Source organism: Anabrus simplex, chromosome 3 (assembly GCF_040414725.1).
Source record: "Anabrus simplex isolate iqAnaSimp1 chromosome 3, ASM4041472v1, whole genome shotgun sequence".
In the NCBI taxonomy this organism is placed as follows: domain Eukaryota; kingdom Metazoa; phylum Arthropoda; class Insecta; order Orthoptera; family Tettigoniidae; genus Anabrus; species Anabrus simplex.
In genome coordinates this window covers 16,820,472-16,892,560 of record NC_090267.1, presented here as the reverse complement: position 1 = coordinate 16,892,560, position 72,089 = coordinate 16,820,472, and the positions used below count along the sequence as shown (strand labels likewise).

At 39.1% G+C, this 72,089-nt stretch overlaps 1 protein-coding gene across 1 annotated transcript; it reads right to left on the bottom strand.

Annotated features, from left to right (window-relative positions):
- Positions 1-13,763: 13,763 nt before the first annotated feature.
- LOC136866953 (uncharacterized) lies at positions 13,764-52,267 on the bottom strand. Its single transcript, XM_068226966.1, has 5 exons — positions 52,155-52,267; positions 28,198-28,278; positions 22,188-22,268; positions 20,264-20,346; positions 13,764-13,896 (listed from the first exon to the last, which is right to left on the bottom strand). The coding sequence occupies exons 1-5, from the start codon at positions 52,218-52,220 to the stop codon at positions 13,881-13,883; spliced, it is 327 nt and encodes a 108-aa protein (XP_068083067.1). The 5' UTR covers positions 52,221-52,267; the 3' UTR covers positions 13,764-13,880.
- Between the last annotated feature and the right edge of the window lie 19,822 nt (positions 52,268-72,089).

Genomic DNA, 72,089 nt, shown 5'->3' with positions numbered 1-72,089 from the left:
ATAAAGTGGGGACTGTTATATAAATTCAAATTATTTAAGCCTAATCAATTGCTACTCCTATTAATTGTGCAATACAGAATGGTAGTGGTCAGGGTGACATTCTTTTCTAATTTATATTACTTTTATTTTTTAAACCAATCCAATGTCCAAAACTACACGCTAAGTCCCAGCCCTGAGAAATACAACCACCATTTGGTACAGGCCATAAAGTATATAAAACAGCTGAAGTCATAGTAGAACAAACAACAATGAACAGCAGGAAATTCTTAAATCAGCAACATATCAATGAAGATCTTCACAAGAAGCTTAATGATTCAGGCCACAAAGTTTTGGGTAGCTATTTTCAAGAAGTGATTCAAGACCTCATCAGTATCCTTACTGGAAGAACTGCATGAGGCAGCTACAACAGTTGTTACGGGATTGGGACTGATAGCCTTAGGAATAAAGTTTGTTGGACTGAACTCCCAGTCTTGTTTTCTCCATCCAGCAGACTCGGAGTACATTATTGATGCTGCCAACATTATCAAACTTGCAAGGTATTTGCTAGCAAAAAATCAGGTTCTCACAGACTGTAGTGCTCCAGACCAAGAGAATATAACTGAGGTGAAATACCTGGAAAATATCCCAGGATGTTTCTCGCACCACCATAGTCTCTAAATCTTTGTCACTGGGCAACAACTATTGATGACTGTCCAGGTTTTACGAATGGGAGTATTGGAAAGAAAAAAAAAGTTAGGGCTATTTCAGAACCAATCCTCAAACCTTTGATGTTTAAAGAAATAGCTATTAAAGACTTGGTTTTGGTCGATAAGCAGTTTTGCGGCTATGTTGACTTAGGTCAGGGATATTTAGACACTAAAGAATATGAAGCGGCCAAGGAGGCTTTAGTCTTTAAGGTGAAAGCACTGAATAGGAGCAGGAAAATACCAGTGAAAGGAGTGCCCAAAGAAGTGAAGTGAAATTTTTTGAAACAATATTTTAGAAAAGTGCATGAGGTAGCTACAAAAATCACATAGAGTCAAAAGTTGTGATGGGACTAATAGCCTTAGGAATGAAGTTCGTTGGACTGAACTCCCAGTTTTGTTTTCCCCATCCAGAAGACTCTGAGCACATTACTGATGCTGCCAACATTATAAAATTTGCAGTGTAATTGCTAGCAAAGTGTGAGGTTCTCACAGATGGTAGTCCTCCAGACCAAGAAAATATAACTGAGGTGAAGTAACTGAAAAAATTTGTAAACTTATAAGAAGTGAACACTGGTAATAAATTAAGGAAAAAAATTCAGAATAGGTGAGACAGAAGATGAACACTTCCTTAGCTACATAAACCTTCAGTGATTCTGTCGCTAATGATCTTAAATTTTACAGCGATCCGGTCCTGAATTATTTGCTGAAAGTGAAAGTATCATTCAGTTTTTAATGTTGCTAATACTAGGATCTCATTTAATATAGTCATGCCATTGTATGGTAAGAAAACCAAGAATGCAAACAAATATACCACCGGGTGAGATGGCCGTGCGGTTAGAGGTGCTCGGCTGTGAGTTTGCATCCGGGAGATCGTGGGATCGATTCCCACTGTCGGTAGCACTGAAGATGGTTTACCGTGGTATCCAATTTTCACACCAGGTAAATGCTGGGGCTGTACCTTAATTAAGGCCACGGTCGCTTCCTTCCAACTCCTGGGCCTTTCCTATCCCACCGTCGCCAAAAACCTATGTGTTGGTGCGACGTAACGCCACTAGCAAGAAAACAGATACTCAACAACGCCCAAATCTGAAGTGATATAAAAAATACATAGGTAATCTTATAAATATTAGCTTAACAGAGTTCTCACCCCTCTGTAACTCTAAGGAAAATCAGCAAGGAATGGTATCATTTTTTATTTGTTCAGTGTGCGAGGTCTTGCAGAAATATATGTCTGGTGAGATGATTCTGTAATAAAACACCTCCTCACATGCACATTAAGCCAGGATCACCCGGAATTGTTTTTCTTATGTGTGAGGAACAGAGGGGGAAATAAAAAATTCTGTGCAATTCAAAGCTGAATACAGGAAGTGTTTCAATGATCAGTTGAGATTGTTACCCCAAGAAGGGTTAAGTGGGCATTAGAATCCTTTGCCCCTTACAAAAGCCCAGGGGTGGATGGGATCTTCCCAGCACTTCTTCAGGAAGCGAGGGGGGGGGGGGTCCTTATACCATACCTGGTCAGAATCTTTAGAGCCTGTCTCACTATGGGGTATGTGTACTCCTTGTGGCGTCAGGCGAAGGTGGTGTATATACCTAAAGCCGGAAGGTCTTCATATACTAGACCTAAGGATTATAAACCCATTAGTCTAACGTCTTTTCTACTTAAGACCTTGGAAAGACTGATGGATAGACATATCAGGGAGAAAGTATTAAGAGACTTTCCCCTGCATTCTCACCAACATGCATATCAACCAGGGAAGTCGTTGAGACGTCACTACACCAGCTGGTTTCTAGGCTGGAGAGTGCCTTGGATCAGCAACAACTTGCTATGGTTGTATTCCTAGATATAGAAGGGGCCTTTAACTATACATCTTTGGGCTCCATAGAACATAGTCTAGAGAGAAGAGGAGTGAGCAGCATGCTCATAAAATGGATTATAGCCTCACTGCAGGGCCGTCATGTTCTGTTTACCCTCAACGCAGTAATGATGAGAGCTAATATAGACAGGGGGTGTCCACAGGGAGGAGTATTATCACCAACATTATGGTGTCTGGTAGTGGATGAACTACTTACCAGGTTAAATGTTGGAGGAATAAACGCCCAAGGCTATGCAGATGACATAAGCCTGATGGCGGTAGGAAATTTCCCCAGCAAGGTTTCTGAGCTCGTACAGAGCTCTCTACGTAGGGTGGAAAGATGGTGCCACGAGACAGACTTGTCGGTTAATCCCGATAAGACGGAGCTCGTGGTATTTACCAGGAGGAGGAGGCTAGACGGACTGTCAGAGCCTTTCCTATTTGGGAAAAAATTAGTTAAGACAACCTCAGTTAAGTACCTAGGGGTAATCCTTGAGGCAAGACTGAGTTGGAAGAAACATATAGATTATAAGGTGGATAAGGCTCGCAAGATTATGTGGGCCTGTCGCAGGGCCGTCGGGAAGACTTGGGGCCTAAGTCCTAAGGTGGTCCAGTGGCTCTATATTTCTATTGTACGGCCCATGATCACCTATGCATCTTTAGTCTGGTGGCCAGGTTCGGAGAGTAAAACTGTGACCACCAAGTTAAACAGTGTCCAAAGACTTGTGTGTCTAGGAATAACAGGGGCACTGGATACTACACCATTATGTGCAATGGAGGCCATCCTAGGTTTTCCCCCCTTACATTTATATGTTAAGGTAATAGCGGAAATGAGTGCCTATCGCCTCTGGTCACTCGGAGGATGGTCCTTCAAAAACCCGAATAGAGGCATATTCTTACAAGGCTTCACCAGACTTGCCCTATGACAATGATGATCGGGGATCTGATGAAGCCTAGCTTTAACTTGAATTATAAATTTACAGTGGTGATACCCACAAGGGAGGAGTGGGCCGCGGATGCTGGGGCCCGTCTTAAGTCTGGGGGCTGTACATGGTACACAGATGGCTCGCGGACGGAGACGGGCACAGGCGCTGGGGTCTGGGGGCGTAAGACAAGGCTCTCCCTTCCTATGGGTAAATGTGCTACTGTTTTCCAGGCTGAAGTATACGCAATACTAGCCTGTGCTGTATATATATGGAATATGCCTGGACACAGAAGACGCATCACTATTTGCAGTGATAGCCAGGCAGCGCTAAAAGAACTATGTGCAGTTAAAACAACATCAAAACTGGTATGGGAATGCCAAAAGATGTTAGATCAGCTGTGTGAATTTAGCTCAGTTACCCTATTATGGGTCCCTGGGCACACAGGTATCAGTGGAAATGAAGAAGCTGACAAACTAGCGAAACAAGGCTCAAAAGGTTCTTTCACAAGACCAGAGCCCTTCCTGGGAGTGTCACTCCGAAGCGTGAAACTGGTAATATCCCAGTGGACAAACCAGTCTCACTTAGGTATTTGGAAGTGGTTAACTATAGCAAGGCAGGCACTTGAACTTATCAAAGGGCGTAGCCAAAGTTACAAACAGGACCTAATGAATTTCAATAGGACCAGAATGAGAAAGGTAGTTGGACTGTTAACAGGCCACAAGACCTTACACCTACACATCATGAAAATCACCCAGGATCCGATGTGTAGACGATGCGGTAAGGAGGAGAAGACCTCCGCGCATGTGTTATGTCAATGCGAGGCTCTTGCAAGCACTAGACATCGATACCTTGGCTCACATTTTGTGAGCCTGGAAGACATCAGGAATGCCAATATCCGGACACTGGTATCCTTTATAGGAGCACTAGGGCTGGACTAGGCAAACCCATTTAAGGGGCACAAAGGGTCTTCATAGACCTACGTGTGGAGCTCTGCGAAGACAGGGCTCACCCATTTCTTATCTATCTATCTATCTATCTATCTAATGGTCAGTTCGACCCACCTTGTAGTTCTAATATGTTATTTCGTAGACACTGTCTTGTTGAACCTTGATCTCATAATGACAATTCCACATGAAATTGATTTTAACAGATTTGATCATATCACCAATTACGAAGCCCTTTCTAGTATAGTGAATGTGTTGATTATATTGCAGGCAGTGTGGTAAAATGTATAATTAAATGAATTAAATGTGAACAATATTTGCACCATTTGCAGTGCATGAGCTCTGATTAAAACATGTGGATTGGTGCAGTGTAATGAGACTAGATGAAATATATCCTTCTGTACTTGGACCACAGTAACCAATTGTCTTGCTAGTTCCACTTCCTCTCCTCCGAGCACATGTTCTTGGACTTTTCATTTTGCTCTTCCTGGAACCACATAAATTTACCAATTCTAGTTCAAAATACATCTCTATTAAATATTTTTTGGAATGACCGAACTTCCTCCATATCTTTCATAGTTCCTTCTGCCCATTTAGTAGTTACATTTAATTTGATGATGTAGTTAAATATTTTCTTTGCTGGTTGACTCTCGTTCATTCTTGTGAGGTGCCCATGAAACTTCAATCTCCTCTTACGTATGGTGTCTATAATCTCTGTCTGTCTGTATAGATCGCCATTTCTCCTATTTCTCCATGTACAACGATTTCTTTCTTACGGGTCGTGAGATCGTATTACTCTAAACAGCTAAATTTAGATGAGAAGAAACATTACTTGATGCTTGTTCTAATGGCAAAACACTTTCGCTCCTTGATCGAAAATCACCATCACAGAAGTGATCGAACAGTGAACCAACACACAATCGAGATACTAGCATTTTCGTATATCATGTGATAAAGGCAAAGTATTTTGTACTGCATAAAGAATCACTGGAAGGCAGCTGCTAATAGTGGCACACATGGACACTGCGCTAATGCAATTGTTATCTGTGACCACCTTAGGAAATATCCAGTCAAAGGAATACATACATACATTGCCATTAGAGGCTGTTATTATTTTCAGCGACCAGTCTGCGAGCCTCTGTGAATTTAGTAATCACCACCATAATAACCTATTTCCAACTAGTTACGTGTCATTGTTTACTTATATATCTGTTATCTAAAATCGTTAGAAACTGAGTCTAACCATCGTCACCTTGGTCTGCCTATAACCCCGTTACCGTGCATAACAGAGACCATTATACTACCACGCACCCTATCCTCGTCCATTCGCCTCACATGAATCCATCACCCAAGCCAGTTCATTCTTACAGTGCCACGCGTCAAGTTGAAAACTAACGTAGCCGTTATTTCCTCATTCTAATTACCGTTCTGCCATTGTTCCGACCTGTTTGTACCAGCAATCATTTTCACTAATGTCATGTCTTATGAATAAGATGTAGCGAGTCCACCCAGATTTCACCCCCGTAAAGAAAAGTTGGCCTAAAAACAGACCAATGTGAAGGTAGTTTTGTCTGCAAGCTAACTTCCTTCCTACAAAACACTGTTCATTGAAACTGCAAGCTCATTACATTTCTTTTACTGCACCTTGATTCAAGTTCACTTACCGTACTACCAGCCTGGAAAAACACACATCCTAATTATTTGAAATTATCGACCTGTTCCAAATCTGAATGCACAACCCGCTCACAATCAATTCTCTTGAATTTCTTACCTATTCACATCAATTTAGTCTTAGAAAGGCTAATATTCACAGCTTACTCATTGCACATACTTTCAAGTACTTATTGTCACAATAAGCCATTAAGACACATTTGCAGCATAGGCCAGACTACTATATTTCTACCTGACTAAATTCCTCCTTGGCACTTTATACCTTTCAGCAGATTAGAGCTTTTTCTAATCCCAATAATTACACTGAACCAAGAACTCTTTCAACCATCAATTCTTATTGCAGGTCAATTGCCAACATAAAGGTCATTGTTTGCTTTTAATTATTTACCCTTAATCTCATACTTAGATGCCTCTCTTGGCGATCACTGGTAGAGTGTCGGCCTCCGGATCCAAAGATAGCGGGATCAAACCCGGCAGAGCGAGTCGGATTTTCGAAGGGCGGAAAGAAGGACTATTCAATACTGCATGCCATACGATGTCGGCATGTAAAAGATCTCTGGTGACACATATGGTGTTTTCCCGACAAAATTAATTAAATCTCAGCCACAGATCCCCAAAAGAGCTTCGCTTTACTCAGCTGCTATCTAGTACTCCTGGAGTAAAAGGTAAAGTGAAATTGACGAGCAGACAGCCAGATGGCACCAAATTGAAATGTCTGCACATGGTAGCTGAGGCCATACGATTACAATTGAACCACCTGCATAAGTGGAAACGTATCAGGAAGAAGGAGAATAACATAGTGCCTGGTAGTATGTCATATGGCTTCTCTAGATCTACGAAGCATAACTGTCTATTCCTCCTGCAGCTCTATTTTATTACCTGGAGCATACTAAAAATCTGATCCTGACAGCCGTTTTGTGGTCTGAAACCACACCGAGTTTCATCCAACTTCCTCTAAACCACTGATCTCACCCTCCCTTCCAAAACTGCAGGGAACACCTTGCTGGAATACTAATCAATGAGATAACTCGAAAGTTGTTACAAATCTTCCTGTTCCCTTGCTTATAGTTACGTGCAATTACAGCTTTTGTCCAATCTGAAGGTACCTCACTAACACTCCACGATAATCTTATTACCATATGAAGCCATTTCATTCATAATCACACTATACTTAACCGTTTTTGATCTAATTTCACCTATTCCCGCTGTTCTATGAAAATGGACTTTAATGGCTATCCTTTCCGCTTCCTGAACCGTAATTTCATAAACATCATTCTGCTCTTCCCGGTGTGCTCAGTTGTTTGCGACATCAACAGGAAGACTCCTTTTACGTTAATAAGATTTTCAGTGTCCAGTGATTCCCTGGGATCTATTATGAGTTCACACTATTCATTTCCTTTTTCCTCACTTTCTAAGATTCTTTATTACTGTCCAGAAAGATTTCCCTACTGCTTTTACTTAACCATTTCGGATTACTACCAAAGTCCTTACAAAAATCCTTTCTGGATTCAAAAACTATTTGTTTCGTTCTGATTCCTTTATCTATGGACAATTCCCTGTCTCTTTCAATCCATGTTTGGGTACATTTCTTATGCCTTCTTTTATGTTTACTAACCATCTCACTTTTACAATCCACCAGGACGTTTGTTTTCTCCCATTTTAACACACAGTAGGTCCTAAGCATTCCCATGCTGTTTGTATTACAGCATCCCTGTATGACTCCCATTCTCTTACTGTCCACTGAATGGGAATTTTTTACAAATCATATCCATTCTTGTCTATCTAATTTTCTCATCCTGGAAATTTTATAGCCTTATTTGTCTGTAGTTCCATATTCTATATTCTAAGCATAGAGATACTTAGTTCACTAGAGATCAGACAGCGGTCCGTACCATCAAAAATCCCCGAAAACTCGCAAACTCCTGACAAACATCCTGAATTCAAGGTGGATCTGGTACACCTATCTCCTCATCTGTAGCAGTAAATAGCCTTATGATGGTTCTGATTCATATTAACTTTCATATCTTCTCCACACTTACCAATCGGACTATCATGTCCTTCAGTTCGATTTCCAACTCTCACATTGAATTCTCCCATTAGAACTATCCTTCCCTTGCTGTGTACCCTGAATATTGTGAAGCTTGTTGTTTAAAGGGACCTAACATTGAAGGTCATCGGCCCAGGACCCTGAATATGATGCTACTCAATGTTTCATAAAACTTGTCAACATCCTCACTTGCACCCTCCAATGCGTAGTACATCGACACAAATCTCATCCTAGTTCGTGCCATTGCCAAATCTACCCACACCATTCACTCATTTCCATGCCTAAAGGAAACTATTTTGTGCAGAATAGTATTCCTGGTGGACAGTCCCACCCCACACACTGCCATTCCACTTTTAACACCTGTCAAGTATCCCTTATAACCTTCTACCCCTTCCTCGTTTTCTCCCCTTATCCAAATATCATTCAATCGTAACAAATCCAGACACATCCTCTTTGCTGACTCAGCCAGTTCTTTCTTTTTGCCACAAGCTGAGTTAATACAGAAGGTTACCCCAGTTAATACAGGATGCGACCTTCAACACATGTTCCACACTAGAAGTATCTGTATGTAAATATTATTGTTCTGTCTGATGAATGTGATTTAGAGCAATGCCGTGTACAGTCATATCATATCAATGTTGCCTCATAGCCTCCCGAATTGCAGATATATGGCAATAATTTCTCATTACTGAGGCTTGTATAACATTGTAAAATGGAAGGCCCCAACACTGGTAAGCCCTCTGTAGGTAATGTGATAAAACTGCATCAGAATGGTTTCCCACCAGAAACAACTTCGGGAAAACTGCTGTGGAAGAGAGTTCGAGCTTCCAGGTCACCGTACATCATAAAGGAGGTAAAGGCTGCCATCCTGAAGGAAAATCCACCAACTCAATGACGACTAGCCAACCACAGAAGCACATCTACCATATTAATTAAGAAGTGACATAAGGCATAACGACATGCTTTGAAAGCAAAGCACATCAAAGAGTGGTTCACTAATGACAGAAAATTAAGCAAAAACTACCTAGCATGGGATAAGTGGCAGTCAGGTGTCACCGGTGTCACCCTGGATAAAGCTTTGGTTTATTTGTTCGACACCAAAAATCCCCGGAAAATTTACTATCAAACAAAGGGCCAAAAGGGGCACTCAATCTTCATCAAGGAAAATAGTTTGCTAGGTGTTTCATGGTCGCAACAAGATATTGTGCCCAGGCTAAACTGAGAATTCTGAGAGTGCCAGGAAATGTGAAGATCAAAGCTACCATCTCACAGAAGAATGTCATGGACCCTATTTCAACGAAGATAACCCTCGGCTGTTCAGTAAGGTTGCTTCAGATGTCTGGATCCACAAGATTAAAGCATCCAGTCATAATGGCATGTGAATAGCCACCTTCTATGAGATAAAAAAAGCAGAGATGGGTGTTCATGTCATACCATTTAGTGACATCCCTGTCAAATCCCGGGATGCCTCACAGATTAATTTCTGTGCATTTGGGCTCCTAAAAAGAGGGGTTTCTTCCAAATGTCCCGTAACTGTTGAGTGTATTCGGAAAGTGTGCAAGAAGTTTTGGGACGATATTCCTCTTCCTGTACTCCAACAAATACTCCTACAGTGGAAATTGAGATGCAGCACAATATTCCATGCCCGTAGCTATCACCTCGAACATGACTGGGTCTGGAGAAAACAAATTGTCTAGGACAAAAGGAGAGGGGATATTCCAGAAACTAAAGTTGAAACATTCCACGGGCGTTATCAGTATTGTCTTGACCTGTGTTCACAAGAGTGAGCTACCAGGTCTGTTATAAGATGAGACTTCCGGGAAAAAGCTTAACTCACGTATTAAAATAGTGTGTTGGTTCTGCAGTGTCAGTGACTGTGGTCTTCCTAAGACTTCCCAGAAACGTCCTACCCCACTTCTGACATTCACGTAGTTATCCACGAGAGTGGGTGAGCAGTGAAGTAACATAAACCTTCTACCACATTTGTTACAACAGCCTGAGCCGGGAGGGCTGTTAGAAATGTTAAAACTTTGGTTACAACAGTGTGAGAAACTATCACCAAATGCGGAACGACAGTGTGAGAAATGTTTACCGAATCCGTTAGGAGAATGTCCCGTTCTTGATTACGAATCAGCATATGTAATTTTAATACATGTTTGAGCAAATTTATGTTTATACGCATATCAACAGCTTGGCGGCAGTGTGGAATGACAGACCGGATTTATGTAAGTCTAGCATTTCAATAAAGCCCTCACGTCATTCCTACCAACCGTGAGCGTTTTCTGGTATATATGAGCAGGTGCGTCCAAATATTAGATTTCCGTTTTAAAGTCACTACACAAGAACCTCGCTTATCCGGAAAAAGCAAAAAAGAACAAATACAGTACATGTTATGTAATATATTAAAATAAGTTGTACAACAAAAACTTTTTCATTTGTACAAAAAAAATTAAGAACACTTTTCTTACATTTACGACTTTGTTCCATTCACTAAAATAATGTGTGAGCTTCTTGATTTACATTTGTACAGCGTTTGCGCTCAGTACGAACACGAAGACGTTTTACTATCATCCAAGGATCAGTTCTGCCGGTGTGTTTTCAGTCTCGGATGGCTGCATCGCCATGAGTCATTGTTTCGTCTGATGGTGCTCCGGGTTCATTTTCGAATTCACAACCAGTCAAGTCATTACCTGCGATAGCCTGAATTACAGTAATTTTTCAACCAGATTTACGTAGTCCACATCTACGTCCTAGCATCCGGAAATGTGTGCAAATGTATCATGGAACTCAGTAAAGTTCACAGGTTCCCATTCTGAATTCCAAGCGAATGCCGGGATGGTACATCTGATAGACCGAGGCCTATTCACTTCCAATTCCTATGCGCAAAAGACATTCAACAAGAATCGAACACCTGAAAGAAATACTGTACAAGTAAAAATTAATTTCTATTATTTTCCATCCGGATAAACTGGAGAATCGGATTAACGCGGTCCGGATAAACGAAGTTCTTGTGTACCACAAACTTTTACTTGTGTCGGCGCTACCATGTATGAGTAAACATGTTTTCACGAAGGGAGAGTGCACCTCAACATTCGAAACAAGAGAGTGAGTGCCCTCGAGTGTGTGAAACAGTAGTTTATTAATCGTGTTCTAAATACTTAACATTCCACCTCAATCATTACATTAATGCCAGCACACACCAGATTAGAGCGATTAGTTGCACATCACAACAGTTTGGACGTTATGTAGAATGGGAACTTTGAGTAAACACGTGTTTAGTAAGCAACTTCCTATGATCATATCTCTAACCACATTCGTTTGCAGTCTTGCAGACGCTATACACAATGTGCGAGCACATGTTTATTAAACGTCTTTACATGACGAAAGCTCCTACCACACTCCTTACAGGCATGAGGTTGCTCCCCGCTATGAGTAAACATATGCAATTTAAGTGCGTTTTTCACACGGAACGTTCTGTTACATTCAGTACAGGCATGTGGACGCACTGTGCTATGAATTATCTTATGTTGATTGAGAGACTTCTTCCGACGAAATTTCTTACCGCACTCTTTACATTCATGAGGAAGCTCCGATCTATGATTGAGCAAATGCTCATTAAGCGACTTCTTCCGATAAAAGCTTTTACCACATAAGCCACAGACATGCGATCGCTCTCCAACATGAGAGAGCACGTGTGCGTTAAGGGAGCCCACCAGACGATAACTTTCGCCACAATATTGACAACTGTAAGGACGCTTCGCAGTATGTGTAAGAATGTGATCTTTAAGTCCGTCCTTTCGGCGAAACCCATTACCGCATTGCTCACAGACGTATGGCCGCTCTGCACTGTGTGTGACCATGTGCGCATTAAGTGCGCCCTTCAAATAAAAACTTTTACCACATTCTCTGCAATTGAATGGACGGTCTCCAGTATGACTTAACAGATGTCTAGTTAACGCAGATTTTTCACGAAAACTACTACTGCACTGATTACAGCAGTGTGGACGCTCATTAGTATGGGTAAGTAGGTGATTATTCAGGTTGCTCTTCTTACGAAACCTTTTACCACACTCGTTGCAACAATATGAGGGCTCTCTAGTATGAGTGAGCAGGTGTTTTCGAAGTTGAGATTTCTGCAAAAATTTCCTACCACATATAGTACACCAGAATACCAAGTCTTTAACAGGATGGACTGGGCTTCCCTCAAACCGGGACAAGAACAGTATGTCACGTTCATAATGAGATGGCAAATCGCACATCATATCACTTCCTGTTACCAATTTTCCACAACTACTATCATGTGTATCCACTGGAACCCTAGAATAAAGATAACTAAAAACTAATACCTTTTATGAGTAAGAAAACAAGATCAAAGACAGTATCCAAAAGCAAACTCAGTATAGATTCAAATTTTTTCTCTTGAAGTTGCTTATTCAACACAATAACACAGACTTCCCGAGAAAACACACTCATACAACAGGATGCACATTTACACAGCTATCTTGCTAGGGCTCATTCCTCCTCTTTGTTCTCTCAACAATCTATTTTAAGAGTGGGCGCAGAATTTAAAACTAATACACGTCAAAACACAGACTTACATGCTCATGCAAGGTAGACCGATCAGATCAAATTAAAATTACTTTATCTGCAAATGAGGTGTCTACTTTAAAGGCAAATGACACTCAAAAGTACATAATAATCATCTTTATATTAACCCCCTTATTACCGGCTCACTTATTGCCATGGTTGTTAATATTGCCAGAGAGAAAATGCCTATTATGCAGCACTTAAGGTAAAAGCATACTCTATCTTCACTTTACAAGATATCTCATTGTAGTTTACATTTCTTGTAGCTAAGTGATCCCTCTTTTCACCCATTATATTAACATCACAAAAATAATTCATACTGCCCAGTAAAAAAAATTAATTTGTACATACAATTTTTGAAAAATTTAAAAATTCACATTTGGATCTCAGTACATCCTAGTATTTTGATTGTACTCACCTAAACTTGATATTCCTGTGCCCAATGATGCATTATTTACTACTTTGTAAATTATCAATGTTTTAAGAATAATAGTTCTTCTACAAATATATTAAAATATTGACTTGGTCTAGCATCGGTAGGAGGCGCACGTTTCGGGCCAGGCGTCTCGAGGGATGCAGGAGAGGGTTGAAATTTTACATCGTGATCAGACTGAATTTCACCAAAAATGTGAATCTGGTCATCATCATCATTACTGTCCCCATCAACTCCATCATTATTCCCATCACTATCATTACCGTCTGAATCAGAAATTTCATGCATCAATGTCACATGAATAAGTCGCATAACAACACCACTATCATCATTGTTTGAAATGTTAACAACATTATTATCACTTTCAGTATCATCTGAATCATCGCCTGACTTGATATAATCAGAATCATCGCTCAATTAATTAACATACTCTACCAAATTGTCATCAATTTCAAACACAATATGAGAACTAGTTGCCATTATTACGACACATGGTCTACACGTAAGCGCCAAACAAGCTGATACAGAAAAAATCATAACATCAACACAACATATCATGCAGAGATTCTGGTGGTAGATTTCGAAACTATCTAGTATCTACTATAGAGTGATGCCGACTGGAGCTGCCATCTGTTAGATATGTGTAAACTATTACAACTTACATAGGCAACTGCAACATGGAGCATGATGGCGCTCCTGGTACTTTTCGCTAGCCTACAAAGGAGCGCGATCATGCTCCCCGGCACCTAAGAATTAAAAAAGAAGAAAATTTTGTAAAATACAGTAGTATGCTATATACAGTAATAATTTTACTATTAAACCCACAGTCCGTTGTGTATAAATTTATATAATTTACAGAATTCTATTTATAATACCTACTGCACTTGCATATAATCAACTTGTACAGACTACAGTACGTAATCACATCAATTGATATAGATGTTGTTTCCCAAAGGGAATCTGAAATATGTGTCCCGAATGAGTACATTTATAATACCAATAAAAATGGTCTGCTATTGGACATTATAAATTTTCTGGCTAACTCATTCCTGGTTGCCAGGGTTTCGCCTCCATGTGCTACGTTGGGCTCATCAGTTGGTACCTAGCACACCTACCAAGACGCATGGCTAGTGCATACCGTGGAGGCCACTGCGTCGGCTGCTTGGAGCCAAAGGCAGTGTAAATGCACGTATGAGTGACTTTGTCTCTTACCAAAAATTTATGCCTGCTCAGCCATCAGATGATATAGATGTTGATTCCCAACGGGAATCTGAAATATTTGTCCCAAATGAGTATATTTATAATACCAGTATAAATGGTCCGTTATTGGATGTTATGAATTTTCCAGCTAACTCATTCTTGGTTGCCAGTTTTGCCCCCATGTGCTAGATTGGGTTCATCAGTTGATAATTAGCACACCTACCAAGACACATGGCTAGTGGATACAGTGGAGGCCAATGCACAGGCTACTTGGAGCCACCAGCAGTGCCAGTACACTATGAGAGAATTTGTCTCTTACCAAAAATTTACGCCTGCTTAGCCATCAGATAATATAGATGTTCATATTCAAAGAGAATATGAAATATTTGTCTCGAATTAGTAAATCTGTAATAACAATATAAGTGATCCGTTATTGGACGTTATCAATTTTCCAGCCAACTCATTCCTGGTTGCCAGCGTTTCGCCCCCCGTGTGCTAGATTGGACTCAGTAGTTGGTACCTAAGAGACCTACTAAGATGCATGGCTAGTGCATAGTGGAGGCCACTGCGTAGGCTACTTGGAGCTACCGGCAGTGCCAATGCAATATGAGAGACTTTATCTCTTACCAAAAATTTATGCCCAATTAGCCATCAGATGATATATATATATGTTGATTCCCTAAGGGAATCTGAAATACTTGTCTCGAATGAGTAAATTTATAATACCTATATAAATGGTCCATCATTGGATATTATAAATTTTCCAGCTAACTCACTCCTGGTTGCCAGCATTTTGCACCACGTTTGCAAGGTTGGGCTCATCAGTTGGTAAGAGACAAAGTCTCTCATAATGCATTGGTACTGCCGGTGGCTCCAAGTAGCTTATGCATTGGCCTCCACGGTATGCACTAGCCATGCGTCTTGGTAGGTGTGCTAGGTACCAACTGATGAGTCCAACCTAGCACACGGAGGGTGAAATGCTAGCAACCAGGAATGAGTTAGCTGGATAATTAATAAAGTCCAATAACGGACCATTAATATTGGTATCATAAATTTACTCATTCAGGACAAACAATTCAGATTCCCTATGGGAATCAACGTCTATATCACCTGATGGCTAAGCAGGCATAAATTCTTGGTAAGAGACAAAGTCTCTCATAGTGCAATGGCACTGCCGGTGGCTCCAAGTAGCCTACGCAGTGGCTTCTACGGTATCCACTAGCCATGCATCTTGGTAGGTGTGCTAGGTACCAACTTGTGAGCCCAACCTAGCACATGGGGGTGAAAGTCTGGCAACCTGGAATGAGTTAGCTGGAAAATTTATAATGTCCAATAATGGACCATTTACATTGGTATTATAAATTTACTCATTTGGGACAAATATTTCAGTTTCCCTTTGGGAATCAACGTCTATATCACCTGATGGCTAAGCAGGCATAAATTCTTGGTAAGAGACAAAGTCTCTCATAGTGCATTGGCACTGCCGGTGGTTCCAAGTAGCCTATGCAGTGGCCTCCATGGTATGCACTAGCCATGTGTCCTGGTAGGTGTGCTAGGTACCAACTGATGAGCCCATCCTAGCACAATGGGTGTGAAATGCTGGCAACCATGAATGAGTTAACTGGAAAATTTACACTGTCCAATAATGGACCATTTATATTGGTATCACATCAAGTTATACTATACAACGGCGATAAGATTTAACTTAGACTGCTTTTCTCATTTGGTACCTATCATGAATTACAACCTTCTGTGTCTTAACCAGAGCCATTTTTGCACCCCATTTCAGAGTTTCTAAGGGCTATTACAGCTTGCGTACAGGTCCCATGGTCCTCAAAGAGGTCACTCGACTTCACTCTTATGGGCAGTCATCTACTGCAGCTGTTCGATCTCCATAGACAAAGGGATGGAATTAGTTCTTTCATAAAAAATCTTTATATACAAAAACATGCACAAGTCAGATGCACTCAAATATTTCTTTCAATTTCTCTGTTGCAGTTTTTCTTATCTTTATATACAAAAACATGCACAAGTCAGATGCACTCAAATATTTCTTTCAATTTCTTTGTTGCAGTTTTTCTTGAATATCTAGACAGATTTTGGAAAGCAATCAAACACCTACACTGTCAATTTTTCTGCAACTTCACACCCTTCCCAATCAAAGAAAATTTACCTCAATCTGATACATTACTTTTTCTCCTGAAATCCCCTGTTACAAATCTTGCTGCTTTTCTCTGCAAGCAACCTATTTCTATTATTAGGTATTCCTGGTGAGAATCCCACACACTGTTTGCATATTCCAATAATGGACAAACCATACTAATGAAACTTCACCTGCAGCTCCATAACATTCATCTTAAAACAAATTTAGATCAGCCCCAAATATTACCACATCATTATTATAGCTTTTATGAGCCTAATCTGTTACTTTCTCGAATATTTCCATGCCTCCTTCCTCCCTTACAGGCCTATGTGTTTCAGTAATTCCCACCTCTTTCATATTATCACATACTAATTTTATCCTTAATATTTCCTCCCATTCATTAGAAAACAATTCATGTCAGCAATAAATTTCCCTTGGCCAGAACAAACATACACCCTAAAAATCTTATATCACCAGTCTCTGTGATAGACAGTATAAACTTCTGGAAATACCTATTAGCACCCCTTCACTCAACATCCATCTATAATTCAATGCCTATCACATGAAACTCATCAGATGCCATCAATATACATAATTTTTATGGCTCATTTACAACTTTTGAACAGTTTACCAGGAGAAACCTTAGATCCCCTTCCTTCTTAAAGGAAGACTGTGGCAAGTGGGTAACTTAAAATTCCTTACTTTACTGATTTGTTTCCTTAATTTCATGGCTCTGTTCTCCTGAACTCCTTTCAGTGCCTTCAATTAGTTTTTAAATGTATGCAGTAAAATTATATTCTGTCGTACTGTAAACTCTTTAATATTAGTACATAGTTCCCTTAACAAGAAATTTCTACCACTGTTATAGAAATGCATACCATGTCTTAACATTATTAAAGTGGTAACAGATACTAACAAACAAATTGTGAGTTTTGCTAATATTCACACAAGACCATTCTGGAAGATCATGCCTATGGGGAAATTTCACAATTAAGAAATTTGTTGAATTTACGAGGACAGGGTTGATTTCAGATGTTTCATACTTTTTGTAAAGACTCGCCATTATCACAGAAGTAGTAGCCCCAGGATATACACTACCTTGAATTGCCCTGACACTACATCCCTACTCACTTTACAAAGTGACTGCCATTATAACTACACACTGAAATCCTTACTAGTTTCTTTTCTATTAAATAATTTTCACTAGGTCTATTACTAATGAAATCATTTCTATCTAACATTCTCCATGTGTCTCCTGAAGCAGATCTCCATGCTTACAAGGGAAATTCAATAACACACTGCTTTTAGATACTAGGCTCCACAAGACTCCTGGCTTATCAATCAATCAATCAATCAATCAATCAATCAATCAATCAATCAATCAATCAATCAATCAATCAATCAATCAATCAATCAATCAATCAATCAATCAATCAATCAATCAATCAATCAATCAATCAATCAATCAATCAATCAATCAATCAATCAATCAATCAATCAATCAATCAATCAATCAATCAATCAATCAATCAATCAATCAATCAATCAATCAATCAATCAATCAATCAATCAATCAATCAATCAATCAATCAATCAATCAATCAATCAATCAATCAATCAATCAATCAATCAATCAATCAATCAATCAATCAATCAATCAATCAATCAATCAATCAATCAATCAATCAATCAATCAATCAATCAATCAATCAATCAATCAATCAATCAATCAATCAATCAATCAATCAATCAATCAATCAATCAATCAATCAATCAATCAATCAATCAATCAATCAATCAATCAATCAATCAATCAATCAATCAATCAATCAATCAATCAATCAATCAATCAATCAATCAATCAATCAATCAATCAATCAATCAATCAATCAATCAATCAATCAATCAATCAATCAATCAATCAATCAATCAATCAATCAATCAATCAATCAATCAATCAATCAATCAATCAATCAATCAATCAATCAATCAATCAATCAATCAATCAATCAATCAATCAATCAATCAATCAATCAATCAATCAATCAATCAATCAATCAATCAATCAATCAATCAATCAATCAATCAATCAATCAATCAATCAATCAATCAATCAATCAATCAATCAATCAATCAATCAATCAATCAATCAAATATGCATTTAAGGCAGTCATTCACAGAGCAGATTCTCTACTTGTTGTTTTCCTACCCTTTTCCTAAATGACTGCAAAAGTGGGCAGTCAAAAAATGTAATGTAAACAATAATTTGAACTTAAATTTGAAAGGTTGCCAAAGTTTTGATATCAAACCATATCACTAGTAGGTCATTTTAAACACAGTGTTGAAAACTCCAGAATTATCAATAAACAACTTCAAAGCACAAACACTCTCGATAACAGAGTTTCTGAACATAAGGAATTACTAAAAAGTTGAGGCTAGGAAACTCTTGTCCAAAAAGATAAAACATTTAGGACAACACATAATTTGGTGGTTTTTGATTAGATGACAATATAATTGAGAAAAGCAGCAGTTTGAATTAACTGATAGACCGTATTGCTGGTACAACTGTAATGCTATTAACATCACACTCCACCTACTTTTACTGTCTTCAGAGATGCCAAGGTAGTTGAATTTCTTGCTGCAGCACTACTCATACGTGCCAGTGAATCTACCAATTTGAGAATGACGTATTTGATCAAATTCAAATATCACCGAACTCAGCCAGGATCGAGCCTGCCAAGTTGAGGTCAGAAGGCTAGCACCTCAACTGTCCTAGCCACTCAGCAGTCCCCAGGAAAAAAAATCAAATCAAAACCACTGAAATAGACAGTCAATCAATTCAATCACTCGAAGAAAGTTGTGTGTAAGTAGTCCTGCACGACAGAGAAACGCAAAGGTCGCTCTTTGTATGTGCAGAGGAAAGTCATTGAGAACCTTTGGCATCGTTTCAATTAGGACCTGCAAGTAGTGTTGGCCTGTCAAACACAGTAGGAGTGTGAAGGGCCAATGATTCTGTCCCTGCTTTCTAACTATACATTCAATCAGCACCTATGCTGAACATGACTGAAAAACATGATGAGCATTTTCACCACTCGACATATCAGAGTTCAGAAAAATATGAATTCCATAATGTGCGAAACATGATTCCTCAGCAGGAATAATTTTTAAGAGAAAATCTAGTTGTCCTTTCAAGAACCATTGACAAAACCAATCAACATCACTGAAACAAGATATTTGCAAAGTGTCACTAATAAAAGAAAATGCGGTTTCATAGAACAATGCAGAGATGTACAGAGATATGAAAGAAGGCATAACCACAAGTCTAAATCATGGCAGGTTTATTCACTGGAAGGGTCATGTTGCAAGAATGGCCAAAAGCAGGTCATGGTAAACCAGATACCAACCCCCCTCCCAGAAAACAATTATCACAATATGGAGAACAGGAATGTGCTGGTATTAAAAATCTTTTAACTGACTCAGCTACCAAGTGGTGACAACTAGGAAGCCTGTTAAACACTAGATACCTTGAGAAGAGTTACTGTAATTTTCTGGGATTTTCTATCATGCCACTATCAAACAAACAAGTTAGGACAGTGAATGAAGTATAGGTGACAGAATTCAAGAATGATGTGGATGGACCTGTGCTGGCTTTGAACTCTCGACATTGGTTCTCGCAGTCTTCACTCGACCACTTGTCTGAAGATAAATAGTAAATTCCATATTGTTGAGGGTTAGGGGTGTAAAATTTAATTACGCTAAACCGTACTTACTTGTCTTCTTCTTTGAGACAGGCAACCAGCTTACCAACTGTGTGTTCATCTACACATATTTCATTCTTAATATCAGTAGGATGCTGAAAGGAACAAATATGCAAAACAAGGTAAGATATGTAGAGTACACAGATTTCTAGAGCAAAAGTTTATAAATATACATGTCCTACCTGACAATAAAAATTAACAGTTGCACAATAAAATCATCAATATATTCTGGTGATGTAAAAATGAAATGACAACATGTGTCATGGCATAAATATATGAAGAAAGGGAGCAAGAAAAGAACCCATAAGGATAAAGAGGGCAGCTCTTAAAGAGGGAGTAACAGAAGAAGACAAACTAGAAGCAAGGGTACAAAGGGCATACTGTTTTGTTTTACACTTTATTTTTTCTACCCAAATGAAGTACATTACACATCAGTTGTTATGTCCACCTTCTCAACATCAACTCCTTGTAACTGTATGCACTTTTGCTATTGACGTGTTAGTCTCTCCAGACCTTCCTGAAACCATTCCTTGGGAGTGCTGGATACCCATGCCTAGACAGTGGTGTCTAGTTCTTCAAAATCTGCAAAACGGCAATCACACAGAAGTTTTTCCATGTTCCCGAACTGGTGATATTTACCTGATGCGCCACATGATGGCACTGTTCAACACTTCTTTGGCGGTGGACTGCCCCTATGTTTCCAATGCATCGATTGTTGTTTCCTTTGTGGCGCATGGTAATGGAGCCTTGTCTCAACACCAGTCACAATCCTAGCCATGAAGTCAGCTGAATCTTGATCATGGCATTGCAAAAGTTCACTGCACACGTCCTCACACCTCTGCTTTTCGGCTGCAAAAGAGTCTGGGCACCACACGGATGACACCTTCCCCAACTGTAATTGGCTGTGTATGATCTGCTGCAGGGTGTTTCAGCTAATTTCTGTGGCTGCCTCCATTTTCATAAATGTGATGCATTTGTTTCCTTGGATGGCCTATTCGACCCGGGCAAAGTTGGCTGACGTTGACATTATCACATTCCATCCAAAACTGGTTCCCTTCTCCACCGATGTCCACCCAGTTGTTAATTGTCTTCCATTACAGAGCATGTTCTCCAGAGACTGCAACAAAGCGCCAATGAATTTCTGCAGTGGTCACGCCTTCTTTCCATAGGAACAAAGTCATATAGTGCTGTCCCTAATGGTTGCTTTCCATGTTGTCTGCTCCTATGCTGACAGTGTGTTATGAAGTGGCTATGACAAAAGCATTCTTTGACATTTGTGCGTGTGCCGCCACCAAACGGTGGAACAAGACACTAGGTACAAGTCACCACCCTCAAAACTGAAATGTGAACCATACCTGGACAAACAAAATATTAAGTCTAAAACAATGTAGTACGCCCCTCATATAAGAAACAGGTGTGGCCTTAATTAAGAAACAGTCCCAGAATCTTACTGGAATGAAATCATCTTCAAGGATGCCGAGAGTGGGGGGTTCAAACTCAATGATCTTGGGGTTGCAGCATAATAAATAAATAAAAAGAAGTACTCTACACAAAGAACTGTTGACCTGAGCTCATCAAGACAATTAAATTGCAAAGGCAGGAATAAATGGGCCACAATATGAGGACTCCTGAAAAGAACAGTTTGCTACAAGTAATATTTCAAGGAAAAAGTATAGGCAAAAGAGGACCTACCAGATGATGTACATCTTAGATCAACATTTTAAAGAAATGGGTTGGAGCTTATCGACATATGACAAAGGGAAGATAGACATGCTTGTAGCTTAAATCCAGTTAGGATAAGGAAACAGTAGCAGTGATTAAACCAGCTGCCAACTGCCATGCAGTGCAGGGGCGTACAACAATACCGGCATTAAATTTTGAACTACATGCAGAAAATGAAAGATCATAAATATTAGATTACTTAAAATTTGTTCACCTGTGTTTGTCCTGGCTCTGCCAACTCTGATCTGTTTCCTTCTTTGAAACACATCTCGTCTGATGCAAGTACATAATTGTCCTGCGGAAAAGTTAATATATGAGGCATATACTTGAGACACATATGGAAATTTATTTTCATATGAGTGGGCTTCACAATTCAATATTTCCTAGTAAATGAGTCAACTTCAAATGTTCATTATTGTTTTCCAGGAAATTTCCATACTGAGGATAGTTAAAATCATGACAACAAAGAGACATTCATGAGTGAAAAGTGTCCTGTTTGAATCCTCAGGGATATTTTTGATCTGAGGAGCAATTATACAACACAAAACCTACTATAATAACACTGAATGAACATGAAAATGTAGACATACTGAAAAATATTCTGCTCATCATGAACAATCCAATTCTTCAATATTCAGAACATAAAATTTATCACTGTTATCTTTCACATCGTGTACTGGAAAATACAGCTCAACACGAAATATGCATCCTCCATATCTCCTGTTGTCTGTGAAGTGCTCAGCATGAAGGCAGGGAGGATCCTCAACAGCTCTACCATCAGATAGGTGTCACTGAGTAGGCAATCTAAGGATATGAAGAATGAGGTAGTTTTGCATTGTTTTCCTCTCCTAGCCAGAGAGTGCTGTTACATACCAGTTTCTTAAGTTCAATGAAATGTACATAGGGACCAACCATATGAATGTCAATTCCACACCCTTTCTACTGGATCTGACTTTATTATGAATGCTCATATCTCAGTCACCTTCACATCGTCAGTGTCAAGGTTGGGACTGAATACAAAATACAAGCGACCAAATTGTTCTGGGCCAATCCAGAAGACATCAGGCATTGGGCACACAGAATCTCATCAGAGATGGATCAGGGCAGGCCACCTCATATGAAATTTGGAAAGGAAGTTATCAAGGACATTAGCCCTAAACCTCATGAACCATATAAATTACTATTCCTACAGGTTATCTGGTTCACAAAGAGCTAGAATAACATAGAGGGGCTATATGGCCGACATCAATACTCCATGTCAAGGCAGTCATGTTTTGAGTTGCCACAGGAACATACGATCAGCTGAAAGGGAGATTGTGCATGGCGGCTGGACTTGATATGTTTTAAGAACTGAAAAGTTAGCTTCTTTAACTAAATTAAGGGTACATTTTTTAAAGTAGTCTTTTGAATTATAACTGGTATTTGCTTTTGTAATTTCTGTTTGTAATTAAATCCATTTTAATGTTTACGCGGGGAAAGTACTGGGAGTCACAAAAGTTATTTATTTGATTATGTTTCTGATTTCCTTTAAAGAACAGGGAATTAACTCAACAATGTGTTTTGAGGATGAAAACAGGCAAAGGGAATCCCAAACTGACTCTCCTTTCTAACAACATGCACATGTGAACTGGCAAAAGGAACACAACCTCAGGTTAATTCATGACCAAAGGGAGTGTTGCAATGAATTTTTGAAAAAACAAACAATGGAGTTGGATAAAGATTGAATGTGAATGAGTTTGTACAGCATGACAGTGTCATCAAGGTCTTCAACAGATTTGCGGGGAATCTGCATTGCCTTACATGACAGTAGCAGGGTGGAAAAAGCTTTCAACTTGTAATGCCAAAATATGGCAGGCATGCATCAGCCAGGTCATATTAGTGCCAGTGAAGAAGGCATTCAATTTATGAGCCAGCTTGAGACTCGGGGTTAAGGAATACGACAGTGCTTCACATTTGAAGGAACACCTGGGCATGAGAAAAATTGCAACACGATGGGTTCAGAGTGATTGGACAAAAATAAACAAATGGTTACACTAAGCATAGCTCGTAACTACTTGGAGTGCTATAAGTGTGAAGGGGAGGCTTCTTTATGCCGTATAATTATGCTGGATGAGAATGGGGTAAATTGTGTGACCCACAACTGACACGCCAATTGAATGAATGGCATTATTACGGGTAACCACAGAGATAAAAATTTCGTCAGAACCCCAGCAATGTGTAAGTTATGGTTATTCGTAGGTACGAGTGTGTTGGTGTTATCCTAACACATTACGCTCCTCCACAGCAGACTGTCAATGTGCAGTATTAATGTTCATTTTAGAAATACAACCTGCAACCTGCTTTCGGGAGAGAAGCATCAACAGTTTCTGCAGAATCCATGCATCATTTTGCATGATGAGGCTCACAGTAAGTACAGTGCAAACTGTGGCTGATACATTTGGTGAATGGGGCTGGGAATAATCTACCATAATGCATGGATATAAGCCCTTGTGGCAGTCATATGATTCCTAAGATGAACAAACCACTTTGGAGCCTTTGCTTCCGGACTGTTCCAGAGATTCGACAGCAATAGACCACTATGAACACAAAAGATACTGATGTAGGTACCCTATGACCCCCAAATCCCTGGCCATGGGCAGTACACAATGCTGGTGATTAGCCTGAAGCCTGAGTTGTAATTAAATAGTTGCAATTCATAAAGTTCCAAACATAGTATGGATCCCAGACTCTCCATATACAAGTTGCCTCACTGTGCTTCGACACAGATAGGTCTTATGGCGATGATGGGATAGGAAAGGGCTAGGAGTGGAAAGGAAGCAGCCTTGGCCTTAATTAAAGTACAACTCCAGCATTTGTCAGGTGTAAAAAAGGAAAACCATGAAAAACATTCCTCAGGGCAGTTGACAGTGGGGTAAAATCACACTGATTTTCTGGATGGAGTAAAGTAAAAATAAGAGAGTTCGACACAAAGAACTGTCGACCTGAGCTCATCAAGACAATTAAAATGAGGTGGCTGGAATATGTGTGTGTCACATTATGAGGGCTAATGAGAAGAATGGTCTGCTAGAATAATGTTACAATGAAAAAGGTTTAGGCAAAAGAAGATCTGGATGAAGATGAAAATCAAGGATTGACATTTTGAAGAAATGGTTCAGAGCTCTTCGACACATGACAAAAGGAGGATGGCTATGCTCGTAGCCTAAATGTGGTTAGAAAATGGTAGCAGTAGCAGTGAAGCTGCTATACATCACCTAGCATTAAATTAGAAGATGTCTGTTGTTTAAGGGGGCCTTACAGCTAGGTCATCAGCCTCTAATGGTAAGAGTGAACGATATCAAAAAATTATACTGATTAGAATCTAAAACAAATAATGATAAAGAAATTATAGTGAAACAAAAACAATCAGTGGATCCAATTCACAACGCCTAAATTACCGGGATGATACTCATCTAAAGGGGTCCAAATACATATTACTGCGTCCTTATAATGGTACTAATATCTGGTAGAGCAAAACTATAGTGTTCCTCCCATACTGCTGCTAGTCATAGGTCAGGTAGTCTCATGGTTTTTCTCGCATGATGGTACTAATCACAAGTAATTGAGACACACGGTATGTCACACACAGTGGCACCACTCATGGGCAACAAAATCCATGGTTTTCACACGTAAGGGTACTACACACAAACACGCACACCCATGGTGTTCCTCCCATAATGAGATTAAACACGGGTGCCAGCCAAACTGGTCGTGTTTCTCACATTGTGGTACTAATCACAAGCAATATAGACCCTCAGTTAATCAAACATTATGGTAATGCCCACATGCAACACAAATTCATGGTGTTCCACAGATGATTGTATTACTCTCATGTAATGCAGACCCATGATTTTCCTCATATAGTGGTACTAATAACAGACAATGTAGATCCATGGTATATATCACAAAGTAGTACTACTCATACGTAACACCGTGAAACCAACAGAAATGAGACAAGGAAAAGCATGTGGAATTGATGACTTACCGATAGAAATTGTAAAAGAGTTAAGAAATAAAGGTACGCATATTTTAACATCACTTTGTAACAGAATATATAAGAAAGGCCAGTAGTCTGAAGATTTTCTAACCACAGTAATGATCCCTATAGCAAAGAAGAAGCATGCATGTAAGTTTGAAGATCACAGAACCATAAGTCTGATTTCCCATGCAGCAAAAGTACTACTGAGAGTCCTGAATCGAAGGTTATATAAAAAATTAGATGAATCGATTAAGGAAGAGCAGTGTGGATTTAGAAAGGGAAAAGGTACAAGAGATGCTATTTGGTTACTAAGAACTATCGGAGAAAGATACATTGAGAAAGGAAGACTGGTATATGTGACTTTTATTGACCTGGAAAAGGCTTTTGATAGAGTTCAATGGGAGAAATTGATGGGCATAATGAAGAAAAATGGAGTAGACTGGAAAGAAAGAAGGCTAATTAAGAACCTTCACATAAACCAAACTGTCCAAATCAAAACAGGACACAATCTGTCAGAAGGGAGCAGAATTGGCAGAGGTATGAGGCGAGGCTTTTGACTTTCAACAATGCTGTTTAATATATACCTGGAGGAATTAATTGCAAATAGGTGTGGCAGTTGGAGGGAAAAGAATTGAATGTGATTTGATTTACAGATGACATGGTGGTTTTAGCAGAAACTGAGAACTTGATGAATGCTATGTTGGAAAAATTGAACAGATTCTGTAAGAAGTTAGGTATGAAAGTTAATAGGAAAAAGACCAAGGCAATGATTATGGGGTCAAGGAAGGATTCAACAGCTAAAATAGTACTTTCGGGGGAAGAGCTCGAACAAGTGTCTAAATTCAAATATTTGGGAAGCATAACCAGACTAGAAATGTAATGGCCAAGGACACTGTTGAATGGGCCTCTAAATAGGGACCTTAAGAAGAGGTAGGTGAAGTGCTTTATGTGGAGTGTGGCGCTTTATGGGGCTGGACTTGGACGTTCAGAAAATAGGAAGACAGAAGACTAGAAGCATTTGAAATGTGAATCTGGCAGAAGATGGAGAAAATAAGCTGGCAGGGAAAAGTAAGGAATGAGGAATTTTTAAAAAGAGTGGGTGAAGATAGGAGAATGATATTGGAATGCATTCAAAGATGGAAGAAAAATTTATTAGGCCACTGTTTGCGACAAAACTGTTTAATAACTGATGCAATGGAAGGGAAGATACAAGGAAAACTCGAGAGAGGAAGGAAGAGGTATCAGTTAGTGGACAGTGTAAAGGTAAATAGAAGCTATTGGAAGACAAAGAGAATGGCTGAAGACAGAACAGCGTGGAGAATTCATGTGAAGACCTGCCGATAGGCAGACCACCAGTGATGATGATGATGATGATAAATAATGCCCAGAATCGTTGTGTTCCTCACATAAATTTACTGTTCCTATGAAATGCAGATCCAGGGTTTTCCAATTAAAGGGGTACTAGTCACAAGTAACGCTGACCCATGGTGTTCCACAGGTAATGGTGCTAATCACAAGCAGTCTCGCGATTCTAATTTCATCATCCCTTGGAACCAATGATTGGTTTTTTCACTATCTTTTTTCCATCATTATTTGTTATAAGATTCTTGTCAGTGGATACATTTTGAAATTATAATGTGTTTAATCACCTCATATGACAGTCAGGTAATGTGGGTGTAGTTTTCATCCATGTTTCACAACCACAGAGGACAGAAAAGAGAGAAGAAAAGAGAAAAGAAGGGATCCGATGTTAAGAAAAATGAAGTACCGGACAAAGAAGGACATGGGCCATAGAGGGTGTGAACATAAAATAATCCCTAGGCATCGAATCCTCTAATACCGTCAGGTTGGAAAAGAACAAGAGGTGACCAAGGGAGATCAGACACAAAAGTGAGAGCCTGACACAAGTAAGTGGAAGTAATACAGGGACTCAGCTAAGGAGCCCATGGTTGCCAATCCAAGCTCTCAGATTGAGAGGTCCTGGAACCCCTTTTAGTCACCTCATACGAGTCAGGATATACCATGAGTGTATTCTTCATATGTGTCCCACACACACAGGGATTAGCATTAAATTTTAAACTACATGAATATACATAAATATTATTTAAAAGATTGGCCATCTCACTATGAATACCATATTTTCCCTTTAAAGTGAGGAAAATCAGAAGAAAAGGTCATCAAAATATTAGGTTACTTCAAATTTGCTCACCTGTGCTTGTTCTGCCTCTGCCAACTCTGATCTGATTTCTTCTTTGAAATGCATCTCATCTGATGTAAGTACATAGTTGTCCTGTGGACGAGTTAATATATAAGGCACATTCTTCATACACATCAAGAAATTTAGTTACATATGAGTGGGCTTATCTATTCATAATTTGCTAATAAATGAGTCAGTTTTAGTTTCAATTCTTCAATATCTTCAATATCGTTTTTCAGAAAATTTCCATGATAAGAATCCTTAAAAACATGCAAAAAGACCTCCAGGAATGGAAAAATGTCCTGTTTGAATGCTCAGGGGTATTTTTGAAATGTGGAGCAATTATATAATATCAGAACGTCTAAAACAATACCAAGAAATCAGGAAAATATACAGAGATCCTGAAAAATATTCTGATCATCATAAGGAAACCAACTCTAAAACATTCGGAACTTCAAAATTTATCACTGGCATCTTTCACCAGTTGTACAAGCAAATACAGATCAGCACAAAATATGTATCATCCATATTCCGTTTTCTGTGAAGTGCACAGCCTGAAGGTAGGGAGGATCTTCAACAGCTCTACCATTAGCTGCCACAGAGAGATAGGTGTCACTGAGGAGGCAAACTAAGGAAATGAAGAGTGAGGTAGTTTTCCATTGCTTCCCTCTCCTAGTCAGACAGAGCTGTTTCATAACAGTCTCTCATATTCATTGAAATGTACATACAGACCAACCATATGAACGTCAACTTCACACCCTTTCCTATAGGATGTGGCTGTGACAAACTTGTTCTGGGCCAATCCAGAAGACATTAGGCATTAAGCATCCAGTATCTCACAAGAGATGGATAAGGGCAGGCTTCCTTATATGAAATTTGGAACGGAAGTCATCAAGGACATAAGCCCTAAATCACATGAACTATACAATTATTCCTATAGGTTATCTGAACCACACTGAGCTACAATAACATAGTGGGGCTGCATGTCTGACATCAGCGCTCCCTATGGAGTCATGAGTATATAATTTTGATCATATTAAAGGGCTTCATTTGTTTTCAGAAGTGAAAAGTATCATGGTCACCTTCAAGATTGTCAGCCCTACGTTCAGCATAACGCTTTACTAATCAGTGTAACCAAACCAAACCAAACCAAACCAAACCAAACCCCATGGTGCAACATACCCCAAGGGCCAAGACCTACCAAGCGACCGCTGCTCAGCCCGAAGGCCTGAAAATTAGTAGGTTTCACGTGGGCACCAGGACGGATCCTGTCGGTCGTTATTCTTGGCTTCCTAGACTGGGAATAAGTGTAACCAGACCATGGATATATTTTGTTTTAAGTAAATATGACTGAATTATAATTAACATGGCTATTGTAATTCCTATTTCTAATGAAACACATTTTAAGGCTTATTTCAGGTGAGGTCAGGTACATCCTGCTACCTGCAGCTGTCTGGCCGAGGGTTGTGCGACCATTACCAAACATGACAAACTAAGGGAGAACCAATCGCTATGGTCAGAGGAGTTCACCCTTAGGGGGCATGTTGAAGCCAATGTGTAGGAAATGACTACACAATTTCAACTGGAAACTGTTGCCTAGCAGACGTGGCTGGGGACTACAAAAGGGTAAGGGAGGTAAGTCTGACAGGAAATCTTCTCTAACGTTATTAGGCCTAGCAAGTCAGCTGGAGAGTAACTGCAATCATTCTGCACACTTATACAAGCTTCGGATGGAAACAAAGAATTCAAAGTAGACAACAGCACCTGCAGACCCACGCCAGGTATGATGGCATACAGCCTGGTGATAGGAGAGGTTTTGCGAAAGTGCAACAACCCCAGAGAAGACAACAGTCTAACAGCAACAATCAATGTACTGAACTTGACTGGGAAATGTGAAGAGTTAGTGGACATCATACTTACTTACTTACTTACTTACTTACTTACTTACTTACTGGTCGGCGCTACAGTCCTTGTAGGTCCTTGGCCTCCTTTATCACCTGCCTCCATTCATCTCGGTCCTCAGCTTTTCTTCTCCAACCTTTAACTCCTAACTTTCTAAGGTCATCCTCAACATCATCAATCCATCTTTTCCTAGGTCTTCCTCTCCTCCTCCTTCCATCATGTTTCCCTATAAACACCTTTTTAATGGTGCAGGTTTCTGCCATTCTCTGAACATGACCGGCCCACCTAATTCTTCCCTGCTTAATTTTAGCAACAATATCTGGCTGGCCAAACAGTCCTTGCAGCTCTACATTTGTCCTCATTCTCCACCCATCCTGCTCTCTTACTGCACCGAATATCTTTCTCAATATCTTCCTTTCCCACCGTAACAGCCACTGTTCTTCTCTGGAGGTCATCACCCAGCATTCTGATCCATACATAACTATTGGTCTTAGTACTGTTGTGTATATTTTAATTTTTGTATTCCTGCTGACATTCCTGGATTTAAACATATTTTGCAAGGCGTAAAAGCATCGGTTTCCACTTGTTATCCTCTCCTGTATTTCCACGGAGGTTTTATTTTCCTCTGTTATTATAGAGCCTAGATATTTGAAAGATGTGACTCTTTGATATTCCTTCCCATTTACTCTTACTGGGGTCCTTCCTCTTACTCTCTATCTCCCATCTTCATATATTTTGTTTTGGTTATATTCACTTCTAGTCCTAGGTCCCGTGCTTTCTCTTCTAATACTGAGTAGCTCTCTTCAAGAGCTCTTTCATTTCTTGCAATTATTGCTACATCATCAGCATATGCTATCACTTGTACTAATCTGTTCAAAATGGTTCCCCCTGGGTTGATGGGCAATTGACGGATTACTTTTTCCGATGCTAGGTTAAAAAGCAGTGTGGAAAGTACATCTCCCTGTCTTAGTCCTCTCTCCACTAAAAACTCCCCTGACAGATCTTGCTCCACTCTCACCTTGCATACTGTTGTTTTCAAAGTCATTTCTGTTAATCTAATCAATTTCCTTGGGATTCCAAATTCTTTCATAATCTTGTAAATTTTACTCCTATCTAGACTGTCATATGCCTGTTTAAAATCCACATACAGCTGATGTAGCTGTTTGTTATATTCATAAAATTTCTCCAGCACTTGTCGTAATATAAATATCTGATCCAGAATAGAGCGATGTTTTCTAAAACCTGCTTGGTAATCCCTTAATATTCTTTCCATCCATAATTCCAATCTTAAGGCTAGTACCTTACCAAAAACCTTGTACGTTCCATCCAGCAAGGTGATCCCTCGATAATTTCCACATACTGCTTTATCTCCCTTTTTATGTATTGGGTAAATTATACCCAATGTCCAATCCTTGGGTATTTCCTCCTTTGTCCAAACCTCCTTAATCAATTCATAAACAGCCTTTTCTATGCCCTCTCCCCCATATCCCAACAGCTCTGACTCCATTCCATCTTCACCTGAGGCTCTATTATTCTTTAATGCATTAATTGCAGCTTTGACCTCTTCTAAGTCTGGCTGTTTTACTGATTCCTCTTCCAATTCTCTTTCTTCCCCATCAACAATTATATTTTCCTCCTCTCTATCATCTTCATTATTTCCATTGAGTAACTCGTAAAAATACTCCTGCCATCTTCCAAGCACTTTGCTTTTATCACCCAGAAGGTTTCCATCTTTATCCCTGAAGAAAACAGCTCTTGGTTGAAATCCTCTCTTAAGGTCTTTTCTTCTTTCATAGAACTTTCGTACCTCGTTTCTATCCTTCATTTCATCCAGTTCTTCGATTCTCTTTCTTTCAAAAGCTCTTTTCTTATATCTATATATCTTATTTGCTCTTCTTTGTTTCTCTCTATACTCTTCTACTGTTTATCTTGTTCTCTTTTGAAGCATTCTGTTCCTAGCATCATTCCTCTCTTGAACATTCCTCATCAAACCATTCTGCTCTCTTTACCAATTTCTTCTTTCCCAGGGTACTATCTGCAACTTCACTGATAGTTGTTTTCAATATCTCCCATTTATCTTCCACTTCTCCTTTCTCCCATAATTCCCTTTTTATTTCCAAAGATTCAGCCATTTTCTTTTTGTATTTCTCTTGCAATTCCTCATTTTTTAGACCTTCAACATTGTGCTTTGCCTTCCTTGTTACTTTTTCCGTTCTTGCCAAATCTATTTTTTGTCTGTACTTGACTCTAACAAGACAGTGGTCTGTATCTGCATCAGCACCTCTGCAGCTTCTAACATACATAATATCTGATGCATGTCGACTGTCTATGATAACATGGTCTATTTGATTTCTTGTCACACCATCTGGTGAAATCCAGGTCTCCTCGTGAATGTTTTTCCTAGGATGCCAAGTACTTTTAATTATCATCTGCTTTCCACTCACAAAATCAATCAATCTCAATCCGTTATCACTACTTACTTCATGCAGGCTTTCTTTCCCTACTAAATGTTTGTACACCTCTTCTCTTCCAATTTTTGCATTTAAATCTCCAAGGATAATTTTCATATCATGCCTTTGAACTTTATTAATTTCTTCCTCCAATTTAGTATAAAATGCACCTTTCTTCTCATCTTCTGCCTCCTCAGTAGGGGCGTACACACAAAACACAGTTACGTTGAAGAATTTTGTCCTAATTCTCACAGAGCACATCCTATCATTGATTGGAGTAAAGTTGATCACGCTTTGCTTTACCGACTTTTGTATGAGGAATCCTGTGCCATTACTGCCTACTTTTTCACCACTGTACATCAAGATATGTTGTCCAGATATCATCATCCCTTGCCCTTTCCATCTCAGTTCCTGTAGAGCTGCTATTTCACTCCATACTTAACCATTTCATTCCTTAATTCTTTCAACTTGCCAGGTCTCTTCAATGTCTTAACATTCCACGTTGCTAATATAATATCCTTTTTCCTTCTCTTTAGCCGTTTTTCTCGCCAGTTCATCACCAAGTTTTCCAGTCCTGCTTTATTCATTCTTAAGGTATCCGTAACAGTTGTTTTTTTACGAGGTAGGGGAGTTAACCCTACGCTCAACCCCCAACCTGGAGGACCAGGGTATCACTCTTAGTCTGGATCATCACCTTAGACCTGTCCGGCTTGGGTGGCCCTACCAGGAGCAGATGCTCCCGCTGGCATAGCTCTAAGGATCATTTGACCATGCAAGCCTCCAATACACACCCGGCAAAATATATTTTGCCTTCGTCAAGGTGGTGATACCTTCGGGAGTTAGTGGACATCATGGAGAGAAGGAAATTGTCAATCCTAGGACTGAGTGAAACTAAATGGAAAGGTAAAAGGAAGAAACAGCTGAGAAAAACTATACCCTCCATTAGAATGGTGATAAGAGAGAGATGAGAAATGGAATACGATTGATATAGTCAAAAGAGTTAGATGGTATTATAGAGATCCCATTTATCAATGAGAGGATCAGGCCTATAAAGGCAACAGTTCACCTTGGGAAAAAGAAGCTGATACTGGTGCATAAGTATGTTCCTCAGACGGGTTGCAGTCAAGACGAAAAGAACTAATTTCTCGAAGACCTAGAAGAGACCATCAGTGAAGAGAGGGCAATCATCATTGGGACCTCAGCGCACAGCTCGGTACAGACAGGAGAGGCTATGAGAAGGTGATGGGACCACATGGCTATGGGAGAAGGGGTTCAAAAGGGGAACATCTTCTAAACTTCTGCATAAGAAAATGCTTGGTAGTAAAAAGTAGTTGGTTGAACAAAAGAATCAGTCACAAGATTACCGTTACAGCTGGGATGGAAAAGGCAAAACAGTCACTGACCATGTCATTCCAGATAAAGAAAGAAGTAGATGTGTGACTGATGTCAAAACAATTGCAAGCGAGAACTTCAATAGTGGCTTCTGATTATTAGTAGCAGATTTGAAGGACATTAGTATACCAAAGATAACAACTACGAAATTACCTAAGATTAAGGTGTGGGACCTACAACAGATTGGAAAGAGGACCAACTATGAAGACCGTATAAGAGGACAACTGCCTATAGAAGAAGTGGAGAGTGGTGAGGTAGAGTGGACAAGATTCAAAAACTTTTTAATAAAAGAAGCAACAGAAGTTTTGCGAGAAGACAAGTGCGAGAGTAGGGGAAAAAGAGACAACCTGGTGGACTGAAAGAGTAAGATCCTCAATAAAGGAAAGGATCATAGCACAAGAAAAAATGAGATAGAAAGAAATCTAAGCCAGAACATGTAAGGGACATGGGGAAGGTCAGAGACCTTGAGCAAGTTTACCAGGACAACAAATTGAGAGTTAAAAGAGTAGTAAAAGATGAGATGATGAAGTGCTGGGAGAGTTTCACTCAAAAACTGTAGGAAGACAGCAAAGTGTTTATGAAATTATTGTTCAGAGTGATCAAAAACAAAAGAAATTCATTTGAAACAATCCAAGGAATTGAGGATACTAATGGAAACCTGGCAAGGAAAGAAGAGGACATCAGAGAGGTTCTGATGAATCAGTTTGATCACCTACTGAACAGGATAGAAACAGATCAGAGAAGAAAAGAACCAGCTGTTGAAACCTGCACAGAGGAACCTCCCACTACATGGGCAGAAATAAAGGAGCCCTTAAGAAGATGCCACAAGTGAAATCCCCATGAATCAATGAAATCAGTATAGATATGATTAAAGCAACAGGAGTTCAGGATTAAGAGTGGCTACACAGAGTCCTCAATGCAGTTCAAAAAGATGACAAGACACCTATGATTAGATCAAGGGTGTCATTATCCCCCTGTTTAAGAAAGGGAATCGCCCAAAATGCTCCAACTACTATGGAATAACACTCCTTTCTCATGGGCTTAAGATTCTTCAGAAAATGTTAGAGAGCAGATTGCGAGTCATCTTAAAGCCACAGTTTGATGAGGAGGCCTAACAGGTCCACAACAGACCTAATTTTCAGTGTCCATATGTTAATGGACAAATATTAGGTGATGATGATGATGATGATGATGCTTCTTGTTTTAAGGGGCCTAACATCGAAGATCATCGGCCCCTATCAAATATTAGGAAAAAGTCAAAGATCAGTTTATGGATTTCCATGATATTGAGATGGCATATGACAGCATTGTGAGAAAGAATATAAGGGAATGCCTGAGAAAAAGGATTGTGCCAGAGGCACTGGTGAGGAAAGTCCAGATGCTGTATGAGAACTGTACTAGCTGTGAGTGATAGGGCGATGGACATACATCCTAGTTCCACAAAAAAGTGGAGTCCAGCAAGGCAGTGCTCTATCCCAAGTATTGTTTACCACCTTCAAGGATGACATAATGAATAACGTTAAGAAAACATCTGCTGAACTAAATGCGATGACTTTCCCTGATTATGTTATGATCTGGGGAGAAAACTGAGAAACAAGTACAGATGACTCAATGACGGGAAAGTTAAGTTCCAGAAGTCCAATATCAAGATAAGCGAACCTAAAGCAGTTGTGATGGCAATAAACAGAGAGGGATGGCCAGCAAGCATCCTACCAGGAAACCATCCACTAGGAAGTGTGGAAAGCTTTACAACCTCATCAAGATTGAAGGCATCTTGAGATGAAGTTCCTTAGATCGACAATTCAAAAAACCAAACTGGACAAGTTAAAAAATGATGTGGTTAGGAAAGAATCTGGAATTGTCAGATCATTAGAAAACAGATGGTTGGAAGGCCAAGAACCCACTGGGTGAACTTTGCAGATCGGGGAAGGACACCGGAGGACGTCATTAACAACAGAAAACATCTCAATAAGACAGAATAAAAGAGACTTGCCAACAGGAAACTGGAACAATAAAATGATGATTAAGGTTTATACAGAGGAAGTACTGGGAGTTGTGGTAATTATTTATTTGATCGTGTTTCTGATTTCTTTTGTAAGACCAAGAAATTAGCTACACAATGCGTTGTGAGCAGGATGGCTTCATGAGTAACAGGTCCACAACAGACCTAAACTTCAGTGTCCATATGTTAATGGTATCGCATAGGATTTATTCAGGTTAAATTTTCCACCTATTCAATACAGTAAGTTTTTGCAATGCAGATGTTTACATTACGTTATAATATGGTACTAGTTTCGACCCTGCTCGGGTTCATCACAGCCGTGAACACTCATTTACACAATTTAGTCAAAGTGTCTAAAACAACATATTTTAAATAAAACATTATGTTACAACAAGTGATGTTACATTATCCAGCTTGATGCAGATACAAAGATGATAAAACAAATATGATCTAGTAGGCCACTGTAAGATGGTTACATTTGAGATCAAGTACTATGGTTCTAGAGTTGTGCCCCTAATGTGGATTCTAAACGTATGAATTTTTGCATAGTAATAAATAAATTAAGATGAAAGTTCATAAAATAAATGCTTTGGAACGTGCTTTATAAATATATTTCTAAGAACTAATGGTCTCTAACTGTAACTTTCTCGTAGATTCTATTGATAATATGGCCTTAATTTGTCACTATTAAGTCATACATTATTACAAAGTGTTGGCATATGTACATCATTAGAGTAACTTTGACACTCTAGGTGCTAAATTCTAATAGTCTAAAAGTGAATCCTTCTCGTAGATTCTACTGGTAATATGGCCTTATTTTGGCACAGTTAAGTTATAAATTATTACAAAGTGTTGGCATATGTATATCGTTGCAGTAAATTTTAAATTTTAGGTGCTGAAAGTTTTACATTAGAGTTCTAATAGTTATATGGCCTCGCTGATATTAGAGTGTAAAAAATAAGTCATGTGCTTGATGTAAGCAAAATCATTGTAGAATAACTTCCAGTGGAATTGTGAAGAACTGAATGTAAGCACTGCGCGTGGTGGTTGAATGAGTGAGAAGATTGAAGTCTCGGTTAACTGCAGTACAAATGGACCTAATAAACAATACAAAAAGCCAAAGTTAGCAAGAGGATTAGAGAGAGAGAGACAATAGAATAACGAAGTAAAGGGTACTCACCATGAGCGGCAGTATCTGGTGCGAGGCTGATAGTGTGTAAGAATGTGAGAGGAGGAAATGTAGGACTTAGACTTATAATATTGACTGGGCCGATGACCTTCGATGTTAGGCCCCTTTAAACAACAAGCATCATCATCATCATCATCATCATATAATATTGATTCTCACATTAAATTTACACTAGGAACCAAAAAAGATCAAAAATAAACTTCTTAGGTCAAACGACGACCAGACATCCAAAATCCTTATCTTATAAAATCAACACAAACTGCTTCCACTATTAGTCAAGGTTCAACACACCCTCAGACCCACAAACGAGCAATATGCAATAGCTTAGTTCATCGAGCCTTCAACATACCCATGTCTAAAAGGGATGAAAATACCTAAATGAGTACAATCTGTGACATTGCTAAATTCAATGGGTATAATAGTCACTTTATAGAGGTTAATTAGCAAATACAAATATCACCCAAAGACCACACATAAGAAAGAAAAAACAAATCCCCCATATTTTCCACTTTCACATATAATAATTACATCTACAATGTCACTAACATCCTTAAGAAACACAGCATAAAAATAGCTTTTAAAACCAATAATAAAAATGCAGATATTTTACATAACACTACCTCCATCAACAGGGTTAACAGATTTTCAAAATCGGGAGTCTATAGGATTCAATGTAATGCCTGTAATGCTTTGTACATGCGGCAGACCGGAAAAATTTTTTGTACAAGATATTTACAACATACCAACACCATAAGATACAATAAATTCTCAGCAATTGGCTGGCATCTGCATGATTATAACCATAACTTCACCAGTACTGAGCAAGACATGGATATCCTCAAAATAGCAAATAAACGCCCTTTACTTAACATAATGGAAAACTATTTATACACCTAGATCAATACTTCAATTCTAATTATAATCTTAATGATATCTCTGAGAAACCCAACATGTTATTTGATTTACTCATTACTATTCTCAGAAACACTAATCTAACAAATCAGAAATCAATTTTAAGTTCAATTAAAGGTATCTTTCCGAAGCAATTAACCCCGTTCCTGCACCCTTTAGCCCCGCCCTAAAGGCAATCATTCCTTCTCCCTCCCCTTCCTTCCTTGCCACATCTATCCTGTCTACCCCGCTCTTCCCCGCCCCTCCCTCCTACATTTCCTTCACTCACGTTCTTACACTATCAGCCTCGCACCACACACTGCCGCGCAAGGTGAGTACACTTTACTTCGTTATTCTATACTCTCTCCCTCATCCTCGTGCTAACTTTGGCTTTTCATATTGTTCATTAGGTCCATTTGTTCCACAATTAACTGATACTTCACTCTTCTCACTCATTCAACCACCAAGTGCAGTGCTTGCATTCAGTTCCTCACAATTCCACTGGAAGTTATTCTACAATGTTTTTGCTTGCATCAAGCACATGACTTATTTTCTACACTCTAATATCAGCAAGGCCATATCACTATTAGAACTCTAAGGTTAAACTTTCAGCACCCAAAATGTCAAATTTACTGTAACGATATACATATGCAAAGGCTTTGTAATAGTGTATAACTTAACTGTGCCTAAATAAGGCCATATTACCAATAGAATCTATGAGAAAGATTCACTTTTAAACTATTAGTTTTTACCCCCTAAAGTGTCAAATTTACTCTAATGATGTACATACACTAACACTTTGTAATAGTGAATGACTTAATAGTGACAAATTAAGGCCATATTATCAATGGAATCTACAAGAAAAATTCACTTCTAGACCATAAATTCTTAGAAATATATTTGTAAAGCACATTCTGAAGCATTTATTTTATGAACTTTCATCACAATTTATTCATTACTATGCAAAAATTAATACTTTTAGTATCCACATGAGAGGCACAACTCTAGAACCATAGTACTTGATCTCAAATGCAACCATCTTACAGTGGCCTACTAGATCATATTTGTTTTATCGCCTTTGTATCTGCTTCATTTTTAAGCTAGATAATGTAACAATGCTTATTTTAACATAATGTTTTATTTTGTTTTAGGATACTTTGACTTAATTGTGTAAACGAGTGTTCACAGATGATAATAACCCCGAGCAGGGTCGAAACTAGTACCATATAATAATGTAATGTAAACATCGGCATTGCAAAAAGTTACTGTATTGAATAGGTGGAAAATTTAACCTGAATAAATCATATGTAATGTCAGTTCAATACGGACCAATCAGTATGAAATTCATAACTCTTAATGGTATCCCACTGAATGCAGCCAATTATGCCCTGTACACATAAAAGTAAGTGCACATATCAGGTGACCAGGAGCAATTACTGCCAAATGCTGTTACAACCACATTTCATTCTCCCTCACATTTGCAAACAAAAAATTGAGTTCCCACTGCCGAGAAAACATAACGAAGAAAACCCACCAGAGGCGACTGATGAGTAACATCCTGCTAAACAACTGAAGTGGGGACTATTATTTATCCCTAATCACTTGCTGCTCCTACTTATTGTGCAATACAAAATTGCAGTGGTTTGGGTGACATTCTTTTAAAATTATATTAGGCTATTTTTTTCTTTTAAATTTCCAAGCCATTGACCAAAACTACAGCCTATGCCCCAGCCCTAAAAATTTATTTATTTATTATTTATTTATTAATGTCCTTCTGTACATGGCGGGGCGCAGGCTACGAAGCCAGCTATTATGCCAAACCATATAATTGTACACCTGTGTAAACAGAACATTATAACTACTTAAAATTAAAAATAAGTTTAAAATAATTTAAAATTAACATGAAATGTAATTTAACTGAAAATGTAAAGTGTCATAATTTGTTTTTAACATTTTAAAATGAATTTATAGTATTTACTATTAATAAAACTATACCTCGAAAATTGTCAATGTTACTAATCTTACATTTACATTTTATTCATTTGACTTAATCTAACATTTGAGGGTACTTCTTGGAGTAAGTTATTCTGATTGTAGATAAAAGTTCCAGCACATTCTTTTGAATACCTTTAAGTTGCGTATGTCTCTAATTTCAGCCGGGAGGGAATTCCAGGAACGTATGGTCCTCGGTACAAATGAGTTGTTGTACATCCTACTGTGGTGAATGGGGATGGACAACAGGGATCGTGTTTATGACCTTGCGGGTGTTCTGCCTGAGGGAGAGAGGTAGCTGAAATCTATTCTCAGGTAGTCTGGTTTACCTGTTCGCAGTATTTTGTGCAGAAGAGAAACAGCATGGTGCTTGCGTCTATCGCATAATCTTAACCAGGACAGCTGATGGAGGAATGGGCTGACGTGGGAATGGAGCGGAACATTTAGAATGAATCGAATGCAGGCATTATGCGCCCATTGAAGTTTGGAACCAAGTGAATAACTTATGTTATTATAGACTACATCACCATAATCAAATATTGGTAGAATTAGTCCTTGAACAAGCAGCTTCCTGGTTTTGACAGGAAGAAAGTCCCTCAGTTTGTGCAGTGAGTGTAATGAGCCGAATACACGTTGACAAATTTTTGTTACGTGCTCTGACCAACTTAAATACTTATAAAAAATTATTCCAAGGTTCTTAACGGAGTCTTTCAGTGTTATAGGTGTTTCATTGATCTTGATAACCGGTATATTGATACTTTCTAACTTGGCATGCGCTTTTTTAGATCCTATTATGATGGATTGCAATTTTAATGGGTTTACCTTCAGGCAGTGGCTACTAGTCCATTCGTTAATGTTAAATAGATCTTCGTTTAGTTTCATGGTTGCTTCTTGTATGTCATTCGGCTTGGTATGAATATACAATTGGATATCGTCAGCATATAAGTGATATTTACACTTTGTCAGTTGTTCTGATAGGTCATTCATGTATAGGGAAAACAGAAGCGGTGATAACACCCCACCCTGTGCTACCCCCATCTCAGTATTTAGCCATCTAGACATATTGTCTCCCACTGACACACATTGTTTACGTCCACTGAGATAGGAACGTACCCAGCATAATACATTATTAGAAAATTTCATCGCTTCTAATTTGGCTAGTAAAATGTCTTTGTCTACGCAGTCAAATGCTTTTGTAAGGTCGAGAAGAATTAGAATTGTCATTTGTCCGTTATCCATTGCTAGCTGAATGTCGTTAGTTACTTTTACCAATGCTGTGTTGGTACTGTAATTCGATCTGAACCCTGATTGATATCTGTCGAGTAAGTTATGATGTAAGAGATAGTCTGTCATTTATTTGTGTACTAGTTTTTCCAGTACTTTTCCTAGTACAGGGAGGATACTAACAGGCCGGTAATCGTCAAAGGTTATAGGGGTACTATTTTTCGGCAAGGGTCTGATGATGGCATTTTTCCAGTCCTCAGGAAAGATTCCCGTCATAAGAGAGGTGTTAATAATGTGCGTTATTGCAGCATTTGATGCAAGCTATAAGGAAAATAAAACAGCTGAAGTCATGGGGCAGCAAGCAGCAAACAAAGAGGAGCAGCAGGAAATTCATAAATCATCAAGAAATCAATTGAAGGTCTTCACAAGAAGCTTAATTTTTCAGGTTACAAAGTAAAAAATGAAATGGCTTATGGCTTTTAGTGCCGGGATATCCCAGGACGGGTTCGGCTCACCATGTGCAGGTCTTTTCATTTGACTCCCGTAGGCGACCTGCACGTCGTGATGGGGACGAAATGATGATGAATACAAGACATACACCCAGACCCCCTGCCAGGGAAATTAACCAATTATTGTTAAAATTCCCGACCCTGCCGGGAATCGAACCTGGGACCCCTGTGACCAAAGGCCAGCACGCTAGCCATTTAGCCATGGAGCCGGACGGTTACAAAGTTATGGGTAGATATTTCCAAGAAGTGATCCAATACTTCTCAATATCCCTACTGTTACCTCAGGAAGTTTCTCACAATCTTTGTCACTGGGCAACATCTACTGATGAAAGTCCAGGTTTTACAGATGGGCATATTGAAAAGAAAAAAATTGTTAAGGCTATTTCAGAACCAATCCAAGAAATATTGATGTTTAATGAAATGGCTATTAGGAAAGGCTTGGTGTGGGATAATAAGCAGGCTTGTGGCTATGTTGACTTAGGTTAGGGATATTTAAACACTTTCTTTCTTTCTTTATTCGTGTCAGAAGTATCAACTTATAAATATTTAACAAAAAGCAACATCTACATTTCTACTACACAAATATACAAGTCTATTATACAATCACAGATAGAGCAACAATATTCAAGAGCTAGATGATGCTTGCCCAGTATTGGGCGACGTCAATAGCGTTGGGGGAGGCTGCAATCAAGTCTTTCATAGTGCACATTGAAGGACATAAAACACACTGACATAGATGTTGGATCGTCTGCTGCTCTCCGCAATCACAAAGTGATGAATCACTTGAGAAGCCCCACTTCCGCAAGTTTACTTTGGTTCTGCCGACTTCTGTACGGAGTCTGTTAAGGGCTTTCCATACTGTCCACTTCTCCTGGTGTCCACATGGAAGACTTTCCTTTGGCTCTATCCAGTTGGAAAGGTGGTGGATTCTTTCTTTCCACATTGTGACTCTAGCATTCTCTGCTTTCCCCTCAAGGTTGACTGATGTGCGGAGAAAACTTTTCCTAGATTTTAGCCTCTGTGTGGCTGGTTGGTATCCATAGAGAGGATGTCCTTCTGAAGAAGATGCCTGGAGCCTTTCTTTGTTAGCTGCTACCTCCCTACGAATCTCACCGGGAGCAATACCAGCTAAAAGTTGGACCTTCTCAATGGGTGTAGGTTTCAAACATCCAGTGATGATCCTGCAGCTTTCGTTTAAAGCTATGTCGACCTGCTTCGTATGAGCTGACCTGTACCAAACTGGGGAGGCATATTCTCCTGCAGAATAGCATAGAGCTAGAGCTGATGTTCTAATTGTTTGTGGTTGTGTTCCCCAACTTGTTCCTGATAACTTTCGTAGAATGTTGTTTCTGGCAGCTATCTTTTGTTTCAGGTTTTGGCAATGTTTCTTATATGTTAATGTGCGATCCAGCATAACTCCCAGGTACTTTGGCGTAAAGCAGTGTTCCAGTAAGTTCCCCTTCCATAGTACTTTGAGTTTCTGAGAGGCCTGCGCATGCCGCAGATGGAACGCACAGATTTGAGTCTTAGCTGGATTTGGTTTGAGTTGGTTTTTCTCATAATAGTTACCTAGCTCTTCTAATGCAGCAGTTAAAGAGATCTCTGCTTCATCAAAGGTATCAGTTTGAGTAGTAAGTGCAAGGTCATCGGCATAGATAAAGCTTTTAGTATTTTCTGGTAATGGCTGGTCATTAGTGTAGATGTTGAAAAGAATAGGAGCCAGTACACTGCCTTGAGGTAGTCCATTCCTTTGATTCCTCCATCTGCTTCGGCGTCCTTGGAATTCGACAAAAAAGCGACGATTTTCCAGGAGAGTAGCTATCATCTTGGTTACCTTGATGTCTGTAATCATTCTATAAAGTTTGTGTAATAATATCCTGTGATTTACTGTATCGTAGGCGGCTGAGAGGTCCACAAAAGCCACACCAGTAATCTTCTTCATTTCAAACCCGTCCTCGATATGCTGGGTTAGATGTAAAACCTGTGCTGTGCAACTCTTTCCTGGGCGGAAGCCACATTGCTGAGGGATTAGGACTTGGTCTACTACTCCCATTAAGCGATTGAGCAACATTCTTTCCATTATTTTGTATAGGTGGCAGAGTAAGGAGATTGGTCTGAAATTTTTAGGGTTCGAAGGTTCCTTTCCAGGTTTCAGAAATGCGATCACCTTGGATTTTCTCCATATTTTTGGAATTTTTAGGGAAGTAAAGCAGTTGTTGAAGAATTTTAAAACACTAAGGAATACGAAGTGGCCAAGGAGGCCTTGGACTTTATGGTTGCAGCACTGAATAGGAGCCGGAAAATACCAGTGAGAGCAGTGTCCAAAGAAGTGAAGTAAAATTTTGTCAAAAGTATTTGAGAAAAGGCAGCTACAAGAATCCAATATCGTTAACAGTTGTGATAGCATTGAGACTAATCACCTTAGGAATGAAAATTTTTGGACTGAACACCCAGTGATGTTTTCCCCATCCAGCAGATTCTAAGCAAAAGTGGTTTGCTTTCCTTGATGCTGCCCACATTATAAAACTTGCAAGGTATTTCTAGCAGAAAATCAGGCTGTCACAGATGGTAGTACTCCAGACCAAGAAAATATAACCTGGGAAAATCTTGTCAATTTACAGGAAGCGAAAGGCCTGCCCACTGGTAATATATTAAGGAGAAAAGTTCAGAATGGGTGAGACATAAACCTTCAGGAATTCTGTGGCTAATGACCTTAAATTTTGCAGAGATCTGGGTCCTGAATTATTTACTAATTGGGAAAGTACCATTCAGTTTGTAATGTTGCTAAATCTAGGACTTGATTGAATAAATTCATGCCACCCTAGGGTAAGCAAGCCAAGGCTGCAAACAGGTATTCAAACAAGGCCAAAATCTGATTTGATATTATGAAATGCATAAGTAAACTTAAAAATATTAGGTTAACAGTGTTCTTGAACCTCTGTAACTCTAAGAAAAATCTGCAAAGAATTGTATCATCTTTTATTTATTAAGTGTGCAAGGTCTTGCAGAAACATATGTCTGGTGAGATGATTCAGTAATAAAATACCTCCTCATATGCAGATTAAGCCAGGATCATTTGGAAATATTCTTCTCATGCGTGAGGAACAGAGCGGGAAATAAAATTCTGCTCAATTCAAAGGTACATACGGGAAGTGTCTGAATGGTCAGAGCGACCCACCTTGTAATTCTAATATGATCTTTGAAAGACACTGTTTTAATGAACCTTGATCTTATAGAGACGATTCCACAAGAAATTTATTTTACTAGATTTGATCATGATTATATCAAGAATTATGAAGCCCTTTCTTTGTATAGTGAATATGTTGATTATATTGCAGGCAGCGTGGTAAAATATATCACTAAATCAATTAAATGTGAGCAGTTTGTGTACCATTTGCAGTGCATAAGCATTGATAAAATATGTGGACTGGTGTAGTGTAATGAGACTAGATGCAGTATATCCTTCTCTAATCTGGACCACAGTAAAAAATTGCTATTTTTTTGCCTTACACCAGACCGACACAGATAGGTCTTATGGTGACGATGGCACAGGAATGGCCTAGGAATGGAATGGAAGCGGCCGTGGTCTTAATTAAGGTACAACCCCAGCATTTGCCTGATGTGAAAATGGGAAACCACGGAAAACTATCTTCAGGGCTGCTGACAGTGGGATTTGAACCCACCATCTCCCGGATGCGAGTTCACAGCTACGCACCCCTAACTGCGCAGCCAACTTGCCGGCAGTAAACAATTGACTTGCTGGTTAGTCCCAGAACTTGATCATTTCACTGTGGTTCCACTTCCTCTCCTCTGATCACATGTTCTTCGATTCTGCTTTTCCTGGAACCCCAAGAATTTATCAATTTTAGCTCGAAAAATAATTATCTCTATTAAAGATTTATTTTGGACTGATACCAAATTCCTCCATGTCTTTTCTTGTTTCTTCTGCCCATTTAGTAGTTGTACTTAATTTGATGATGTAGTTAAAGACTTTCTTTGTTAGTTGATTTTCGTTCATTCTTGTGAGGTGTAGATAAAACTTCAGTCTCCTCTTATGTATGGTGTCTGTCTGTCTGTCTGTCTGCATAGGTTCTCATTTCTACTATTCCTCCATGTATGACTCATTCTTTTTTTCAACGACAACTTACAGTACTAACGCTACTGGATTTCAGTGGTGCATTTGATACAATAGACTTACAGCTACTAATTAAGAAAATGGAATCTTACTTGTTTGACCTTTTAGTACTGAAGTTTTTTACGTCATATTTGAAAGATCGGAGGCAGCGGGTGATAACTCGCAAAAGAAATTCAGAATGGTGTACGAGAAAAGTTGGCACGCCACAAGGTAGTATTTTAGGACCGTTGCTTTTTACATTTCATCTTCTCTAAAAATGTGTAATTATCACCTATATGCTGATGATCTCCACATTTATTACCATTGCAGCTTAAGCGAATTACCAAACGCAGTAAAATGCATAAATGATGACATGAAAAAACTCAGTGAATATGCTCTCGCAAACAGACTTCTCATAAATCCATCAAAATCGCAAGCTATCATTGTCGGTTCCCAGAAGCTCCTACACACGATCAACGATTTGATCATTCCTCCTTTACAAATACATAATAACAGTGCTAATCGTATCCATGTATGTCTGTCAAATTTCCTCATCCTGGATATTTTATAGCCTTATTCGTCTGCAGCTTCACTTTCTTAGTTCTAAGCGTAAAGATATTTAGTTCACTCCACTATCAGATAGTGGTCCGTATCATCACAAAATCCCCAGAAAACCCACAAATTCCTAACAGATATCCTAAATTCAAAGTCAGTTATGATTTACCCTATTATGGATATGGTGCCCATACCTTCTCATTTGTACCTGTAAATTGCCTTACGGTGCTTCCCATTCCTATTAACTTCCATATCTTCCCCACACTTAGCAATCAGCCTATTATATCCTTCAGTTTGATTACCAGCTCTCACATTCAAATCATGCATTAGAACTATCATATCTTGCTGCTGATCCTGACTATGGTGTTACTCAATTCATCATAAAACTTGTCAACTTCATCCTCACCTGCATCTTCACATGCTGAGTACACCGAGACAATTCTCATCCTAATTCCTGCAACTGCTAAATCTACCACATCATTTGCACATTTATGTAATTATACAATACAATCAGCCATTTCAATCATTAAAATGATGTGGCCTCTTTAAGTCGTGGGTATAGGTAGGCCTTCAACAGTCTTCTCCAAGTAGAACGGTCTTGGGCAGATCTCATCCAAGTGGTACCAGCGATCTTCTTGATATCTTTGTCCCATCTGTCCGGTGGTCTTCCTCTAGGCCTTCGATGTTCTCTCGGACTCCACTCCAGCACTAGTTTTGTCCATCTATCATCATTTCTTCGTGCAACATGGCCAGCCCACTGCCATTTTAAGGAGCGTACTCTCTCTAAGATGTCTTTAACCTTTGTAACAGACCGGATGTCATCAGCTCTTTTCCTATCTTTCTTTGTATAGCCTAGCATTGACCTTTCCATGGCTCTCTGCGCGGTCCGAAGTTTCCCTTTTGTGAATTCGTTCAGAGTCCAAGTCTCACAGCCATAAGTCAGCACAGGAAGGATGCATTGGTCAAATACTGTTTTCTTCAGATTTGCTGGCATTTTTGATCTTAATACTGAAGAATTCCTTCCAAATGCTTGCCATCCGAGCTTGATGCGCCTATAGATTTCTGGTCTTATATCACCTGTCATATTTATAATCTGGCCAAGGTAGATGTAATCACTGACCTCTTCTAATGGCATGTTCTTAATATTCACATTTCCAGCTTGAACCCATTCGTTGGACATAACTTTTGTTTTGGAAAGGTTTATGCTTAGGCCAATCAACTGACATTCTAATGCAAGATCTGTAATTAAGGTCTGGAGCTCTTCGAAGTCGTTTGCCAGTAAAGCAATATCATCTGCAAATCTCAAGTTATTTAGCCTTTTCCCATTAATTCTAATTCCCTTTTCTTCCCAGCTCAGCTTAGACATAGCCATCTCTAGGACCGCTGAGAATAGTTTCGGGGAGATGGGATCACCTTGTTTGACACCTCTGTTGATGGGGAATTCTGGGGTTGATTTACCGATATTAACGAAAGCTGAAGAAGTCTCATAGATATTGTTGAGCACTTGGATGTAAGCTGCTTCCACTCCTTGCTCATGTAAAGCTTGCATGACAGCTGTATGGCTGACAGAGTCAAATGCCTTTTCAAAATCAACAAAGGCAATGCAGAGAGGCAAATGATATTCATTTGCTCTGCTTATCACTTCTCTTACAGTCAGTATGTGGTCTATTGTGCTAAAATTACTACGGAAACCTGCTTGTTCAATAGGTTGGGCTGAGTCAAGGATGAAACTGATTCGATTTAACAAGATCTTTGTAAAAAGTTTATACAAAATAGAGAGCAAGCTGATAGGATGATAATTTTTGATACTGTGAATATTTCCTTTCTTATGTATCAGTATGATCTTTGCTTTGTTCCATGATGTTGGAATTGAAGCCGAGTGCACACAGGAAGTGAATATTTTTGCCAAGTGATTTATTGTCTCCTCCCCTGTGAGTTTCAGGATGTCCACACAAAGCTCATCATCACCCGGCGCAGTTCCCTTTTTCATACTATCTAAAGCACACTTGACTTCCGAAGGGAGAATATCTGGAACATTAGATATATCATTTAGTTTAGGTCCATTCAGGGCTTCCTTTGGTTTGCTATACAGATTGCAATAAAAGTCTCTGATGAATTTCAAAACTTCCTCCTTTTCAGTAATTCGACCATCATTTCCATCTAGAGCAATTAGCTGCTTTTTACCGATTATGAGTTTTCGTTTGGCTGTCTTGAAACTCGTCTTGCTCTCTAAGCTTGTTCTTAAAGTGTCTTCCCTGAATTTCTGTAAGTCAGTTTTCATTTCTCTTCGTACTGCCTTACATATTTCAGAATATTCTATCATGTCACGATCAGTCTGAATTTTCTTTTCTCTCCTTCGCTTTAGCAGGGTTTTAGTTTTGTCACTGAATTTCTTTGGTTGGTCACTTTCCTTACATATGCCCCCGATTTCTTGAGCACACGAAACAATCATTTCTGCTAGATCTTCAGCCTTAGTTACATGGTACTTACTTTGAAGAGCTGCCCGGAATGATTCCGAATTGTTTTCTAGGTTTTTGAGATTGATTCTGTTGCTCTTCCTTCTTATGAGTTTGTTCCTTTCATATCTTACATTAAGTTCAACTCTTGCTCTCACAAGACGGTGATCACTCCCAGTGCTGAATCGGTTTAACACTGATACGTCTTTTACAATATGCGGTCTATTCGACAGAATAAAGTCAATCTCATTTTTTACACTGAAGTTAGGGCTCCTCCACGTCCATTTTCGTTCAGGATGTTTCTTAAAGAATGTATTCATGATGGACATATTGGTGTATTCAGCAAACTGGACTAATCTCTCACCTCTATCATTTCGGTCATCAATTCCATATTTACCCACCACAGTGTCACCTTGTTTCTTGGTACCGACTTTTGCATTAAAGTCTCCAATAACCATCTGGAAGTGGCAATCACTTCCCTTTTTGCAGGTGTTATCAAGGCTTTCATAAAAGGACTCAATTTCTTCGTCTGGATGGCTTGAAGTGGGAGCATACACCTGAACGATCTGCAATTTGTATTTATTCGACAACTTAAGGACCATTCGAGCTACTCTGCTGGAAGATCCTTCTAAAATTGATACTCTATCAGCAATGTTCTTGTTAATTAAAAAGCCAACTCCATTGAATTTCCCTTCCGGATCACCACAAAAATAGAACAAGTTGCCAGATTTCAAACGGAAACAGTCTTCCCCTTTACGGCGCACTTCGCTTAAACCAACAATACTCCAGTTGATTTTTGTAAGTTCTTTCTCGATCTCTTCTAGTCTGTCATTGCCTAATAGAGAACGACAGTTGTATGTAATTACCAGAAACTATTTTGTATGCAACAGTATTCTTGATGGACAGTCCCAGCCCATACTCTGCCTTTCCCTTTTAACACCCATCAAGTATACTTTATAATCTTCTACCCCATCCTGGTTTCCTTCCCTTACCCAAATATCATTAACTCCTAACACATGTAGACTCAGTCAGTTCTACTTTCTTTCTCCCATGGACTTAATTAATATGGAGGGTTGCCCCAGTTAATACAGGACATGACCTCGAGCGCATGTGCCACACCTTGAAGCATCTGTCAATTTTTTGTTCTGTCTGGTGAGTGTGATTTAGAGAAATGCCACACACAGACATGTAATACCAATGTTGCCTCATAGTCTCCTGAATTGCAGATATATGGCAAGGTTACACTGCTGGCCTTTTCAATACTAATTTCTCATTATCAAGGATTGTTACAACATTGTAAAATGTAAGGCCTCAAAACTAGTAAGCCCTCTGTAAGTAATGTGATTAATCTGCATCAGATTTCCAGCCAGAAACAATAATTTGAGAAAACTCCTGCAGAAGAGTGTTCAACCCTCCAGGGCTCCGGACATCATTAAGAAGGTAAAGGTTGCTGTCCTTAAGTAAAATCCATCAACTTAACAACACCTTACCAGCCATACAAGTATATCTACTGTATAATTTAAGAAGATCTGAACCTGGTAAGCAGTATAAGGCACAAGGACATGCTTTGGAAGCAAGGCACCTTAAAGAGCGGTTCTCTAATACAACAAAATTATACGATAACAACCTAGCAGGGGTAAGTGGCAGTCAGTAGTTACCCTGGATGAGGCTTTGGTTTAATTGTATGACACCAAGCAGACCTAGGCCATTTATTATCACCCAAAAGGCCAAAAGGTGCACTCACACTTCATCAAAGAAAACAAAGAAAAATTTGCTAGGAGGTTCATGGTAGCAGCAGGATATTGTGCTCACATTATAGTCAGAATCCATAGAGTAATGAAAAATGTGAAGATCAATCCTACCATCACCAGAAGGATGTGATGGTCCCCTATTTCAAATAATATATCTCTCAGCTGTACAGTGACGATACTTCAAATATCTGGATCCACATGGATAAAGCATCCAGTCATACTGACTGATTATCAGTCACCTACTGCAAGAGAAAAGAAGCAGAGATGGGATCCGTGTCATACAATTTAGTGGAAACCCTATCAAATCCCCGGATGCCTTGCTGATGGATTTTTGTGCCTTTGGTCTCCCGAATCTTCTAAATGTCCTGCCACTGTTGTGGGTCTTTGGAAAGTGTGCAAGGAGAAATGCGACAACATTCCTCTTCCTGTACTCTGAAATTCTTCTATAGTGAAAATAGAGATATACGGCAATAGTCTGTGCCGTGGCTATCACATCGAGCACAACTGGGTCTGGAGAAAAGGAATCGCCTACGACAAAAGGTACATCAAAACTGTCAAAAATTAACTAACACAACCCTCCACATAAATATCTGCCCGTCAAATTCCATTTCATTTGTCGAGTTGTTTCGAAGGAACATGCTCATAATTTCAATGCTCCAACAAGATGGGGACTCCATCTTACTGATGAATAGAAGGTATGATGGTACCTGGAGGAGTAACCCTCAGGATGCTGGATTGAACTGAGTACTGAGGACCTGGTGGTGTTTACATATCCTTCTAGGTTGTATAACTTTTTGTACTGTAGGGGCATATTTAAGGCATTCTTTAAAAAAACACTACTGGGTACTTACAATTGTAAATGCTATGATCTTCCTGAGCAAGCCATAGGTTGATCAACTAGAAGGGTAAAAATAATCACAATCCCCCACAAATAGCTCTCTCTTAACTTTGTTTTTCGGTGGCTTCCACACCTGCTGGTTGTTTTGGTTGTTTTTCATGAGAATAAATCACAAAAATTCAAGAGAATTTTTCAGAGTTAAGTTAATGTAGCTATGACCTCGGAGAAGGCTGTACAACTTCCACCTACCAGTACAAACTTTAATGTCATGGAGTAAAGAAATTCATAAATAAATTATCAATACCAAAAACGAGGAGAAAATAAACTGAGTGGATGTAGAAAGAATACAACATGAGACATTGTACAATAACAACTAAGAACTTGAAAAAATTACAACAAAAATATCCGTCTTTAACAACACAAGCAACTACCTACCATTTCCAATAACAATGAATGACATCCAGCATGCCTTCACCATACATCCTATGACCATTTACATCTATAAAATACAGCATACCTACTAGACTACCATATAGATGTGTCATGCAATGACAAAGTAGCTTTTAAAATTTAGAGTGTTTATGCCCCTTGTTATTCAACAAACATTATTCCATATGAAATATTTCATAACTTATAGATATGAAGATCTTATAGAATACCAATTAACTTCCGAGCACTATAAAGTAATCAGGAGTGATACTTACAAATGACGTACTAGCTATGCCTTCAAGCCAGATAGGTTCCACCTTGACCTCTAATTTCTGGTCCATTTCACACAGCAACAGATGTCTTTATACAAAAATGAGCCCGAAATTACTTCCACTGACTTTAACTGAAAAAAGTTATAGGAAATATATTATTATTAACATTAGGGCCATGATTTACAGACCAACCAAGTAACAGAGCAGGTGTGTAGTTCTCCATTATTGTTAATGTTTTTATCACAGCCACACAGCTCAGTCTTGCATGGAAATAAAATCACAGGGACAAAGCTTTTGTTCCAGACATTCCACATGCACTGGCTGAGATTCAACCATGGACAACTTGGTGAAAAGACAGTGACAATGCCACTTCACTATCAGTGACACCCTAGGTCTGTAGACTAGTTTAATACAGATCTCCATGTCATCATATCCTACACTACCCTGAAGGTCTGTAGACTAGTTTAATACACATCTCCACTATGCACTATCCTGTGCTTACCCACCCATTTCCACAGTACTATTACATCCCCCATCTATTCACATCTGGACCATTTCCTGACTGATACCAAATTCCTACCAAATATACCATATTTAACTTTGAAATTAGCCAAATGAGTTCTGGGTTTCTCAAAATACATCCAATGAATCTAAACCTACGCTCAACTTTTGCCAAACCTTTCTTCTCTTATAAATCTTGTTCACAATCTACTTATTTTTGACCTGAAATATCCACCTGACTTTTAATATATTTGGCTAACATCACAATCCAGAGGTTTCTATTCTTTCTTTTGGTTATGTAGCCCATACCTATCTACAAAATTTCACTGTGGTATTTGTCCCAAACGGAACATAATAATTCCTTTTACACAAATTAAGTGAAAGATCTGCGGAAAATTAAGAAATACCGTCATTACTAGAGAAATATCTAGAGAAGTATGTATATGTACTTACGGGCTAAGAGCCTCCATGACTCAGGTGGCAGCATGCCAGCCTCTCACCACTGGATACTGTGGTTCAAATCCCGGTCACTCCATGTAAGATTTGTGCTGGACAAAGTGGAGGCAGGACAGGTTTTTCTCCAGGTACTCCAGTTTTCCCTGCCACCTTTCATTCCAGCAACACTCTCCATTAACATTTCATTCCATCTGTCATTCATTAATCATCACCCCAGAGGAGTGCGACAGACTTTGGTAGCCCATTCATTTCCTATCCTTGCCACTAGATGGGGGCTTCATTCACTCCATTCCTGACCCAGTCAAATGATTGGAAACAGATTGTGGATTTTCACTTACAGGCTGTAGACAGGACTCCCTTAGGTTGTATTCCACTGGTCTTGATGTCTTTTTTCTTTCTTGAGGTCCAGGGCTAACACTGACAAATGGAGTGTTATATCTGTGAATTCTGATCATCCTTGTCCATATGACTAGCGCGGGCAGTTCAAACAGCAAAATAGTATGATCGCTGGACCAATAAATATATTACATTTTTGTTGAAAGGAAAATAGCATGATCCTTCGACCACTAAATATATGATATAGATGATGATGATTCCCATAGGGGATCTGATGGCCAAGCAGGCATCAATTTTTAGTGATGAGACAAAGTCTCTTAGTGCATTGGCACTGCCGGTGGCTCCAGTTAGCCTACGCAGTGGCCTCCACGGTATGCACTAGCCAGCGTATTGGTAGGTGTGCTAGGTACCAACTGATGAGCCCACCCTAGCACACGAGGGCGAAACGCTGGCAACCAAGAATGAGTTAGCTGGAAAATTTATAATGTCCAATAACGGACCATTTACATTGGTATTATCACTAAATATATCATTTAAGGAATGAGTTCGGGCACAAAACGAATGAGCAACATGATAAAATGACACCTAATTAACGCAAACAACTTCAGTGAGCAAAGACATCACACACAAAAGTGTTAGACAAACAGAACACATATGGGAGCACTGCGACCTAGCAGAAAAGAAACATTGTAAAGTATGTATCCATAATATTCTCAGCAAGTAAAATATTTTGTACTATTTCTTAATACTAAAGATTTTTTACTTTATTTGTGTAAAAGCAATTATTATGCTCCATTTGGGACAAATATTACAGTGACATTTCGTAGATATGTATGCGCTACTTAACCCTTACTTTTTGTGTCAGCTGTTATCCATTTTTCACTTTGATATTATGAACACTTGTGTGTTAAAAATCTCTTCATAATATGAGTATGAGAGTTGAGCAGTGGTTTTCTACTATTATTATAGCAAAACTCTTCAATGTGTGGAAGATATCAAAGCTAATAGGAATGGGAAGGATCTGCTGGACATCTGTGCTAGTTGGAATTACCAGTTACAAATACATTCTTCAGTGATAATGCTATTCACTTCTGCACATAGGAGGGTAGAGGCACTAGATACATATCAGAATACTGTATGTCATAACCAACTTATAATTCAGGAAATCCATTCAGAATGTGCTGGATTAGTGGAGAATTTTTGATGATATGGACCACGACCTGATTCCCAGTGAGCTAAGTATCTGAAAGTAAAATCTGTCTGCAGATGAATAAGGGTAGAAAATCTCCATGATGAGGGAATCAGACAGAAGTACATGGAGCTGATTAGCAAAAACTTCCAGACCATGGATAGTAAGCAGGTTAAGGATATAGAGTGAAGAGGGCTGGCACAATAGGATGCTGTAATAGAAATAGGGAGTGCCACGGAACAGGAGAATGTAAAGATGGAAAAATATGAACATGGTGGTGGAATGATGAAGTGAGAGCAGCTTGTAAAATTAAAAATAAAGCGTATCAGAAATCGTTCCAAACAAGGACTGATGTAGACATGGATTTGTAAATACATGAAAGAAACTAAGTGATAATAAATAGTTGCTGGGTCCAAGATTAAGTTGTGGGAAGATTTTGGTAAAAGCCTCGAAAGGCCAGGTCAAGCAGCAGTAAAACCTATCCAGACAGTAATAAAGAATGTTAAAAAATGAGGCTAAAATGAAATGAATGCAATTTGAGTAGATCGGATGAACTAATAATAGATCCCCAGGGTATCACAGAAAAGGTGGAAGGAATGTTTTAAAAATCCTCTCAAAGTAAAAGGAAATATTCCTGGTGACTTTGCAAACAACCAAGCTTCTAGGGAGAGGACAATCATGTTGGTGAAATTAAACTTAAGGATGTGGAAAGGATGGTATATAAACTCCATTGTCATAAAGCTGCAGGAATAGATGAAATAAGACATGAAATGGTGAAACTGACCAAAATATTTTCCATATAACAACATGGTACAGTCATCGTATCTTACAGCTTCCATGTATGAGAATAAATGGTGCTCAAATGGATCAAAAAATGTCTTGGAAATAAGACACATTACGTTGTATGTATAGCCCTTGCAAGGTTCCTCTGTTAGAATTGGAGGTTCATGTGGTAAAGTAAAATAGAAGCGGCACACAAATAATATATCTTGATGGCTGAAGCATAAATGTCACACACATGAAGCTTAAAACAGACTATCCCTATTAGCTGGATGTGCCTTTGATAAATATTGCAGTTGAAACGGAACAAAGAAATGATTAGAAATAGGAAAGGATTTCCACCTATCAATACATATTTATTGCACTCATTATGCTACAGTACTGGTTCTGAAACCCTACATAGGGTCATATTCAGCTAAACAATACATTCACATATAGATCATGAAGCTATGATTAAGGTTACACTGTCTGGGGAATGCCGTATGATAACAAATATTTTGTCACGTCCAAATGGGGCATGTCAAAACAGGAACTGGCATGTGTGACAATGCAATTGTGTGTCTATAATGATATGCTTTAGGTCTTAAAATTAGTTTATAAAACACTATATAAGATAAAAGCAATATGTGTAGGAACACTTCATGCACATCAACGTTCGTGTCTTGCACGTTATTCAGTTCATCGGTTGACTGTGGAACAGCAGAGGTGAAAGAAGGTGCTGGGTGGAATAGGTCTCAACTTACGAAATTAAAGTTAATTTAAAACTTTAACAAAGGTTATATTTTCTTTTCAAGATAAATAAATAACAGAATATAACAGGTACCAAGTAGCAGATCAACAAATTAAGAAAGTACAATTTTAGTTCATTACAAAATTTGGGCTTCGAGCCCGACACTCACGAACCTTGAGCTATAAGCCCAACTTTACCTATATACCAAGTTCAAACAAAGGGGCAGAAAACCCCAATCATGCCAAGAAGCACTGGCTCCTGATTACCTTATTAAGCCTCCTCGAGGCACACAGAAACCAAATTTAAGAAAGAGCAAACCCGCTCTCAAGGTTCAAGCCCATCAACGGCCACAATAAACTATACTTCAAACTGCCCTCAAGGCATACCAAGAACAGGGGTAATAAATACCCAACCTACTGGGCCTATTCAGTAAAGAAGCAGCTTAATTACATGGCCCAAAATACCAACTTGACTGGAGGCGTAACTTCCACTCCTAATACACTTACATTAAGAAAGGAAGAAACGGTTGTGAAAAGAAAGTCACCTCAAAACAATAGCAGTGGGAGCTCGAGAGGGTTTAGCACTCTCTATCCCAATTTGTAGTTAATGAGCCGAAGTTTTACCAAGTGTCTATTACATTTTACAGATAGCTTACATGCGAAAAGATTCGAACCTGCCCCGGGGGTTAAACTGCTGAGCTAGCGAGAAATGAAGTTATTAAATGGCCATTACCTTATGGATGAACTGCTGCCCGAAAAAAAGAGGCGCTTCCCGCCCCCTGTTACATAATCACACTAGGAGAGATGTTACTGAAGTGGCCCCGAGACAAGAAAATCAGCAGTTTATATACCCTCGTGGAACATTCGAGACATTTCTTGAATGATAAGACACACCCACAGCAGTTTATTGGTTACCGAACACAGTTACAGAGCAGGTTGGGGAAGAAAGCTCCGATTGGCCGAAAAGTTATTTAAGAAATTCGGGATTGGCTAATTTCAAAACTGGCGGAAAGAAAGGATTAACATTGTCAACTCTCAAACCACAGAACAAAATTTAGCAAAAACAAAACTTATGAATGTTAAATTTCTTCAGGACAGTTCATTCCTTTACACCAGAGTGCGTTATTATAGTTTTTGTAGAGACATCTGTTAGGGAACGTCCAAACTTCTTGATCCAGGGGAAACAAACACAAGTCAAAATAGACACCTTTCAGACACTTCAAAATTACCAAATTTACTGTGGCGACATCTTTCGAGAAACCATTGAATTAATATAGTTTGTTAAAGTTCAGGCGTTCTCCTGTAGAGGAGTTTCAACTGGCGCAATATTTGAATTAGCGGCGTGGAGGTGTACCGCCCGGTACAGACCTCCCCCCCGAAAGTCCTTCCACGGGGTGACACAGAAGAAAACAAAATTTCTTTTTTTTAAAAAAGGTCCAAGTTTTGATGAAGAACTTAGAAGAGAAGGTCGGAGGTCTCAGAAGTTGTTTGATATAAGTAGAATCCAGTTTTGAAATTTCTTTGTAGTAGCTTTGCTGAAAGGTACATTTGCTGAATAGTTAACAAATCTTCAAGAAAGAAAGAGAATTCAAGGTCTTTTGTGGTTATTAATTTAAATTTAAAGATAGGTGAAACCACTACACGCTGCTAATGCTTGACGCCCAGATCCGCCGCTGCAGCCAATGTTTGTACGAGTCGCCCGGACTCCTCCCGTACCCTGAGATACCACTCTCCCGCACTATGAGAGGGGTAGTCGAGGTGAAGCACGCGGCAGATGCGAAGTTTAGGAAGCAGTCCTAGAGTAGCTTGCGGTTATTGCTCTGCACATCAGCCTTTGCCGGGAGCTGATCTCCAGGTCGCCGTTCTTAGAGAGTCTTCACAGGAACGAAGGGGGCCCAGTTTCCGTTCAAGTTGCTACGCGGCGGTTGATGGCTGAGGGGGCACTGAAAGAGTAAGATCTCCGCAACAGACTTTTGTTGGAAATTTTGCTTTAGGGTACAGTTATTGTGGTTGAGGCTGAGGGGCCAGCGGCGTGGAAACTTTTATTTCATTTATATAGTTAATGCCACTGGTGTGGTTTAGCAGGAGGCAGAAGCGTGGTAATGGCCGTAGTGCAAGGACAGCAGAGTAACCATGGGGAAGGTTTTACATAGTATGGGTAATTCTTACAAAATTACAAGGACAAAGTTAGCACAGAATTTACACAGGTTTCACCTGCGACAGATGAACCCTAAATATCTTCTCGGTGGCTGGGTAACTCACTAAGAATATAACAAGTTGTCAAAAACTAAAATGACACACGGCCCATGAAATCTGGGGGCAAGCTTGCCCGCGCGAACGCACCTTTTAAACATGAATCAATTTCCGGCATTAAATGGGTAGACATCCGTCCATGCTCAGATCTAGTTCATTACCAGGGTACCAAAAAGAAGAAAGAGCAACTCACTTTACGATATGAAAACACCGAATCAAAAAAAAAAAAAAATAGAGGGACACGGAAATTCAGTAACATTCTATCAGAGAAGACTGTTATGATACACTCCCGAAAGACTTTAACGGAAGAAAATGAATGGCACCTACTTCCCAGGAGGAATTCTTGAGATGGTAAAAATAAAAGAAATATCGAGAACTTTACAGGGATGAACCTCAAATCGACAATGCAGACGGTTTACTACCGTATAAAAGCCTGCCCCATAGAAAAAGCACAACTCCCAGGAGTAATTAATATGTAGAACCTCATCGATAATTCCAAAGGCCGAAACACGCCTCATACAGATATAAACGTCCTACCGGGGATAATCACTCAGGGATGACTTAGTTACACCCATGTTACAAGACAAATTACCCTATACAATGTACACATGAAAAGACGTAACACCATGACCTCACAATACAGACAAGAAATAACAAGAGAAGATGCATCAATACCCAAAAGCAGCAACCTACTCCCAATGCATCCTCCCATTCTCTTACATCATAAATACCCTAAATCACAAAAGAGAAAAGAGCCTATAACTCCCATACAAGATCCCCTATTACACAAAAAGCATCAAAGTACAAAAGACATCATGGGTGAACTTGAGCAGGAGGACCAGATAGCGGGTCGAAAAAGTAGAAACACGTCTCAAATGGAAGCAAAATTCCTCAACTGAGTAGGCACAGTCAGAAATAGAGAAGTGAGATCGAGAAATGTGTATGTCGGGAGGACGAAAACAGGGAAGATCAATAAACATGACGGAGACCACTTTAAGTATGTTAGAAGATTTACCCCATCTGACACATAACCAACGTGAGGGATATCTAAAGTGACGACACAACAGAATGTTGGGCGACAGGAACACATACTTCATTTGCATACCTCGCAGTCACGCTACTATACCAACCAATACGCGCCACAAAATCAGAGAACCCTACAATTTTAGCATAGGAATTAGCCTAGATTCAGATCATGCCTAGAGGAGGCTACAGGTCCCAAGGAACTTAGATTCCACACAACGTAGAAGGCTTCGATTACAGAGAACTAGGACGTAAGCGACCCCTGAACGCCACAAGGCTCATTCGATACACGGGAAGAATTGGGCAAAGAAATGCCCGACCCAAGATAAAAAATAAGACGTGCAAATAAAATATACACATTTTACCATAGCAGACAAACATTAGACGTGACATCGAGCAAGGCTTAATGGGAGAGATAAGGAGAGGTTGACCAAAAGGAATAGTGCCTATACAATGAGAGTAAGTCTATCGCAAAGAATTTAGGCCATGAACATACCCAACAACCTCGCCCAAAAACAACATCTTAGAGGGGCAACCGTTAGGAAAAGTGCAGTAAGAAGCACATGAAATGAATGACAAGGTTGATGTCACATGACCAAAGCAATGATCATCACTCAAAAGAAACCACTTGAAAGGGGCAACCAGACGGAACCTTAAGGTCACAAACCCTTGAACAAGCATGCCACTAGATTCGACGATGTAATGGGGAGTTTATAGAAAAATTCCTCCTTGCGCAAATGGCCGGGATGGAGGACTTCGCGAGGGCCAGACATGATAGAAATTTTTTTTACAAATTTTAAAAAATCCAGCGACTGAGAAAATACTTAGAGTTTGATAGACTATTTTGCCGTCAAAAGGGGCTTAATTGAGACCCATTCAACCACGCTCTGCTACCACTTGTTCCGAGGTATCTGTGGAACAGCAGAGGTGAAAGAAGGTGCTGGGTGGAATAGGTCTCAACTTACGAAATTAAAGTTAATTTAAAACTTTAACAAAGGTTATATTTTCTTTTCAAGATAAATAAATAACAGAATATAACAGGTACCAAGTAGCAGATCAACAAATTAAGAAAGTACAATTTTAGTTCATTACAAAATTTGGGCTTCGAGCCCGACACTCATGAACCTTGAGCTATAAGCCCAACTTTACCTATATACCAAGTTCAAACAAAGGGGCAGAAAACCCCAATCATGCCAAGGAGCACTGGCTCCTGATTACCATATTAAGCCTCCTCGAGGCACACAGAAACCAAATTTAAGAAAGAGCAAACCTGCTCTCAAGGTTCAAGCCCATCAAAGGCCACAATAAACTATACTTCAAACTGCCCTCAAGGCATACCAAGAACAGGGGTAATAAATACCCAACCTACTGGGCCTATTCAGTAAAGCAGGTTAATTACATGGCCCAAAATACCAACTTGACTGGAGGCATAACTTGCACTCCTAATACACTTTTAAAACCTACTTGGCACTAGGCCGCATACACAAGGGCTAATCCCATACTAAACAGGTGACTTACATTAAGAGAGGAAGAAACGGTTGTGAAAACAAAGTCACCTCAAAATAATAGGAGTGGGAGCTCGAGAGGGTTTAGCACTCTCTATCCCAATTTATAGTTAAAGAGCCGAAGTTTTACCAAGTGTCTATTACATTTTACGGATAGGTTACATGCGAAAAGATTCGAACCTGCCCCGGGGGTTAAACTGCTGAGCTAGCGAGAAATGAAGTTATTAAATGGCCAGTACCTTATGGATGAACTGCTGCCCGAAGAAAGAGGTGCTTTCCGCCCGCTGTTACATAATCACACTAGGAGAGATGTTACTGAAGTGGCCCCGAGACAAGAAAATCAGCAGTTTATATACCCTCGTGGAACATTCGAGACCTTTCATGAATGATAAGACACACCCACAGCAGTTTATTGGTTACCGAACGCAGTTACAGAGCAGGTTGGGGAAGAAAGCCCCGATTGGCCGAAAATTAATTTAAGAAATTCGGGATTGGCTAATTTCAAAACTGGCGGATAGAAGGGATTAACATTGCCAAATCTCAAACCACAGAACAAAATTTAGCAAAAACAAAACTTATGAATGTTAAATTTCTTCAGGACAGTTCATTTCTTTACACCAGAGTGCGTTATTATAGTTTTTGTAGAGACATCTGTTAGGGAACGTCCAAACTTCTTGATCCAGTGGAAACAAACACAAGTCGAAATAGACACCTTTCAGACACTTCAAAATTACCAAATTTACTGTGGTGACATCTTTCGAGAAACCATTGAATTAATATAGTTTGTTAAAGTTCAGGCGTTCTCCTGTAGAGGAGTTTCAACTGGCGCAATATTTGAAATAGCGGCGTGGAGGTGTACCGCCCGGTACAGTACACTTGGTTGATGTTTTCAGAGCTTGAATGATATGATATGCTTGTAAAATCACCACATTATATGTATAAAAGATTTTGTCTTCAAGTATATACATAAAATAAAATAATTTCCGAGTTTAAAAAGAGTGCCAGGCGTATGGATACAATTAGTATAAAATATGTATATTCAGCTCTGCTGTGTGCTGAACCTTGTTTTATGTTAAAATTTAATCATGTTGTCCTGCAACATCCATAAAATATGAGTGGCATTGGATTCAAAGTGGTGACTCCTTTCCCATCTGTAGCTGTGCAGTGATGTTATAATTATCTGTGGAATATAAGATTGAGCTGTGAGTGATATTCATGTTGGAGGAATGTCTAAGGATTGTGTGTGCTAATTTGAATATGTACTTACTGTTATTGGTGTGGTTGAGTTGCGTTTGATTTCTGAGCTCGATGTGTACTGCTTTGTGTTCGTCTTGGGCTCATGCTAGCTGCTGTCAAGGGAAGGGAAGGAGGGGTAAAGAGAGTTGCTCTTGTGGAGGGGGGAAAGGGTGCAGCTAGGTATGCCGTTTGATGTTTCTCTGTTGAGTGTCAAGTTTTGTTTCTTGATTATCTTAAGGTAACCATTTTTTATGGCAGGGATAACTGTATTGAAGGTAATGTTAGTTTTTTCTGTAATTTCATTTATGTTGAAATTTGGATTGGTATTCTGATCTAGAGATCTGATCTGTTATGTTGAGCAGGGGGCCCATGGGGTTTATGATCAGAATTTGCATGTCGTTCTCGATGTTCATGAAACTGTGTTTATAGTCTTCAATATGTTCATCAATATGGATAGATCGTAGATTACGATAAAAACAATGATTACGAGACTCACCTCTAGTTAAACAGTGCCGCTGTAAAACTCACACTGCCAAGCCAGTGTAGAGCCGGACCTTGGGAAGCCAAGGAAGGGTTGAGGAGGACGAGATGGGGGAGAGGGGATGGAGAAAGGCAGGAGAAGGGAAAGGGAGTCTCTGCCTTATTTTCATTTCAATCATTTTCTAATTTTGGCTATCATTTTCCAGATGTACTTCATGGTCTATAATCCGTTTTGTACTAAACTGTTTCCAGGACCCACACTTTCATCTAACCTATCCTATCCGCTACGGTCAACTCTTGTTCCAGTTGAGACCTGGGGAGTATTATCATGCCTTTCTAGGGCCTTACTTTTTTCTTTAGCCAATGCCTTCATTCTGGTGGTGGTAACTTTTATTGTTTGAAGAGTAAATGCAACTAGGCAACCATCCTCTCTTAACTTTACTCAGAAGAAAGAAAGAAAGAAAGAAAGAAAGAAAGAAAGAAAGAAAGAGGAACAACCGTTAGAGGAATGAAGAGATGAGCCAGAATGCAAAAATGAAGGACTAAGAAATCTAATATTGTTGGGGTCAGAAAAGAACAAGAGTTAAACAAAGGAGGTCAGCTAGCAAACATGAACAAGAAAAGAATGGCACAACTAAGTAGAAGTAAACCCAGACTCAGCTAAGGACCTTGTGGCAACAACCCCACCTTGAAAGCCTGTGGGTACGCATTTAAATACCTGTTACATCCAACAGGCGATAATTAATGATGATAATTTAGCTACAATTTAAGGATATTTAAATTGATGCCATGTAGGCTTCCTCTGCATCAGTGTCAAAACTCCACCAGTTTCCTGCTTACAAAATGCAATTAACCTCTTTCATGGTTTCAAGTCACGATGGCACTACGGTCTAGTGGTAGAAAGTCTGCCAATTTACCTGGAGACTCGGGTTAGATTACAGGTTAGGTCAGGGATTTTTACCTGAATATAAAAGCTGGTCTGAGGTCCGCTCAGCCTACGTGAGAACAACTGAAGAGCTATCTAAAGGTGAGATGATGCCCCGGTCTAAACAATAATGACTGAGGAATTTATTGTGCTGAACATGCATATCCTTGTAACCTGAAGGTTTATGGTTGGGCAGCAGTCATTTATTTGATGGGCCAAGACCCAACAGGTCCATATCACCATACAGTTTGTTTCAATAGTCACACTTTGTTATGGGATGCAAGGATATTTTTTACGCACAAAATTACAGCTCTATTCACATGATTTTCATATTTATTACCATTTCTAGATTCATCCCGCTGCCAATTCAGTACTTAAAAGTTTACAATATTCATGGCACACACAACCCAGTGCGGCATTTTCTCTGCAGTTCAGACCGTTCATTTGTATTATCATAATCAAATGAAATGGAAACTCCGCAAGTTCTCCTACATTGCTACAGTACTGAAATAGAAGAGTTGTAAACGATCAAGCAGGATCAAAAGATGTTCACACAATTGTGGTGTCAGTTGAAAGTGTGCAAGATACATATGAAGCTGAAGGAGACACATCCTGTTAGCAGAAAACAAACTTCATTCATCTATATAGCAAGATCTGTCTTGGCAGTGACTTCAGTCTTAATCCTCCTTTGAGATAAGTTTCACGAGATGCATTTCAGTTTTACTTGTATAACCCAATAGTTTGATCTAGAACTGTGGTGGCGAGTTATCTAGTGGATTACTGGTTCAGTTATTGTGCATTTGATGAGCAAATTGAGGGAAGGACTTCCTTCACTGTGGCAAAACCAAGTACAATACATACTTTATCTACCACAGACAGAGGACTTTACATGACTAAAGGAAAAAAATTATACAAATTTGATATGTGTATCACACAAGATTAAAAAAATGGACAATTCACATAATGGATATTAACTACCCAAGTTATATAACCACATGATGCGGTGTTACAGAAGAATGCTGAAGGAGAGAAGGGTAGATATTACCACAAATGATGAGATAATGAATAAAATTGGTGAGAGGAAAACAATTTGGTAAAATTTGACGAGAAGAGGGGATAGAATGGTATGACACATCTTAGAACACCCAGGATTCAGTTAGTTTTTAAGAGACGTGTAGGCGGTAAACGGTAGGGATAGACCAACACAACACAAGAACATGAAAAATAGATTAGAATAGATTTAGAATCTATCAGTTACATGAAAATGTTAGCAGAGGATAGGGTGGCATGGAAGGCTGCATCAAACCATTCCACGGACTGGACACAAACAACAACAATTAATACCTTCAAGAAACAATCCTTTAAACACAATTAATAAGTGTTACAAACCCACAGTTTAATCTAAATAGTATTTAATAAATCTGAAAGAGAAATTCTAGTTATTACGTTGCGTCGAGAACGTCTATTCATGCTATACACATGGAATGTAACGCACTACCTCATGTAATACGTTGTCGACAAATACAAGAAACTGGCATTCTGGCAGCCGAAATACAGTTCAATCAAAATGCCTGCAATTGGTAGCGAAGTTGGTTTAAGGTTCGCAGAGAAAGGTTGAAGAAAAATGAAAAATATCACCACAATTCCGTAATGAAACAAACCATATATAAAAAGCAGTATGATGGAAGTGAAACCTTCGATACCAACAACTCATATTAAACAGCAAAGCTACCACTTCGAAACCGAAACTATATCGGTAATTTTCTTATTTGAAAATTTAAATCTATTACGGTACGCTTGGGCCATACAATATATATATATCCTCAGTACTAATCGATTAAAGTAGTAATAATAATACGTTTATTGCAGCCAATGGCCATAGAGAAACTTACATACTGTACAAAGTAGATTATTATAAATTACAATTTCATCAAATAATTCTCAGTCTGCACAGTATTAACTTTCTTCCGAGCAGAATTTCTTAAGCGACATACGCCGGTTCTCACAAAATTGCACGTGATATCGATGCGACGCGATCGATTAAAGTAGTAATAACACCCAGTATGAAGTTTGGCAATACTGAAGCAAACAGATATTTGAGTATAAATCACAGCACAAACAATGCTCAACCACTGGTTTGTTGCAGCCCTCCATGCCATGGGCGCCCATATGATAGGGTACTTTGTAGGGAGGGGGCGGCGGGCTAGATCTGGGGGTATGTAGTATTTTTAATAATTTATAAGATGAATGACGCCTTGTCTTCCACGGTAGAATAACACCCCCGGTATCCCTTGCCTGTTGGTGGGAACACCAGACTACATTAGACTACTTCCTTTCCCTGATATCTAGAAGGGGGCCGCGGCTTTATCTGTCCCTGTAATAATTAAGAGGGGGATTCCTCAAGGCAGTATTATCGGACCTTTATGTTTTCTTATATATATAAATAATATGAGTAAAGGAGTGGAATCGGAGGTAAGGCTTTTTGCGGATGATGTTATTCTCTATAGAGTGATAAATAAGTTATAAGATTGTGAGCAACTGCAACGTGACCGCGAAAATGTTGTGAGATGGACAGCAGGCAATGGTATGTTGATAAACGGGGTTAAAAGTCAGGTTGTGAGTTTCACAAATAGGAAAAGTCCTCTCAGTTTTAATTACCGTAGAACGGGGTCAATAGGAATGCAGGGGTGAATAGGAATGATTTTCTTCTATTTTTTATTTTTACGCATCAAAGTGTAAATATAACAATTACAAATTTTATCTTTTCAATTTTTGGCTGCACTTATGTTGCTGTTAACATTCACTTGTTTTCCCGATAATTCCTATATTGTTCTTAGATTTGTCTGCTAAATTTGTTCCTGCGGAATTATCACTTGTTTTTCTTTGTGGAAAATCTTCTTATGGTACTTTAAAATTTTTGATATTAGGTAATTGATTTAGTATTCATTATACGATATCATGTATCTAGATAACAACCCATATTTGTTTTTTCTCTGAAATTTGCTTATTAACTATTTCCTGTGTGTATTATCAGTAAATTCCAAATTTTATAACTTATGGGGTGAATGGGAACAATTGTGCGCTTTAATTAAATATGTTGTTATTTTCTTTAATGACCTGTTTAATGGGGAATATTAATTTATATTATTATTAGGATGTGTGAGAAATATGAGATTGAGTTTGTTTTCCTTCCAAAAATTCTACTCATCTCACACAGCCACTTGACGTCGCCTTCTTTCACCCACTGAAGGTATCCTGGCGGAAAACTCTTCTAGAATGGAAGAAAAAGAAAGGGCGCTCAGCAACTTGTGCCCCAAAGGCAGTATTCCCTCATCTTCTATACAAACTCATGGGTGTTATAAAGGAAAACTAGGAGAAGAATATTCAATCTGGCTTTGAGAAATGTGGCATTATTCCTCTGAATCATGAAAAAGTGCTAGAACGCCTTCCAAGCACTAATGCTGGCAGTTAAAGAGCCAGACCACACTGCGAGCTCTGGCAATGATAACACCCATGCCGACTGTCAGGTAGCTGATGATTCAATCCTGTCCGTTCTTCATGAACTGCACTACAACGACCAGCCAAAAACACCTATTCGACGGTGAAAACTTAATGTTGTCCCGGGTAAGAGTATGAAGGGAACAGACATTCATTCTAAGGATGATGGCACTCCTGTAAGCAGTGGAGAAGATATTGATACGTGCAGTGCCAAAAGGAGTGAAAGAAAGGCATGCAAGAGACCATTAATTACTGATACCAACAGAAGGGAACCATCCAGGTATGACAAACGAACCAGATATGTTGATGAAGTTTGCGTAAATGGAGAAAAGCTCGCTGGTGTTTACAGGAAACAAGACATTCAGTCTGGTGATTGGGTTGTTGCAGATTTTTCACTTTAAGTGACAGCTAAACAAACATCCTCCAAACGGTTGTTTATTGGAAGTGTTGTTGACATTGTTTCTGCAGATGAAGTAGATGTAAAGGTCACTAAACACCTCCCAACGAAATTGATAATGGCAAGCTGTTCAAATGGCCTGACATGGATGACATTTGCATGCTGAATTTGGGAGCTATAATTGGTCTTGTGGATCCCCCCACAGCGAAAAGAAGAGGGCTGTTAAAATTCCATTCTGTTGACTTCAACTTATGGTAATGTTAACACTGGAAGACTTTCCTTATCAGTCGTTCAAAAAGTTTTGCTCATCTTCAAATTTGTATCTTAGTGTTTGTAAATTAGTGCTAGTTATTTTTTATTTTCTACACCTATTAGTCATTAAACAATCTTTGTTCCTTAAGCATACCTTATGGCACGTGTATGTTGTTCCTTTTCACCTATTATAGAGGTAGAATAGAATTTTGCACAGGTATACATTTACGTTCCTATTCACCCTGCTATCGGGGTGAATAGGAATGCTGATATTTATGTAAATAGATTTGAAACTGTGCTGCAGAATTGTTATAAAAGTACTTCATTATGAAGATCAAAAGCAGTAGCAACTCTTCCAGTATAAAATGCTTAATATAATTATATCAGTGAGATGGCATATGAAAATATCTCAAAAAATCATTCCTATTCACCCCATTCTACGGTACTGCGGTGATGGGGTGAAAGTTCCTTTTGGGGAACATTGTAAGTATCTAGGTGTTAATATAAGGAAAGATCTTCATAGGGGTAATCACATAAATGGGATTGTAAATAAAGGGTACAGATCTCTGCACATGGTTATGAGGGTGTTTAGGGGTTGTAGTAAGGATGTAAAGGAGAGTGCATATAAGTCCCTGGTAAGACCCCAACTAGAGTATGGCTCCAGTGTATGGGACCATCACCAGGATTACCTGATTCAAGAACTGGAAAAAATCCAAAGAAAAGCAGCTCGATTTGTTCTTGGTGATTTCCGACAAAAGAGTAGCGTTACAAAAATGTTGCAATGTTTGGGCAAATACAGTAGAGACAATACACGACACTTACGGATTTCGCCTTGCTAAAATGGGAGACAATTCGATGGTGGCGCTCCTAGTGACTTGACCTGAACAAATCGCGCTAAATTCAAATATCAATGGAAATGTATATACGGAAATGGATAAATAAATTACGTCTAGAAAGAAAGTGGTATTGAGATATTAACTTCGAAGTTGCTAAAGCAATTCTGGATAAATGAATGAATAATTATTTAAAAGGTCATTATTCAAAGACTGAAATTAGACACATAAAAAAGATATGAAATGGGCTGCTGTGAAATGGCTTGATCTTTCATTTATGCATTACTTTTTTAGCTTTAGCATTCCTGCCTGAACTTTTCCGGTTGGATTTGTCTTTTTTCCTCATTTAAAAACAATGTATCATCACATTAAGACACTTGTCAATAAAAATATCGGCACATTCCTTACACACATGATGCAATGACTTAACATTAAAAAGCTGGACGATTTTCCTCTTAACATGAAGCCTACTAACAGAAAGAAAATCTATAAAATTCCGGCTTTAATCTGAGAAGAGGGATTAAAGAAAGAAAATTATGAAAATGTTGTCGGTAGTGATGCTTTGAGGAATATTTACGTACAATTAGAGTAAAAATGTAACATACCCTTGGCTGTATAGTCGAGGATTTTTAAAGTCGCTGGCCTGGAAATGATCTGAACAGATCTTATAATTCTTACATAAGCGTAACGTCCCTTCTTTCTTGTACACCTTATCCAAATCACTTCTGTGACATTTCAAAACCCACAGATCACATCTACAACAACACATCGATATTGAAGGTTAACTGCTGCACTATACAATAAAATATGCGTTATACATTTTATTCCAGTTAAAATATGGGTCGAGCAGGTCAGAAGATTATGAAGTACTATAAAAATCTCTGTCACTGGAAGAATATATATGCAAACACAATATTGCTTACATGTTCTTGTCACGAGGGAACCTGAAGAACGAGCGCGCATTTTTCTCTATTTCGTAATTACTGCAGCCAAACACAGCACATACCTTTCCCCTCATGTTGAGAGGAGATATCAAGGAATGACACACGCTACTATTTAATTATGTCAACTCACTGAAAACGCATAAATAACACCAAAATCTTCACACAAAAATACACGTGCTCTTATGACAGAATCAGTACCGTTCAGGTCTATCCGCTAGAGTGAGCTCCAGTAGCTGTCCCTCGATATCTCGCTCAGTGTCGTGTATTGTCTCTACTGTATTTGGTTTGGGTTGGGAAGAAATGAGAGAAAGAAGAAGAGCTGCTCGACTAAGTGGTATGTTCCGAGCTGTCAGCGGAGAGATGGCGTGGAATGACATTAGTAGACGAATAAGTTTGAATAGCGTTTATAAAAGTAGGAAAGATCACAATATGAAGATAAAGTTGGAATTCAAGAGGGCAAACTGGGGTAAATATTCATTTATGGGAAGGGGAGTTAGGGATTGGAATAACTTACCAAGGGAGATGTTCAATAAATTTCCAATTTCTTTGAAATCATTTAGGAAAAGGCTAGCAAAGAAACAGATACGGAATCTGCCACCTGGGCGACTGCCCTAAATGCAGATCAGTATTGATTGATTGATTGCGTCCCCCCCCCCTGCCCACGGGCATGGGCGCCGTTCCTCCATGCCACCCTATCCCATGCTAACCTTTTCATTTCTACGTAACTATTGCATCCTACATCTGCTCTAATCTGCTTGTCATATTCATACCTTGGTCTACCCCTACCGTTCTTACCACCTACACTTCCTTCAAAAACCAACTGAACAAGTCCTGGGTATCTTAAGATGTCTCCTATCATTCTATCTCTTCTTCTCGTCAAATTTAGCCAAATCGATCTCCTCTCGCCTATTTGATTCAGTACCGGTACTGTATCTCTTCATTCGTGATTCGATCTATCCATCTCATCATCAGCATTCTTCTGTAACACCACATTTCAAAAGCTTCTATTCTTTTTTCTGAGCCAGTTATCGTCTATGTTTCAGTTCCATACAAAGCCACGCTCCACTCGAAAGTCTACAAAAACACCTTTCCTATTCACCTTTCTAATTTCTGTACCGTTTCAATGTTTGAAGTGAGCAAATTGTCTTTTCTTATGGAAGCTCTTCCTTGCTTGTGCTAATCTGCATGTTATGTCCTCCTTACTTCTAATATCGTTAGTTATTTTACTAGCCAAGTAACAATATTCACCTACTTCCTTCAAGACTTCATTCCCTAATGTAATATTTCCTGCATCACCTGCCTTCGTTCGACTGCACTCCAATACTTTTGTTTTGGACTTATTTATTTTCATCTTGTACTCATTACCCAAGACTTCGTCCATACCATTCAGCAGCTTCTCGAGATCTTCTGCGGTCTTAGAAAAAATAACAATATCATCGGCAAATCTCAAGGTTTCGATTCCCTCTTCTTGGATTGTGATTCCCTTTCCAAATTCCTCTTTGATTTCCTTTACTGCCTGTTCTATGTAAACAATGAAAAGGAGGAGGGGACAAATTGCAGCCTTGCCTCACTCCTTTCTGGATTGCTGTTTCGTTTCCAAAGACCTCGGTTCTTATCGCTGCAGACTGATTTTTATACATATTGTAGATAATTCTTCATTCTCAGTGCGGTATCTGATCCCAATCACCTTCAGAATCTTAAATAGCTTGGTCCAATCGACATTATCGAATGCCTTTTCTGGATCTACCAATGCCATGTACGTGGGCTTGTACTTTTTGATTCGATCCTCTAAGATCAGACGTAAAGTCAGGATTGCTTCACTTGTTCCTACATTTCTTCTGTAGCCAAACTGATCTTCTCCCAACTCAGCTTCAACTTGTTTTCCCATTCTTCTCTAGGTTTCACACCTGTCAGCACCGGCTTTTTTGGGAATAGGCCTAGGTATAACAATATTCTGCCGAAAATCGGATGGGACTTCACCTGTCTCATACATCTTACACACTAAATGGAATAACCTTGCCATGCTGGTTTCTCCTAAGGCAGTCAGTAATTCAGAGGGAATGTCATCAATTCCAGGTGCCTTGTTCCTATTTAGGTCGCTCACAGCTCTCTCAAACTCTGACCTCAAAATTGGGTTTTCAGTTTCATCAGCATCAACAGCCTCTTCTTGTTCCAGAACCAAATTATCTACATCTTTATCATCATGCAACTGTTGGATATGTTCCTGCTATCTTTCTGGATTGTCTTCTTTCCCTACAAGTGGTTTTCCATCTGAGGTCTTAATATTCATACACCTAGATTGCCTTTCTCCATAGGTTTCCTTGATTTTCCTGTATGCAGCATCTACCTTTCCTAGGAACACACAACCTTCGACTTCCTTGCACTTCTCCTTCAGCCATTCTTCCTTAGCTACCTTGCAGTTTCTATCCACTTCATTCTTTAATCGCCTGTATTTTTTCTGCCCTCCTCATTTCCAGCATTCTTGAATTTTCGTTGTTCTTCAGTCAGGTCTAGTATCTCCTGAGGTATCCACTGATTCTTAGTTGATCTTTTCTTCCTTCCTGATATTTCTTCATCAGCCCTGCTGACTTCATTTTTCAT

Bases quoted from the DNA above. Each gene is read 5' to 3' on its own strand.
- LOC136866953 (XM_068226966.1), bottom strand. From the start codon at position 52,220: ATGGACCAGAAATTAGAGGTCAAGGTGGAACCTATCTGGCTTGAAGGC. The intron at 28,279-52,154 runs GTAAGTATCACT...ACTCGTCCACAG, and splicing joins GCATAGCTAGTACGTCATTT to GACAACTATGTACTTACATC. The intron at 22,269-28,197 runs GTGAGCAAATTT...ACTTTTCCGCAG, and splicing joins CAGAGGCAGAACAAGCACAG to GACAATTATGTACTTGCATC.